We start from the raw sequence: 72089 nt of genomic DNA, 5'->3' as shown, positions 1-72089 counted from the left end.
TCTCCTGGTAACGGCTAGATTGCCTCCTCACCTCCTCCCAGTGACCCCAAAGGGCCAACAGGCTTGCAGGATCTCCCTGGATCCTTGGTTTATAATGGCCAGCAGCTTCCTTCCTTTACTGGGTCTCCTTATTGGGGCTCCTATCGCCCCTGGACATCCAAGATTTTTTCTGGAGAATAATAGCTCACCAATCCAGTGAGCCAAGAAGAAACTCTAAGTGCAGTATTTCCAACCACTTTCTTTTATTAAAGGTTAAAGAGTAACACTCACATTTCAAAGCAGTCTTCCCTCCTCACCGATGTGTTCTTCTTGGCTCACTGGATTGGTGAGCTATTATTCTCCAGAAAAAATCTTGGAGACCCAGTAAAGGAAGGAAGCTGCTGGCCATTATAAACCAAGGATCCAGGGAGATCCTGCAAGCCTGTTGGCCCTTTGGGGTCACTGGGAGGAGGTGAGGAGGCAATCTAGCCGTTACCAGGAGAAGTGTTTTTGACACAATCACAGATATATCACCATTTTACACTGCATGATTATATTGTTTTTCACAAAAGGACATTGCTAAGAGTTTGTTCCAACTTAGAGGACACTGTTTTTTACTTTGGCACTGTGTGAGCACTGTGTATTATAATTTATTATCCTTCATTGGATATAGCCTTTGGATCATTTGTGTTTGTTATAGGTGTGTGCACTGTGAAATTTATTAATAAGCACTCACTATATTAAGTGGAGAATAGATTTTAGTGTGGCACTAATCTTATCTGTATTTAACACTTTTGGTCTGTCGCCTGGTCGCTGATGTCACGTCTGGGTCTATCCTTCCTGGGTTTGTGTGTGGTTCAACCTGCAGGGTTGCCATCCTTCTGGTCCTCCTTCCTTGGTGTAGAGCCGGTAACATCTCTGGGCCCACCTGTGTGATTTCAGAGGGGTTATGCTAGCCAAATTCCTGAGGCGAGTATCGGCCGGTATGTGACCTTCCTATGGCTATTTACATCCAGTGCTTGGTTATCTGCATAGGAATTACTGCATATTGTCAATTCATTTCAACGTTTATAACTGTTTCGCTCAACATGTCTATTTAATAAAATGCATATTTTATGGATCTCTACTGAAAGCAAGATTTATCATTACAGTGGACATATGGACACGCCCATTACCATTTATCCAGTGGATTCCCAGCAGCACAGTGTGATGGTGAATATAAGTACATGATTATCACATTAGCCTACTATGTATATAGCACTTCTTGTCCCCTTGTGGTGTGTTGATTGGTTATGACACATCCATTTGATGGGTTGACAGTTTAGTTGAGAGCACAAGAAAATGTGACTGTTCTCATTCTCGGCATGCCGGGAAAGTAACTTTTGTTTTTTTTAAACAGTTAAATCGATTTAAATCCAATGATTCAAATCCAATTAGATTTTAAAACTCTAGCCACATGGCTAATATAAAGATCCTAAAGCTAACCTGTGCCTCATGTATCAATGTGGCTATGTATAGGACCACATTGTTTTTTTGACCACTTGAAGTCATGGCTGCAGCCATGAGCTTGGTATTATTTTTTTTCAGCCAGCATTAGACTGTTTAGTAAAAGTGATTTCTTTTATAGTAGAGAAAATGACAGACGTCCCCCCTCCACCACTGCCCCCTGCAGTGGTTTCTGCATTCTCCCATTCTTCTGGGGATCCTGGGATAACTGAAAAATTCCCCATCTGTGAAGCAGGAAGAGATTGTGGAATATTCATTTCCAATCCCTTCCACGAGTAATGAAGCCAGAAGTGATGATAGTTTAATCACTTCCAGTTTCAGAGCTGCCATTCCCCAACTAATGTAGTGCACTCTGTGGAGTAGAGCGCAGGAAGAAATCAGGGGTCTAATAGACCCCTGATGTCTCTGTTAAGAGAATGTGTCACCTGCCCATGCTATCACAACATGGGGCTTGTTACACCCCTTGAGATTGCAATGAAGATAAATGAAAAGAAACTGTAAAAAAAAATTGTATGCAGAGTTGTGTGGATAGTCTGGCTCCACTCGTGTCCCTGAAAGATTTTGTTCATGACATACCCCATTATTCGAAATGTGGTCCAAGTCCCATCCCAGCTTAGACTGATATTTTAGTATATTACATTTCAGAATATCATCAAAAAGGTAATTTGTTTCAGTAATTCAATTCAAAAAGTGAAACTCTTACTGTATATTATATAGATTCATTACACACAGAGTGATATATTTCAAGCTTTTAATTTTGATGATAATGGCTTACAGCTAGGGAAAACCCAAAATCCAGTATCTCAGAAAATTAGAATATTTTGAAAAAGTTCAATATTGTAGACTCCTGGTGTCACACTCTTATCAGCTAATTAACTCAAAACACCTATAAAGGTGAGCCTTTAAATGGTCCCTCAGTCTGGTTCAGGAGGTTACACAATCATGGGGAAAACTGCTAACTTGACAGTTGTCCAGAAGACAGTCATTGACACCCTCCACAAGGAGGGTAAGTCACAGAAGGTCATTGCTCAAGAAGCTGGCTGTTCACAGAGTGCTGTATCCAAGCATATTAATAGAAAGTTGAGTGGAAGAAAAAAAGTATTGTAGAAAAAGGTGCACAAGCAACAGGGATAATCACAGCCTTGAGAGGATTGTGAAGCAAAGGCCATTCAAGAATTTGGGGGAAATTCACAAGGAGTGGAATATGGCTGTGTCAGTGCCCAAAGAGCCACCACACACAGATGTATCCAGGACATGGGCTACAACTATCACATTCCTTGTATCAAGCCTCTTCTGAACCAGGGACAATGTCAGAAGTGTCTTACCTGGACTAAGAAGAAAAAGGACTGGACTGTTGCTCAGTGGTCCAAAATCCTCTTTTCAGATAAAAGTAAAATCAAGGTTCCAGAGTGTGGAGGAAGAATGGAGAGGCACAGAATCCAAGTTGCATGAGGACCAGTGTGAAGTTTCCACAGTCAGTGATGTTTTGGGGAACCATGTCAACTGCTGGTGTTGGTCCACTGTGGTTTATCAAGTCCAAAGTCGGTGCAGCCCTCTATCAGGATGTTCTAGAGCACTTCATGCTTCCCTCTGCTGACCAGCTTTATGGAGATGCTGATTTAATTTTCCAGCAGGACTTGGCACCTGCCCACACTGCCAAAAGTACCAATACCTGGTTTAATGATTATGGTATCTCTGTGCTTGATTGGCCAGCAAACTCACCTGACTTAAACCCCATAGAGAATCTGTGGGGTATTGTGAAGAGGAAGATAAGAGTCACCTGACCCAACAATGCAGGCGAGCTGAAGGTCACTATCAAAGCAACATGGGCTTACACAACACCTTAGCAGTGCCACAGGCTGATCGCCTCCATGCCACGACACATTGATGCAGTAATTCATGCAAAAACAGTCCCAAGTATTAAGTGTATACATACTGTACGTACTTTTCACTAATAGTAAGCCAACATTTCTGTATTAAAAATTGTTTTGTTTTTTTATAGGTCTTATGTAATATTCAAATTTTCTGAGATGCTGAATTTTGAGTTTTCACCAGCAGTAAGCCATAATCACCAAAATTAAAAGAAAGAAACGCTTGAAATATATTACTCTGTGTTTTAATTGAATTACTGAAATAAATTAACTTTTTGATGATATTCTAATTTATAGTGATACACCTGTATAACAATATAAATCTATAAAAGGGACTAATAGCTCAGGAAAAGTAAGCATACAAAAGAAGTAAACCAAAATTATTTAAATACCAGACATAAACCTTAAGAATATTATTCCTTCACTGGCTCCAGTAGGCACCAAAATAAAAAGAACGGACTGCTGTCTGAAGGGGCTTTGAGGACCACAGAATAGGTGCCAAAGGGCTTCAAGCTGGACATCTGAGATCTAAAGTATTCTAATTAGACATCTCCTGTGATCATGATCATACTAAGATACATAAAAATGAATCAGTGATCTAGAAGAGAACTATTCACCTTGATTAGGATCATTGTTCCAACAATGATCAGGGATTAAATGGGACCAGAATATTCGCTCTGCACTGTATACAACTATGCAGAACACAAGCCAAGATCGCAACAGTAGAGCATATAGAATCAGATAAGTGTAAGGTCCAGTTACCCCATGAATGGCAGGGAGGCTCTAATGGGCTACCGGCACTGGCTGCAACCTTCAAGAATTACTATATTACCCATGTTAGAAAGGCACTTGTATTCTAAAAACATCCTCTAGTGCCATTGTAACAATACAAACCAGCAAGTGTAGTTCAGAAAAAAATCTAATTTTTCAGTACATGGGCTGTATTGTTAGAGGGCGCAGATTTAGTTTTGCTTTCTCAAACCCACAAGCTTCCGGTGGAAAAAAATATATAAGAACAGTATACATACAGAAATATAAAGGGTATCTTAATAATCTCTTCTGTAAAGTTCAGATGTCTATCATCGAGTTTCTCTTTTTTTCTGGAGGTAAGAAAATGCATTTAATCAGATTCTTCTTAAAATATATTCCTTATGCTTAGAGCTTATTAAATTAGTTGTACTTTTGTTTTCATCTTCTATTTTCTTTTGCACGGGTTTTCTATTATTTTGTGATATAAGGAAATACCTATAGAAAGTGCTTGTGGCATTTTTTACACATTATAAATCACATACAGCCTACAGATACACATACACAAATATCATTGTATAACATTTATGAGACTAAACAGTTGGACCTAAATTGTTGAGTTATGCTATTGTTTGAAAATCACATTTTGTTTCCCACAAAATCATGCAATTTTTTATTTGCTCTTTTGTTGTGTTTTCTCTTCTGTGTGTTTTGTAATCTGACAAGAAAAAGCTTTTCTCCAAGCAAATCATAGAAATCTTAAAGAGTGACAAAATATTACATTTTTTTATAGACAAAAATAAGAAAAGTAAATGTGCTCTGCTTTTACAAAAGATAAGTCATGTGACATTATGTACCTTAATAGTACGATGAATATACTAGTGTTATAAAAAGCTTTCTTATTTTATACTGTTTGTAAAATGCTTAAAGGTAATTTTAAATATCAAGAAAGAAAAGTAGAAAGCTTTGCCTATGCAGCATTTTGAAGTATATAGATTATGTTATTCAGGAAAAAGAACACATAAAATGTATACATGTTAAGTGTTTTCTAGTTATCCACCATTTTGAAAAAATATTATATATTGATGTAATTATATAAATTTATGTTATTAATATTTGTTGTATGTAGTATATACAGTATTCTTCTAAGAATTTATTTATTTTACAAATTGTTTCTTATTTGTCTTTAGTCAACCTTCATTTTAGTATTTTGTTTTCCTATTCCATGCTAAAAGGATTTACTGGTTTACTAGTTCGGTGACCAAACAAGTCTCCTCTATATGTTTTTAGGAGTTATTAACTAATCATTCAATCAAATGCTGGAGTATATGATGCAATGAATAAAGTGATTAACTGAACATTATCCCATGCTTTAGTACAAACAATTGTTGAATAATGTTACAATTAGTGTACAGAATTTTTCACATTCAGGGAGATTTACTAAAACTGGACCACTCAGAATTTGTTTAAGCTGTGCATGGTGGCCAATGGGCTTCAATTAAGCATTGACAATAACACCTACAAGCCGATTGGTTTCTCTGAAAAGCTGCACCAGATTTTGCATCATGCAGCTTCAGTAAATAACTTCCATTACTATTTACTGAATATTAAAATAAATATAACTGGTGCTTGAATCTTTTAGAATGCTGTGGTCCAGGTCCTGCAAAGAATCTCTGAGATTCTGTTCTATCTATTTGTGAATAGAGAGTTGATTCTAAAGAATTGAATGTGTCTAGTAAATATTATTTTTACTTGATTTTTTTTTTTTAATTTTTAAAAAAATATTTTTGCCTATGTTTTTTCCTCACTGACAAAGGGAGCTGTACTTTTCATTTGATATAGATTCTCCAAGTTGTTACATGCATTGTGAGGATACAGTCACTGAAATCATACAGTATCCTTACCTTCTGGCCAGAGTAGAATGAAAGCGTTTTATACCAACAGACCCCCTTCAAATGCACTGACCACACTGGAGCCAATACACAGATCTTAAAATTCAAACTCACAATAATTGTTCAGTTTTTAATTGGATGGATTTTTGGGCAGTTAGAACTCCTCAAACCACGTATTTGCATATCTAAGTAAACTTTTTGTAATCATACATTTTTGGATAAATATTTGTGCCTTTACCAATTTTGTTTATGCAATGAGGATCCAGATATTTTCTAGTTGATATACATCATGCAAGTTTCATAACTTAAGTAGATAAGGTGGTGTAGCACTAATAACATGTGATAATTGACATAAAAAATAATAAAGGACTCAATATTAAATGGGCGAATACATAAATTTTATGAATGAATATAGGTGTACAGTGGTGCACCTAATGTATATCCCAAAAACATGCCATCAAGAATTTGACTAAATATAAGTGATAAGAGATTTAAGTGAAACAAATATTAACCAAATATAAATACATGTGTTCATAAATGAACAATATACATAAATCATATAGCACAAAGTCCCAAACGTATAACTGTGATGAATCAATCTTTGACCGTGAAAATTAATACATGCTCAAGTACATCAAACCATTTGTCACCGTCTAACGTGCACGCTTACCTCCAATCTTTGACCCTCAAGGAGTCATAAGGCATAACAAATCACCAGTTAGTCCCAGGTGGGATGAATCTCACTCTCTGGATGGACACATGATCAGCTTCCATACAGCCCACGGTTAATCAACCATGCACTTGAGCACGTATTCATTTTCACGGTCGAAGATTGATTCATCACAGTTATACGTTTGGGACTTTGTGCTATATGATTTATGTATATTGCTCATTTATGATCACATGTATTTATATTTGGTTAATATTTGTTTCACTTAAATCACTTATCATTTATATTTAGTCACATTCTTGATGGCATGTTTTTGGGATTTACATTAGGTGCACCACTGTACACCTATATTCATTTGTATAATTTATGTCTATTGTAAAGTGCTGAGCAAATGGTTGGCGCTATATAAATCCTGTATAATAATAATACTAATAATAATATTAATTCACCTATTTAATATAGAGTCCTTTATTAATTTTTTATGTCAATGATTACGTTATTAGCGCTACACCACCTTATCTACTTATGTTTCATCCATTCTAATCTAATTAGGTGTTTTATATCTTTGGCAGCGCATGAGTCCACCCCTCTTCAAGTTTCATAACTTAACTCCTTCAATACAGGGTACTTTTACCCCATTCCTGCCCAGGCCAGTTTTCAGGTTTCATTGTTGTCGCACTTTGAATGACAACACTGTACCCATAAAAAAAATTATCTTTTTTTTCACACAAATAGAGCTTCCTATTGGTGGTATTTAATCACCATGAGTTTTTTATTTTTTGCTAAATAAACAAAAAAAACCCTGAAACTTTTGAAAAAAAAACTATTTTTTCTTTGTTTCTGTTATAAAATTTTGCAAATAAAATTGTATTTATAAATGTAGTTCAAAATGTATTTTGCTACATTTCTTTGGTGAAAATACCCCAAATTGCTGTATATTAGTCTGTAGGAAAGTTATAGAGTCCACAAACCATGTAATATACCGTATTTTTCGCTCCATAAGACGCACCTGACCATAAGACGCACCTAGGTTTTAGAGGCAGAAAACAGGAAAAAAATATTCTGAACCAATGGACTGCAGACATTATACAGGTGATGACCAGAGACTGCGGACAAAGTACAAGAGATGACCAGAGACTGCGGACATAGTACAGGAGATGACCAGAGACTGCGGACAAAGTACAAGAGATGACCAGAGACTGCGGACATAGTACAGGAGATGACCAGAGACTGCGGACAAAGTACAAGAGATGACCAGAGACTGCGGACATAGTACAGGAGATGACCAGAGACTGCGGACACAGTACAGGAGATGACCAGAGACTGCGGACATAGTACAAGAGATGACCAGAGACTGCGGACATAGTACAGGAGATGACCAGAGACTGCGGACAGTACAAGTGATGACTGCTGACCTTTGGGGAGGGGGGGGAGCGGGTACCTGAATTTGACAGGTACCCGCTCTTACTTCCGCGGAGTTGTTCTTTAGTTAGTGTCCGCTCTGCAGCGGGACCTTACCTGTTCCTCTATCCAGGCACGTACTGTCTTCCCGGCTTCTGTAGTGTGGGCGCTCGGCTTGACAGCCGGGTGCCCACTGCGCATGAGCAAGAAGCGCTGCGCTTTGTGATTGGACCGGCGGCTTCTGGGACCTGTCATGTGTCCCAGGTGCCGCCTTACCATTCACAAACAGCACCGCTTCTTGCGCATGCGCACTTGGCACCCGGCTGTCAAGCCGAGCGGCCACACTACAGAAGCCGGGAAGACAGTGCGCCGCTGGATAGAGGAACAGGTTAGGTCCCGCTGCAGAGCTGAGCGGCCGGCCCAGTATTCTGACACGGCGGCGGTGGAAATACCGGACCGGCCGCTCCATATTCGCTCCATAAGATGCACTGACATTTTCCCCCCTTTTTTTGGGGGAAAAAAAGTGCGTCTTATGGAGCAAAAAATACGGTATATCTGACACTTGATCAGTCCTAATGTACTGATGGCCCATCTCATTTCTTGAGGCCCAAAAATGCTAGGATAGTACAAATACCCCCCAAATCACCCTTTTTTGGAAAATAGACAGTACAAGATATTTAGTAAGAGCCAGGGTGAGTTTTTTGGAGGTTGTAATTTTTTTTACAATTTTTTGGAAAATGTAGAAATTAAAAAAATAAAAATCACAATTTGTTTTTAACATATTGTCACCAGTCCAGTACAGCGTTATTATATAACTGGTGTGGCGGTGGTCAGGGACACTGACTGGTGACAGTATGTAAAAAAAATAAAATAAATAATAATAGTTTAATTTTTATTTTTTTCAAATTTTACCATTTTTTAAATTTTTTATTATATTATTTATTCTTTTTTTTACTATTTTTTTTTCAACACACTGTGACCAAAGCAATACAATATTACCATAGTAACACTGAACTACTCTGGGCAAGTGATCAGTATTTTATTTTTCTTTTTACACATTATGATTGTTAATACCAATGTATTTCATTGATATTTGCAATCATTGTTACTGAATTAAACTGATTCATTCAGTCTTTTGTTGTGATTAGCTTTTACTGGGCAAAGCTCATCACATGATACAGATTGGCTGTAATTGGCCCTGTCTGTACCATATGACTGCTTTGACCAATCACAGCTAACAACACAATTGTATACAAAAGGAGCTGCTCATGTGACCGCTGTGACCAATTGCAGCAGATCACATGTCAGTTGTATACAATGGGTGGCATGACAGGAAGCCACCCATTGTATACAACTGACATGTGATCTGCTGCAATTGGTCACAGCGGTCACATGAGCAGCTCCTTTTGACGGGACGTCATATGACGCCCAGTCATAAGGAGGAGTGCCCCCCCCCCCAGCCGTCAATCTGCTATAGGCTGGGCGGGAAGGTGTTAAACTATTTTTCTTTTTATATTTAACATTTATATTTAACATAGCTTAATATATACTGCTCAAATATAAGTAGTTGCAAAAAGGGATTGTAGTTTAAAAGTCTTTAGACAAAGGCTTTATTCAATTTATATATATATGTACTGTATATATGATGTTTATATACATAGTTGATTTATGCTATAAGTTACCTTTTATCAGAAAGGATGGATTTACTACTATATTATATATTATACTATACTACTACTAATATTATTTTATATTGAAATGTGACAGTATATTATGATGTTATTTTAGATTATATTGTATTATATAATAAATTGTATTAGATTGGCATATAGATAATTTTTCATTGCTTTGTAGTGTTGGTTGTTGAAGCAGTTTTGCACCAGCCTCAAGATGTCCTGTTTGTTCCAGCTGGTGATACAGCAAGAATTTCCTGTACATCGGATCAGCTGCTCGATGCAAAGAATTACATTGCTTGGTACAGGATACCCCAGAGAACAGACAAAGTTCCAATATTAGTTAGAGACTGTGTATGGAGAAAAAATATCCATAAATATGATTGTGAGTCAACTTATTTGGGAAGAAATGTGAATCTGTTGATATACGACCTTCAGAAAAGTGATTCTGGAATATATTTCTGTAAAACAAATTATAAAACAGCCAATGCCAAGCAAATGATATCTGTGAATAGGACAACTCTAATTGTCGGAGGTAAGAAAAACACATTGCTATAAGTCATATATACCCATGAATGCTTTATAGATAGGAGTAATATTTCTTCTTAAGCACTTTAATAGTATGTTAGCTTTTGATGCTTAGAGTTTGTTGCTGTTATTTTCCAACAGAGAGCCTAGCACAGATAATAGGACCCTGCCCGAAGTATACCTTCACCCTATACTTCTACTCCTTATGCTAACCTCCTATACCTGCAGTTAACCACTTATTTTCCTACACACATCTCTTACCCATTGACCCAAATTTAACATCCTTTAGCCCATTGGCCCAACCAAGAAAGTAATGATTTGCAAAATTTTATTGTTCCCTTCACCTGCAATCCCCATTATAAGGCCTACTAGAACTCTTGTCTTCTTATGGTTCCTTACCTTTGTATGGTAGATTACTGTGATTGCTGTAAAAAAGAAAGATGGCTTTGCATTATTTGCCATTTTTTAATCAAATGGACTTAAATCATCCACCATTTTTATCCTGACAGCTGGAAAAATTAGCTTTGATAGTATATAAAACAAGTCATGAGTTTGTGGTTTAGGCCAGTGATATCAGGCATTAGTTGGTCCACTGGTGCACCCATTGCCCTTCATGTTGTATTAAGAAAGCTAAGTAATAAAGAGCTGAATATTGCACCTAAAGCAAAGATAAAGCTATAGATTTATCTAACATGTAGCTTTTATTGCTGTTTCTGCATTCAGGGACAGACCATCTGTCCAATCTCTACACTTTAGATCTGACATGGAGGAATCAGATTGCTTATATTCTATATTTACTCATCTGCACAGAGAGTGCATCATCCAGCAAGCAAACTAATCCATGCAGTATGTGGCCTTTAAATTGTATTCAAATTAAAAAAACAATGTGACAATGCTCAGTCCTCCACTGCTTGTATGGAGGACCAAAAAAGAGTCTTAATGGTGCCAACAAGAGAGGGGACCATCAGGGCCCATCTGGCACAGGCACATCTGTGGCAATGGGTTTTCATTCCCTAACACTCAGAAATGACACCAGCGAGGGACCTGGATGGTGGACTTGGGTAAGTCAGTGGAGATAGTTTTTATCATCAGACTAAAAATGTCCAAAGGGCAGGTTTATCTCTGTGAAGCAACCCAGTTAAAAACTGTACTTTCCAACAACTTCTCTAATGTTCCTAAACCGAAATTGACTAACCTTGAATTTTAGGTACACTTCTTATAAGATGATGTCTAATATAAGACTGGCAGATATTTAGAACTCTCAGCTCTGCTTGTGTTTCATGGGGATTACAGTACTAATTTGTTATATTCTATTACCTTGTTATTCATTCACAGACAATTCAAAACTCAGCAGTTCCATCCATCTCCTGGCTCCTTCTCATGTCCTTCCTTCCAGTACTGTTATCCAGCTGGCTTGTATAGTTATCACTTCTCATCATACAGTTCAGATGACCTGGAACATCTCTGGAACACATTACAAGGGCAGAATAATTTTTAGGGAGGGAACTGGTGCCACTTGGACTTTTCAGAATCATCTGTCACTTCCCAAGGACATTTTGCACAGTGGAGATCATGTGACCTGTGAAGTCTGGATCAGTTCCTCCCCTATCCAGATACACTGGAAAATAAAAGGTATCCATATATCCTTTTAAAGTGACATTGAATGTGCATCAATGCAGTATAGTACATTGCTGAAATTGCTACATGCATGTGTTTAATGTATCTCAGTAGATTGGGCTGGTGTGAATGGGTCCTTATACTATGTCTACATTGTGTCTCATTCTGATTACAGGCTACAGGCTGATTAAAGACTACCAATTTCAACATGCAGCCAGAGGACAACAGCAGTCCATCCTTCCTTCCTTCCTTCCTTTCTTTTTTTTCATGTTATGTATTTTTTTCATCTGTCCTTTATAATAGATCTTACTATAAAGAATATGAGATACAGTCATTTTAAAAAAATTGGTAGCACTTACAGTATGTATAAAGGGCCTGAAACATTGACATTTTTATAGCATTACATACAAGTACTATGAGCTCCTATACGGTGATGCCAGGGGCCACACTTTGGGCCCCCTATATCTAATGAGGAGACCACTGCCCTTGACCCTTGATTGTTGATTCTGGCCAATAAACTGAAAACCCTCTGTGCTTCTATTTTCTGTTATCCTAGTTCCACTGCATTCAGCTTGCTATCAATGTGATCAATCTATGCAAGCATTCACTTATATTTTCTGAGGGATCAAGTGGCTGCAGCCACCTTATGTGCCTGAAGAGGAGATCTGATGCCCTGTGAGCCTGTGCTGGAATCTGTACATGAGGGGAGGTCAGTGTGGAGAGCTGTGGAGGATTACCTACTATTCAGGGTCCATGTGTTAGTGATCCTGAAGGCCTTTTGACCTTGTGCGGGTCGCAAGTGGGAGGTGAGCGGGCAAGTCAGCCATTTTTGGATATCTCTGCACAGTTATCATCACTTTTTTTTATCCTTCTTCAAGAATTGCTGTGGACTTTATATATGGTTTTTTGTATATTGTCAGGTGTTTTACACTTCACGGGACTTTATATATTTATACATTTATTCATGTTTGTTTGCATGATCAGTTCTTAGTTTATGTGTTTATTGGGATGCACGTGTGTTTTGTGTTATATGGTGGGAACTGATTTTTAGTTCCGGTGGTAGGTTTTTTCTTTAGCACATTGAGTCCTGTTGTGACTTACTTGTTTGATTTGGAGCACTATTGGATCCCATTGGATTACTTGGGGCACCATTTATGTTATTTGGTCCTTTTAGGACCTCGTATTGACACCTGTCACATGTGATTATTTATGACTTTTTCGGCACTATTTAATATTGTGTATTTGTGTCACTAATTTTGCACTGTTTCACTTATTCATTTATGTGTGAAGAATTTTTATGGTAGTAGCGCTGCATCATTTGTGTTTCATTTATACAGCTTGCTATGATTACCAGTTACCTATAAACATAAAAATACTTAGGATGCCATTTTTTTTTAGAGATCTCCTTTGAAGATACTAATTCGCTGGTTATCTTTCTCCAAAGAATTCACTGACCTAGAACAAGTATGCAGAAAATGAGTTCTGATTTCACCTGCACATTTGCTCTAAGTCAGTGAAAGCATTAAGGTATATCTAAACCCAATAGTTTAAAAATAAATTATATTACTGTCTTCCAGTCCTTATACTGTATATGGTGCTGCATGATTATTATTTTTTTTCTTCCGTCTGGTAATGATGCCAGTAACATACTTTCTGTAACAGGGTGACAACGTTTACTCACTGCTACTGTATCTTTGGAGGAACAGTGTTGTCACTCTGGGATGCCCTACAAATTTTGATTCTAGAACCCCTCATCCTCTCCTCGTGTGCATTACATAGGTGGGAAGTGTGTTGCAGTTCATGGAAGATAGCTGAGAAAGTTACTAACTGTGGTATCATCCGCAAACTCCTAAGTCACTATAGGACACAGCAGGGACATAAGGGTTGGTGGAAGTTAGCATAGCACATGTCAGAGGTCACAGGCATGCAACCCTCCAGGAAATTTCGAATGCTGTAGAAGTGCTGGAACAGAGTGATGATAGGAGTCAAGGGTTGCTGGAGAGGATTATAGTATCAACTGGAAGGAAAGTATATACAATTTTTTTTATTTTGGAACACATTTATTCTTGCACAGATGCTCATTGGACTTTAATATTTTTAAAAATAATTTGTATTTTTTATTTATATATTGAATATTAATTTTTGATGTATATTGATTATATTCATAAAAAGTTTTACACTTATACGAGTATTACACATTTGGTGACACTTGGATGATCACAAATTAATTTATTAAGGCAAATTAAATCATGAGTTGTTAATTAATAATATATTAATTTTTAATATATTACTAGAATTTGCACAGGCACTATACACTTTCCAGTGGAATGATAGTATTAGAGCATGGTAATTATTTATAAATCATCTTATAGTATCTCTTTTATTGCAGGGAACTGCCATTAATATTGTGTTGTGTGACTAACAGTTGTTTTATGGGAGCTGGAAAATAAACATTTAAAAGAAATGTTCCAACATCTATGTTATGTCAGGATCCAGTGTGTAGTGCCTCCAAGAATTAAAAGGGACTTGAAAATAAAAAAAGCCTGTTTGCCTGGGTTGTTTCATCAGAGGTTGCTCATCTGTAGCCAGGAACGACCAGGAACAAAGACCTAGAATTAAATCTTGTGGAAAAAAAACTTGGATTGCAGCACAGCCATGGAATGAACAGTTCAATTCCCAACCATGGCACTACATGCATGAAGTTTGCATGTTCTCTCTATGCTTATGGTAGTTTCCTGAGAGTACTCCGGTTTCCTCCCACACACCAAAGACATGCTGGTAGGTTAATGGGCTCCTGTCTAAAGTGGCCCTAGTATGTGTATAGATGCATGTGAGATAGGTAACTTAGACTGTAAGCTCTCTGAAGGCAAGGACTGCTGTAAATGTACAATATAAGTCAAGCACTGTGTAAATTGTAGGCGCTGCATAACTACCTGCAATAAATAAATGTTATTGCTCCAAGTAGGAGTTGAAGGGGGTCTGTGAGGACCTCATTTTACGATCTTTGTTTTAGCATGTTTTCATTCTCAACTTTCCTTCCTAGGTGCTACGGATGGTGGACACAACTCTCCGTGTTCAAAGTTCTTGATATCTGTCCTGACTGGAACAATTCTTCTGCTGGTGATCCTTTGTGCACATCTTATGTGGATTTTTTACTTTCAAGGTAAAGTGGTAGTCTAAGTTCATAGCCAAAAACAATGAGGTTGACTTACCATTTTTACTTTCAGTGTGAACTTTCACTCATGCCAATTAATAAAATTGTGCTGGCTTAAAATATCCAATCATGTACAAGCAAAAATCCTGTTTTTACTATTTTCTTTACACATGAATGGGTATTCTTTGCAAAATGAAAATTTGCTTTGTTTTACTTCATTCCCTAAGATAAGATAAAATTCAGTTTTCAAAGTGAAAATTCACATTAACCACTACTGGGCCAATTCTGAAGCTTTTCACATATATGTAAAAATCGAATTTTTTTTGCTAGAAAATTACATAGAACCCCCAAACATTATGTATTTTTTTAAAGAGGCCCTAGAGAATAAAATTATGGGTGAAGCAATTTTTTTAGATTACATAGTATTTGCGCAGCAGTTTTTCAAACACAATATTTTGGGGAAAATGCACTTTATAGAATGTTATAGCACAGAAACACAATATAATATCCAATAAAATACAAAATAAAAGATGATGTTACACAGAGTAAATAGATACCTAGCATGTCACGCTTTAAAATTGCGTATGCCCATGGAAGACACCAAATTATGGTACTTAGGCTACACTTTAAACGCCTTTGTAAGTTACCAGTTTCACGTTACACAGGAGGTCTGGAGCTAAAATGAGTGCTCTAGCACTGACATTCGCGACAATACCTCACAAGTGTGGTGTGATCACTGTTTAAATACGAGTACAGGATGTATGTATACATTCACATTTGCATGTAAGCACGGGGGGTCAGGGGCACTTTAATTTCAAAAAAATAATTTTAGTAAAAAAAATTTTTTACACTGTTCATTTAATTTTTTTTGATCAACTTTATTGCTATCACAAGAGATGAACAATATCTCTTGTGATATATGGGCCATGACAGGTCCTCTTTATGGAGAGATCTGAGGTCTATTAGACCCAATATCCCTCCTCTGGCCTCCAATGCAACTGATCAGACACAGATCGGTCTGAACAGCTGCTTTGTTAGTCGTTAACAGCCAAGTAAACAAAGAACCAAAACCAAAAGTGACTAAATCCTCCTCGCTTCCAGTTTCTTGGGTCACAGAAAGGGAGGAACAAGGTTAGTTCCTCTCTCTCTGTTCAATGCTGCAGTATCCGCCGGTCAGATCAGTCCTGGGCTCTCCGATTGGACGGGAGAGCCTGGAAAGTCAGATTGGGGTAGGGAGTTCCACAGAGATGAGCATGGGAGGAGGTGACACAGAACCTAGAGAACAGGAGGTCTTGGGAGGACTGAAGAGAGCGGTTTGGTTGATATTTTGAGACCAGGTTAGTGATGTAGTTGGGGGCAGAGTTGTGAATGACTTTGTAAGTTCTTGTTAGTACTTTGAATTGTATTCCTTGAGTGAGAGGAAGCCAGTGGAGGGATTGGCAGAGAGGGGTACTAGACACTGAATGGTTGGTAAGGTGGATGAGTCTGGCAGCAGCATTCATGATGGACTGAAGGGGAGATATACTATGTAAAGGTAATCCAATGAGGAGGGAGTTGCAGTAGTTGAGGCTAAAGATAACCAGGGAGTGAATTAGAAGCTTTGTGGTGTCATTAGTTAGAAAGGGGTGTATTCTGGAGATGTTGCAGAGGTTGAGGTGGCAGTGGATAGGTCTAAGAGTAACAGTACGGAATAGTGACCATTGGTTTTAGCTGTTAGTAAATCATTTGAGCTTTAGGAGAGCAGTTTCTGTGGAATGTTGTGGGCGAAATCCAGACTGAAAGGGATCAAGGTGATCATTTTCAATGATGTGGCAGCTCAGCTGGTTGTAGACTAGATGTTCAAGGAGTAAAAAGGGAGTAAGGAGATGGGCCTTAGCTTGGTGGGGTCTAGTGAGGCCTTTTTAAGTATGGGGGTGACTAGAGAGATGAAAGGGCAAATGCAGAGCAATACTACAAATAATGTGACCAAATAAATCATTCCATGATTATAAAAATAAAGTTGTATGTAATTAATTTTGGGGTCAACAAGCGGATGTATAATAGAAGTACTTTGAATACATTTATTGATTTATTGATTTTGCTCTGTTCCAGGAAAAGAAAAGTATATATATAGGAACAATGACACCAATGATGAGGTAAAATCAGTTTGTTATAAAAAAAATTCCCTTTGATTAGTACTAATTCACATAAATGATAATCCATGGACCAGTTGTGAATCTTCAAATTATGGATTTTTTTCTTATTATCCTGAATATACAGTATGTAGCAGACTTATACAGAAACTTGTACAATTTAGGAATTCAGCCAATCATAATTCAAGAATTGTGCAAGTATCTACAGACCAAAAGGATCTACATCAAATATTGCTATTGAATTCAACTTTCCAATATTCCATTTACCCCAATGTTCGGGTGCGGGTTTCAACAGCTTGAGAATGTAGAGAGACAAGGAAATAAATGGATTGATGGATCATATGATTTCTCATTACTGCTAGACCCCATGCAAAGAAAACTTTAAATTGTATATAAAGTCAGATTTTTTTTCCAGCTTCTATAACAAAGGCAAGAAGAAATCAGAGAATATATCTCCAAAGTAAGGACAGATGATACTCAAATATCCCCATTGGAAGATTTCCTCTGTAATTCTGCTCTGGTAACAATCCAAATAATGGTTTGCCCATTATCTTCAGGTCCAGTGGCAATGGTCATGGGGACAATTAGAAAAGGTTAACTACCCAGGGATACAGGATGTACAGTGTGTCTAAAGGGAAGGGTAATAGCATCACTATTTTTTAAGTCCGGGGCCATTTTTAGTATGCCATAAACAAATGACAATTTTTTTCAAACTCATATCCAGATTTATTAAATTGTGACGTGATATACAGTGAAGTGAACCCATGTAAACTTCTAAAATCCAATCGTTTGTAAGTGAATTTAGAAGAACATTTTCTGCACCTGATTGGATGTTTGATGTTCTTATGCGTTCTCCTCACTACCCTTGAATGGATTTTCAGTTCACTTCATATTCTTGCAATTCCTATTGGAAGATAGGCACTTGTGTCTAAAAGATTTACAGCCTCTGTAGCCATTACTTCCAGAATTAAACAAATTTGGTACTGGACCTCAGCTGACACAATAATCATCCTAGCTGCACCTTTTTCAATTTGGAGTGAACCTGAACTAAAAAAAAAATGAAGATTTGTTGTCTTTTAGGGATCATCTAGAAAGTGCATAATCAGTACCCTGTAAAATCTACAGTGCCTTTTGTCTTGAATTCCTTCTGAAAAATAGCAGTGTACTTCCTAGGATCTGCCCATGACTTCAGTCTCATAGGGTATATTGTAATTAGGGATCAGCTGGTTTATGATATCAACTTGATCCAAACCAAGTACACAGGAAGCCGCAGGAAGCTGTTACATGTTTACATCTGTTCCAATGTGGATGGGAGATACATAGCCATGTACAGTCAGGTCCATAAATATTGGGACATGGACACAATTCTAACATTTTTGGCTCTATACACCACCACAATGTATTTGAAATGAAACGAAGATGTGCTTTAACTGCAGACTGTCAGCTTTAATTTGAGGGTATTTACATCCAAATCAGGGGAACGGTGTAGGATTTACAACAGTTTGCATATGTGCCTCCCACTTGTTAAGAGACCAAAAGTAATGGGACAGAATAATAATCATAAATCAAACTTTCACTTTTTAATACTTGGTTGCAAATCCTTTGCAGTCAATTACAGTCTGAAGTCTGGAATGCATAGACATCACCAGATGCTGGGTTTCATCCCTGGGAATGCTCTGCCAGGTCTCTACTGCAACTGTCTTCAGTTCCTGCTTGTTCTTGGGGCATTTTCCCTTCAGTTTTGTCTTCAGCAAGTGAAATGCATGCTCAATCGGATTCAGGTCAGGTGATTGACTTGGCCATTGCATAACATTCCACTTCTTTCCCTTAAAAAACTCTTTGGTTGCTTTTGCAGTATGCTTTGGGTCATTGTCCATCTGCACTGTGAAGCGGCGTCCAATAAGTTCTGAAGCATTTGGCTGAATATGAGCAGATAATATTGCCCGAAACACTTCAGAATTCATCCTGCTGCTTTTGTCAGCAGTCACATCATCAATAAATACAAGAGAACCAGTTCCATTGGCAGCCATACATGCCCACGCCATGACACTACCACCACCATGCTTCACTGATGAGGTGGTATGCTTAGGATCATGAGCAGTTCCTTTCCTTCTCCATACTCTTCTCTTCCCATCACTCTGGTACAAGTTGATCTTGGTCTCATCTGTCCATAGGACGTGGTTCCAGAACTGTGAACGCTTTTTTAGATGTCGTTTGGCAAACTCTAATCTGGCCTTCCTGTTTTTGAGGCTCAACAATGGTTTACATCTTGTGGTGAACCCTCTGTATTCACTCTGGTGAAGTCTTCTCTTGATTGTTGACTTTGACACACATACACCTACCTCCTGGAGAGTGTTCTTGATCTGGCCAACTGTTGTGAAGGCTGTTTTCTTCACCAGGGAAATAATTCTTCGGTCATCCACCACACTTGTTTTCCGTGGTCTTCCGGGTCTTTTGGTGTTGCTGAGCTCACCGGTGCGTTCCCTCTTTTTAAGAATGTTCCAAACAGTTGTTTTGGCCACGCCTAATGTTTTTGCTATCTCTCTGATGGGTTTGTTTTGTTTTTTCAGCCTAATGATGGCTTGCTTCACTGATAGTGACTGCTCTTTGGATCTCATCTTGAGAGTTGACAGCAACAGATTCCAAATGCAAATAGCACACTTGAAATGAACTCTGGACCTTTTATCTGCTCATTGTAATTGGGATAATGAGGGAATAACACACACCTGGCCATGGAACAGCTGAGAAGCCAATTGTCCCATTACGTTTGGTCCCTTAACAAGTGGGAGGCACATATGCAAACTCTTGTAATTCCTACACCGTTCACCTGATTTGGATGTAAATACCCTCAAATTAAAGCTGACAGACTGCAGTTAAAACACATCTTGTTCGTTTCATTTCAAATCCATTGTTGTGGTGTATAGAGCCAAAAATGTTAGAATTATGTCGATGTCCCAATATTTATGGACCTGACTGTAAATGTACTAGATCAATGATGTCAGGAGCAGCCACATAGCTTTGTATATACTGTACTTGCAGCTGTAAGATGCAAAATCTCTTGCCTGCACCCTATTGGGCCAGAAATACAGGTAATTTCTGTGTTCAGAATGAACCTGGGATCATCCCTGATTGTAAGGCAACTACTAGTGCCATGAGATTTGGAGTGAAATTTTGGTAATATCACTGCTGTGCTGCACACTGCTCTCCTTTCTAGAGAGAAAGCTGCTGTGCAAGGGTCTCCTTGTTCTTCAGTTCCTCATTTATTTTGTGGTTCTTAAACTTAACCTTCAGGTTGATTAATATTTTATCTTTCATAAGATCATCAGTCATTGGTGGTAGTGGTGGTTGGGGGGCAGCTCTAACATGAGGATCCAAAGCCCTTCCTTTACCAAAATGGCTGCCTCCACACAAGAGACACAGGCATGGCTACTCAGTCCTGGAGAAAACATCAGCTCTCAGATGACCATAGGCAAAACTGGTTACCTAGTCCTTTGCTCTTGGCCTGCCTTTTTTTGGGCACAGCTTTCAGAGTTCATGTTTTCTTTATACTCTCTCCATTCAAGCTTTAAATGGGATGGTCCATTCATGCTGGGGACATTGGGCAACTACTGTATAGGATATGGCTAGCATCTTCTCTCTGTCATTTCAATGTTATTTTTGTTCATGTAGGTTGGCATCACCTATGCAGAACTGCAGATACATCATTGGAATAGCAAAAAAAATTAACAAGACCCCATCAACTTTGCACCTGAATTCAATGGAACTCCGAGATACACTTTTTTGCAGCTTCACCTCTGCTGCTTATTTTTTCATGTGACGCCTTAAAAGGAAAACAAAAATAGGCAAAGTACAGCATTTAGTAATTAATAAATCATAAGGTGTGGTAACTTGTTTCATTCTTGAATTTGTAAGAAAATCTAATGACTCTCATTTTGACCTTATTTAAAGCCTAACTCTAGATTAATTTCACTTTAAATTGTTAGTTTCTTTGGGTCAGTCCGGACCAAACAATTTCCTTTACTAATTACATGTAAGCACCCCTAATATACCTATTGCCTCTTCCAAGTATTTGCAGATGTTTTCCCTCGAGAGATGTGGTGCCATTTATAATGAATAGCACTGCAACACAGTAATACATGTTATGTACATTACCACAGGTTGAGGCAATGAGTGCATTACCATGACACAATAGTATAAATGGGTCTTTTTTATTTTTAATAAATGGATATATTCACAAAATACACTTCTTTTAACAAACTGTCTGCACAATGTTAAGATATTAAAATGAAAGGTCTATGTGGGCAGTTAGGAACTATCTTTTGCACGTCTACAGTTTCACACATTCTAGCTAGCAATTACTTGTTGCTACAGGATGTGTGACCCAATGTAAATATACCATTGGTTACCTTTGTGTACTACTACTACTTTTTTTCATTCTTCCGTGTTGTTTTTTTCTCTGGGAGTGCATAGAGGAACTGTACGTCCTAAATACTCCACCAATGGTTCGGTTTTCCTTTTTCATGGTTCCTGACAAATCGAGTCAATAGATTCAAGGAACATGTCAAATCCTCCAGTGTCCCCATTACCACAATCACCATGGAAGAATACAATATTTTTTTAATATATGTAAAGTTCTGATGGGTGGGACAACCAGGATATTGTATGGAAAAATGCATTGAAAAATATTGAATATCAAGGTCTGTGGATGTATCAAGGCTCTAAAAGATCTCCAGGAGGTTTTTTTTTCTCTTTTAATGAACATTTTTAGAACTATGATTAGTCTAATAAAATGAAAGATTTGAGTTGGTTTCACATGCTTTGTTCTCATTTGGTGTATATTCTGTTATCCTATGCATGCTTTGTTATTATTATTATACAGGATTTATATAGAGCTAACAGTTTGCGCAGAACTTTACAAAATGAAGGTAGACATTACAGTTACAATACAACTTGGTACAAGAGGAAACAAAAGGCCCTGCCCGTTAGAGCTTACAATATAGGAGACGCATTATTCTTTTCAATGACAAGTTGTAATGTGCAATGTTCTTGGGAATGCTTCCGTCCATACAATATACTTTTCACTTCTTATGTTGTTGGTTAAGGCCCTCTGGGTCCTTCCCCCCTTTTGCTTTGTAATGGTTTTATTTTAATAAAGTTTGTGATGAAATAAAATGAAAGATTCGAATAGGATACAAAGCCATGAGCAATATACTGTATCCCTGCAGCACCTGAAAATTCCTGGAATGCCTTCAATCCATATGGTATTTTGAGCACTCTCAATGTGATCAGAATCTTTGGAGATGGCCAATAGGGAACCCAAACTATGACAATATAGAAAGGAGAACCAGACCAAAATCAGAAAAAATATTCAAGGTTCATTTTAATTGTTAATAAAAACAACCAATACAAGGGGCAAAACAACTCCCGTTTATCAGGGCTCAACACAGGATAAAATGTGGATGGACTCCAGTAACCTCACTGATTTATATGAGGACCTCATAGAGGAATAACCTGACAAACGTTGCTGGACAGCAATGGTGCTTATTACTGAGCAGCAACTGCTGTCCTGTTGTTTTATTTTTTCTGTTTTGAAAAAAACTGTTTAAGCCACATGGATACTAATTGAGTGTTGTAAACTCACTGTCCTTTTTCCATGGCTTCCCCCAGCCCATCCAAATGCCACATTTACCTGATACCTGGTCCTGCACAAGGTGGAAAGAGTAAAAGATCTATTGGTAGGATCAACAAATAATAATTCTGTGTTATGAGGGTGTGATTCAGAAAAACTGTTGTGTTAATATTTTTGACCTCCTATATGATATGTCTTTTTATTTTGCCCATAGTTACACTTTAAATCTTGGCTCTGCTCAACCATCAATACCTTCTTTACCTGGCAAAACTCCCAATACCAGGAACCTGAGTTGAGTAGAAAAGTGTGTTACTAGAATAACAATATTAGAGTTATTCCAATCCATATTGTCACAATCAATATTGAATGCCCTTTTCTTGTCACCATTACATCTCTGTGCCAGGTGGTCAACATAGCTATGTATAATTAACATGTTACAACATTTATACTGTGACTTTGGTATGTGGTTCTGGGTCAACAAATTGTAGTAAAGGAAATTCTGAGACCACTTTGTTAAATGTTATAGAGCAAAATGGTTGGGGCTACAACAAAACCTATCCTAAGCCTTCTACTCACATGGATTGAAGCTCTTTTATGTAACCACCGTACTTTACCTGGCGGTAAGACTTTTTTTTTTTTTAAAGACAGTTATTAAAAAGTGTGTCTATTTTCTGGGAACAAAAATGCCCAGCTCCCTCCCACCCAATCACTTCAAACCCCCTTCCTCCAACTACCACCTTCTTGCTCACCACTAGAAAGAAAGACTAATACCCAGTATTTTTCATCATGGGAGAGAATGTATTTCACTCCCCTTCCTTCCATGTGGTAGCACTGTGCTTGGTGATTAGACACTCAGGCATTCAGCACTGTCAACATAAGCAGGGTGGGAATAATGGAAATGTATGATCCAAATAGGACTCGTCAAGTATGCCCTGTTGCTTTACCCAAAATAGGCAAATAGGCAAAGCACAGGTTCATTTCTGTTGTGAAACTTTTTAATGCCCATCTCCAGCTTTATTTTTTTCTTTTAATTCCAATTACTCAACCCACTATGCTATATTAAAAAAGTTCCATGTCGTCCTGCACTGCCATCCATTGGACCTTTCCAGGTTAAATATTGTCCAGCATCACTAAACGCATTTCCTGTTGACCTAGAGAATCATGGACATGTGTTTAGCCCCAACACTTACTCCTCTTTCTCCCCCAGCAAGTGCAGTGTCAGTAGGTCACTGTCACTTGATACATTGCAACCAAACCTGCAGTGTTCCCAGAATCAGGCCTGATCTCTGTTAGCACTTGCCGGTAAATTTTGATGATTCTCATATGCAGCAGAGTGCCAGTACTAGTGTCACTCTACCTTTTGGTGAACTGGCAAGCACCAGCGGCCTAGTACATCCTGGTCTTTCACATACCAGCTCTGCAGTATCACTTGGTGATGTGACGAGTTCAATAAGTGCAGTTCAAGCTGGTGCGGTGGTGAGCACAAGTATTGTCCTACAACCACCAAGAATTTACACTCAGGCCCCTAGAGCCCCTAGTATCCTTCCGGATGTGCTTTCAAATCCCGATTGGCAGCCCACAAATTCTGCAGCACCTGTACTTCCCCCATTCACTGCCCAACCCAGAATTCAGGTGAAAACAGGAAATGTAACTACTCCCCTTGATTTTTTGGAGCTGTTTTTCACGGAGGATCTGTATGCATTGATTGTGGATCAAAGCAATTTATATGCACAACAATTAATTGCCGCCAACCCAAATTCAAACCTTGCCAGACCATTCGCATGGAAACCCATTACGGTTTCCGAATTTAAATTATTGTGGTTGTAATAGTCCACAGACCCGATTCATCATATGCTTGTGTTCTCTGCTGCCATGGCCAGGCATAGATATGAGAGTATAATGTGTTTATGCATTTCAATGACAATACACTCTGTCATCCTTGGGGTGACCCTAAATTTGACCGGCTCCACAAAATTCAGCCCCTCATAAATCACCTTAACCAAAAATTTGCAGATGTCTATACTCCCCTGCAAAAAATCTGCATTGATGAGTCCCTCATTAATTTTTCTGGCTGCCTTGTATTCAAACAATTTCTCCCCAGCAAGCATGCCAGATATGGGGTCAAGATGTATAAGACCTGTGAGAGGGCAACAGGCTATACAATTAAGTTTCGGAATCATGAAGGAAAAGATAGTCACGTGGAGCCCCCCAGATGCCCAGACTACATGGGGAGTAGTGGCAAGATAGTTTGGGGCTTGGTATCATCCTTTTTCCATATGGGGTACCACTTATGCATGGACAATTTTTATTCAAGCGTGCCACTATTTAGACATTTATAAAATCTTTTAATTGGTGCATATGGCACCGTGTGACCTAATGTGTGCTCACCATTAGAAGTGGGTGGATGCAGGGTGGTATATTCTAATGGTGGGAATACTACACAGTTTTTCTGGCAGAGATTTCTTCTCTTTTTTTCATTCAGCCCACAGGCTGCATAAAAAAAAAAAGAACATAGCATATATACCCAACAAGGACCAGCGACGTACTGGTACATCACAGGACTTTGAATGATTATACCAGGATGATGCCTACAGCTCCAGGCATCATCCTAGTATAATCTTTTTAAGCCGATGATTGGCTTTCATGTAAAAGCTATCCTAGTGGCTAATTAGCTGCAGGATTGCTTTTACAAGCAGCAGTAGAAGATGCCCCTGTCCCCTGCTGCCTTCCACGGCCTTCTTGGGCAGTCCCGCGCCATTGGGGGAACCTGAGAATGCAGCCGCCGTTTCTGCCAGCTGACCATAAAGCTGATTGGAGACCGGAATGGTGTCAATCATCTTTATAGTCTAAGAAATCGGAAGCTACGAGCATTTCATCACTTCAGTTTTGCAGGCTATAAACAGCGCCATTTGTAAATTGGGAAAGCATCTGATCACACCGATCTTGGTAAGATTAGATAATGTAAGGATAGAGGAGATATCTAGAGTCTGATTTCTCAAAAAAGAATACATGACAATGCCCATTGAAGTTATATGGGATATCTGCATTCCCTGCGATAGCATTAAAAGTGATTGAAATAAAAAGGAACCTTTCCCCCCGCACACCTGCATGCGCCAACGTTGACCCTGTGCCAGTATGTCAACATGGAATCATTGACATTAGAGAACATTTTTGAGAACGGTGGATGTGGAGAAATTACTCTGAGGTACGTTGATTGATAATGTGATTCTAGGTCAGGTATGAAAATGTTCAGTTTAGCATGCCGGAAGCACCGTCCCAGCAAAAGAAAGGGAAAAGAGAGAGAAAGAAAAAAAAAATGGGGGGGAGGGAGAGAGAGAGGAGGGAGGGGTAGGGAAGGAGGGAAGAGAAGGGAAGGGGGGGGAGATGAGTGTTAGGAAACGTAACTTAAGTTATCAAGGAAGGATGACAGAGGGGGGTAGCATGTGTCTCTAGCCCTCTCCGCCAGACACCAAAGCATCACCCCCCCACACACGCACAAACCATAGAAGGCCATGAGGTGACGGGGAAGGAGCACAACCAGATAGGACCCGAACGTTCAATCCTTTCCTCAAAGAAGAGTAGCCTGGAGAGAACCAGGTATATATGGGTGGTCTTATAGGTGGGCTGTAATGTCTTTATTAGGGCAAAGGTTTGTCAATCAATAGAGCGAACTCTTCGGTTGTCTGGAAATGTGTCCAACAAGCCCATTTAGAAGCAAATTTGGCAGGAGAGTCTCTGGCAATAAAAATGAGTTCTTCCATTTCTGCTATTTTCCATATGCGGATGAGCCATCATCCTTTATATGTTACCAAATAATTGGCCAATATATTGTGTTTTTGTGCATTAAAATAAAAAAATTTATTTTTTTCAAAAACTTTGCATTTAAAAAAATGCTGCGCGAGTACTATGCGACCTAAAAAATTTCAGCACCCACCATTGTATTGACTATGGTGTCTGTTTTAAAAAATATATGTTTGGCGGTTCAAATTAATTTCCTAGCAAAAAATACAGATTTTTTTTATGTGAACAAAAAGTGTCAGAAAAGGCTTGGTCTTCAGGTGGTCAGAAGAATGAATGATGTGTGGCATAAACTTCTAATGCTCGGCATAAAATGCCCTCAACCCCCCAAAACAACCCCTTTTTTGAAAGTAGACACCCCAAACTATTTGCTGAGAGGCATGTTGAGTCAATAGAAGAATTTATTTTTTTACCAGAAGTTTTTGGAAAATGACAAAAAAAAAATATTCTTCTTCTCCCGAGTATGGGGGTACCACATGTGAGAGACGTTTTGGCAGTCTAGCCAAGTACAGGACCATAAAATCCAATAAGCACCTTCAGGCTGTTAAAGGGCTTTATTTCCTCATTACACTTCCTGACTACCTATCACAGTTTCAGAGGCCCTGAAATGCCATGATAGCACCAAATACTCCCCCCCCCCCCCAATGACCCCTTTTTGTAAAGGAGACACCCCAAGGAATTTGAATGGTGAGTATTTTGCAGATCTTGTTTGTTGCCACAAGTTTTTGGAAAATGAAGAAAGAAAACAAAAACATATTTTTTTCTTTTCTTTTTTTATATTTCAAAACCTTGTGAGAAAAAAATTAGATCTGCAAAATACTCACCATGCCTCTTTTTAAATTCCTTGGGGTGTTTACTTTCCAAAAAGGGGTCGTTTTGGGGGGTTTGGTGCTATTCTGGCATTTCAGGGCCTCTGAAACTGTGATAGGTATTGAGGAAGTGAAATGAGGAAGTTACACACCTTCAGGCTTTCAAAGTGGTCATTGGATTTCAGGCTCCTGTATGTGGCTAGGCTCCCAAAAAGTCTCACACATGTGGTATTCCCATACTCGGTAGAAGTAGCAGAATGTATTTTGTTGTGTGATTCCACATATACCCATGGCTTGTGTGAGAAATATATAGTTTAAGTGACAACGTTTTAGAAAATGACAAAAACATTTTTTTTTACACAGACTTGTGGAAAAAAAATAAATCTTCCATGGACTCAATATGCCTCTCAATAGATAGCTTAGGGTGTCTACTTTCTGAAAAGGGGTCATTTGGGGGTGTTTGTACTGTCCTGGTATTTTAACACCTCAAGAAATGTGATGGGCAGTCAGAAAGTAAAAGCTGTGTAAATTGCAGTATCTATACCATTTATTGGGATTTTTTTTTAACCAAAAATATGTAGCAGAGTACATTTTGGCCTATATTAATGATGACATTTGAGTTTTTTGGATATTTTTTATGATAGAAATTAGAAAATATTGTTTTTCTTCCCAATTTGTTTTTCAAAACATTTTTTGTTTATAGCGCCAAAAATAAAAAGCGCACAAAAAAGGACTTAAATGTAATTAATGTACCATAGTGCATGACCGCGCAATTGTCAGTAAAACTAGTGCAATGATATATAGCAAAAAAATGGCGTAAAAAAAATTGCAGTATCTATACCATAGTTTGCAGACGCTATAACTTTCACACAAAGCAATCAATATACACTTATTGGGATTTTTTTTCCCAAAAACATGGAGCAGAATACATTTTGGCCTAAATTTGTAACTAACTTTGAGTTTACTATATATTTTTTACAGCCGAAAGTAAAAAAATATAGTTTTCTTTTTTTGTTTATAACGCAAAAAATAAAAAGCGCACAGGTGATCAAATGCCACTGAAAGAAAGCTCTATTTGTGTGAAAAAAAGGACGTAATTTTCGTTTGGGTATAGCATTGCATGACCGCGCAATTATCAGTTGAAATAGTGCAGTGTCGAATAGCAAAAAGAGGCCTAGTCATTAAGGGGGTAAATCCTCATGATGGCAAGTGGTTAACCATTAGCCACCCGGCCTATAGCCGTTTGGCGGCTGCAAAAATGCTCTAGCTTTCCGGGTGTACACCATTTGGCGTCCTCCCGCACATGCGCAGTTCGCGCGGTTGCAGAGCTGCGCAGCGGCGCGATCTGTCACCGGCCGTGTACCTCGGACACGGCCGATGACAGATCTGAGTACCGGCCCCCGTTGCCGGTACCATGTGACCTGCTGTGACCAATCACAGCAGGTCACATGACAGTTGTATACAATGGATGGCTTCATTCATGACATCCATTGTATACTAGTGCCTAGCTGTGAATGGTCACAGCAGGTCACATGCACATGTCATGTGATTAGCTGTGGCCAAATCACAGCTAAGCAAAAAAAAAAAAAAAAAGCTGAATGAATCGATTTCATTCAGGTAAATGCTTGCTTATAGCAAAGTAATTCTTTGCTATAAGCAAATTGTGTAAAAAAAAAAAATACTGATCACTTCCCCAAAGTAGTACAATGTTACTATGGTAACATTGTACTACTTTGGTCATAGTAAAATATAAAAAAAAAATCTTAAAAAAAATTAAAAAAAGTAATAAAAAATTAAAAATAATAAAAAAATAAAAAAAAATAAAAAATGTATATATATTTTTTTTTCATACTGTCACCAGTCAGTGTCCCTGTTCACCGCCATGCCAGTTATATGATGATGTTGTACTGCACTGGTGACAGTATATAAAAAAACGAAATAGTGAAAATTTTTTTTTTAATTTTTAAATTTTCCGAAAAATTATGACAAAAAAACACAACTTCAAAAAACTCGCCATTCCTCTTATGCAGTACGTTGGACTGTCTACTCTGCAAAAAGGGGTCATTTGGGGGATATCTGTACTGTTCTGACATTCTTGGACCTCAAGAAATTAGATTGGCTGTCAGTACGTCAGGATTGATCAATATTCAGATCTATACCATAGTTTGTGAACTCTATAACTTTCCTACAAACTAAATAATACATCCTAATTTGGGTTATTTTCACCAAAGACATGTAGCAGAATACATCTTGGCCTAAATTTATGAAGAACAATTACTTATTTGTAAACTTTTATAACAGAAACAAAGAAAAACATGTTTTTTTTTCAAAATTTTTGGTCTTTTTTTTAATAAAAACCCCAGCTGTGATTAAATACCACCAAAAGAAAGCTCTAGTTGTGTGAAGAAAATGATAAAATTTTAGTTTGGGTACAATGTTGTATGACTGCGCAATTGTCATTCAAAGTGTGAGAGCACTGAAACGTGAAAAATGGCCTGGGCAGGGAGGTGTAAAATTGCACGGTATTCAAATGGTTAAAGGATAATAAATCCCCCCCTTAAAAAAAGAAAAAAAAATGTCCTTAGATGTGGTGGCTGCGTTATTTTTTTCTTTTTCTTTTTAAAAAGCTAAGAATATTTTTAGTGAATACAGTAGTAAACTTGATAAGCGTCAATCGTACAGCATAAAAACAACCTACACCTCATGCCTGGGTGTACTGCATGGGTTAGGACTCTTTCTGGGTGTGCCAGGATGGCGCCCATACCGGAAATCCGTCACCGCGGACCGGAAGCTGCTGAAGTCACGTGGTAAAGTGACGCAACGCGTAGATACGCCGTGACGCAGCTTCCGGTCCACGGTGATGTACTTCCGTTATGGGCACCATCTTGGCACACCCAGAAAGAGTGCTAACCCATGCAGTACACCCTGGAATGAGGTGTAGACTGTTTTTATGCTGTGTGATTGAAGCTTATCAAGTGAGTGGGCAATTTTTTAATTAAAGAGTCTGTTTACCACTAAAATACTGCACTATGAGGATCTTTTCTTTCACTTTCCATTATTTATGGTGAGTGATACGCAGAGCTGGTGACACAATCCTGGGAGGTCTGGAGGTCAGACTATTTACCTGAGAGGTGAACCACAGGAAGAAATAAGAGGATACCAGATACTGCTGGAGAAGGATCTAGGATTGATCCTGGAGGCTTAGTGGCCCATTAGGGTTGCAGAGTGGAGGTGAGGGGGCATTTTAGCCACGGAGGATAAGTGTGCTGACACCAACACAGCAATCAACACTTTTATCACCTTGCATGAACTTTGTTGTTTGAGCACTTTAATAGAGGATTTATGAACTTTTATCATTCTGTTATATATACTCATTATGTAATTTGGATCAGTTTGGTCACTATTTTGCACTTATCACTTTAAGTGTGGCACATATTTTGTGTTAGGGGTTGTTAGATTAATATTATATTTATTGCAGAGTTTAGTATATGTGTATATGTGATATATATACACATTATTTGGCCACATCTTTGCACTTATCACTTTAATGTGTGGTTTATTTATGAATTTGTTTAGGGGTTTTTGTATTTATTTATTGTTCTGTTAATTCAGCAGAACCTGAGATCACATAGGTTTGGCCTCACATAATTGCGCACAGTGTTGCACTTTAATTATATTTATTATTTATTGATTTTTTGAATATTATCTAGCGCTGCACTATATTATTTATTAGTTATTTCACTGTTTAAGGTTCAGTTTTGAGTGTGAGCTGCTTTATAATATATACTATTTAATATACTCCATATAAGCACAGGAGGATTTTTTATATATTATAACATACCCCTTGACAGTTTCCTCATTTTATTATGTTACAACCAAAAAATGTAAATGTATTTTATTGTGATTTTATGTGATAGACCAACACAAAGTGGTACATAATTATGAAGTGGAAGGAAAATGATAAATGGTTTTCAACATTTTTTACAAATAAATATCTGAAAAGTGTGGTGTGCATTTGTACTCAACCCCCTGAATCAATACTTTGTAGAACCACCTTTCGCTGCAATTCCAGCTGCAAATCTTTTTGGGTATGTCCCTACTAGCTTTGCACATCTAGATAGTTAAATTTTTGCTAATTTTTTGCAAAATGGCTCAAGCTCTGTCAGATTGGATGGAGAGCGTCTGTGAACAGCAAGTTTCAAGTCTTGCCACAGATTCTCAATTGGATTTAGGTCTGGACTTTGACTGGGCTATTCTAACACATGAATATGCTTTGATCTAAACCATTTCATTGTAGCTCTGGCTGTATGTTTCGGGTCGTTGTCCTGCTGGAAGGTAAACCTCTGTCCCGGTCTCAAGTCTTTTGCAGACTCTAACAGGTTTTCTTCTAAAAATGCCCTGTATTTGGCTCCATGCATCTTCTCATCAACTCTGACCAGCTTCCCTGTCCCCGCTGATGTGTTCAGGGTGATGTGCAATGTTAGTTTTCCGCCACACATAGCATTTTGCTTTTAGGCCAAAAAGTAAAATTTTGGTCTCATCTGACCAGAGCACCTTCTTCCATGTGTTTGCTGTGTCCCACACATGGCTTCTTGCATACTGCAAATGGGACTTCTTATGGCTTTCTTTCAACAATGGCTTTCTTCTTGCCACTCTTCAATAAAGGCCAGATTTGTGGAGTGCACGACTAATAGTTGTCCTGTGGACAGATTCTCCCATCTGAGCCATGGATCTCTGCAGCTCCTCCAGAGTTACCATGGGCCTCTTGGCTGCTTCTCTGGTTAATGCCCTCCTTGCAGCCTGTCAGTTAAGGTGAAGGCCATGTCTTGGTAAGTTTGCAGTTGTGCCATACTCTTTCCTTTTTTGGATGATGGATTGAACAGTGCTCCGTGAGATGTTGAAAGCTTGGATTTTTTTTTCATAATATAATCCTGCTTTGAAATTCTCCACAACTTTATCCTTGACCTGTCTGGTGCGTTCCTTGGCCTTCATGGTAATGTTTGTTCACTAATGTTCTCTAACAATCTTCTGTGGGCTTCAAAGAACAGCTGTATTTATACTGAGATTAAATTATACACAGGTGGACTTTATTTACTAATTAGATGACTTCTGAAGGCAATTGGTTACACTATATTTTAGTTAGGGGTATCAGAGTAAAGAGGACTGAATACAAATGCACACCACACGTTTCACATATTTGTAAAAAAAAAATTTAAACAATTTATCATTTTCCTACCACTTCACCATTATGTGCCACTTTGTGTTGGTCTATCACATAAAATTCCAATAAAATACATTTACGTTTTTTGGTTGTAACATGACAAAATGTGGAAAATTTCAATTTACTTTTTCAAGGCACTGTATCTTCTATAAGATCTAAAATTGCCCTACCTCCAATGTATTGGACATGAAAAAATACAAACATGTTTGGAGTTCACATCAGAAGCGCAGCCTTGGGTGACAACTATGGCTCGCTCCATTGATACAGAGGAATGACGTAGCCACCCAAGAAGAGGAAGTGAGTTATTTGCAGGATTAACAGGTGAAAAAGCAAAATAAGCTTTAAAAAAGAGTGCAGCCACCATATTAAGGACAAATGAGCTGAAATATTACTTTTGCTGTTTGGTTGAGATACACTTTAACCTCTTGGGACTTTGGAGCTAATAGACACGTTCAGAAAGCTGAAAAGGTCAATAGTTTAGCATTTAAATTTAAAAAAGGAAAAAAAAAAAGTTTGTTTTAGTTTCTAGATATTACAGGATATGTATTCAACAATGTCTTCCAGAAAGAGGAGGAGGTTGACAAGAAGAGTTTACGGGAAGTATATAATATCGCAATACTTATCATGGTAAACCACAAGCGATTTTAGAGGCAAGCAAGCATGAACCTTATTCAATTACTCCTGTTTTCTAAAGGTAAGAAACTTATTTTTATTTTTTTTTGTTAATTACATGCATACCTCAGCACACTAAATCCAAACTGGATATGAATAAAATGTAAAATAAAATTAAAATTATCATGCTTTTTGACAAAGGTTTAAAATTTACTCTAGTTCTATAGTATATTAATCATCATGCATTATGTACCGCAAACATTTAACTACATTAAAACATGACAAAATATTGGGGATCAAAAACAAAAAAATAAAAAATAATTGTTTAGAATACTTATTTTTTCAACATAAGGGGTAAAAGTTAAAAGTAACATTTCAGTTTACATTATTATTTTTTGCATTTCCCTTCTAAGAGTACCCAGAACAATCCAATGGTTTCTTCTTTCTATCATGTTTCTGTCTTACAAAACAATGACCATTCCCGGGCTAGATTAATATCTTACTATATATATTGCATGTATGTATTATAGAGTAGTACTTCTGAACTCCTTTTTTAGATTTTTTTCCCCTTATAGTAGAACATGATGCCTAAATTTAAAACACACACTTATACGCACATAAAGGCCTTTTAGTAAAGTCAATATAGGTACACTGACAATACTTGTAATGTATACTCCACTAATCCCCACTCCAAATGTCATCACTATCAGGCACAGCTTATTACAATCTATCATTAGTCTTTATCAGGGACATAACTACACATAATGGAACCCTCTAGCAAAATTTTGATGAGGCCTCCCCTGGCAACCTCCATACTATCATTGATCTTAACTCAAAGTATGTCTAAATTAAGGACATATGGGGCCGCAGAGCTGTCATGGTCAGTATCATGGTCAGTACATTACAAGGGAACAGTGCTATGGACAGAAGTTGTCAGGAAAGAGCAGTGCCAGGAATAACTCTCAACAGTCATTTTCCAGCAAATCACTCTGGTGTACTTTACTATAACTGGAGAGTGCAAAATTTGGTGAAGCTGGGCAAGGTAACCAACCAGCAAATAATTTCAGCTTTTTCAATTAAGCTCTGACAAAAAAACTGGAAGCCGATTAGTTTCAATGCAGAGTGGCACCAGATTTTGCATTCTCCAGTTTTAGTAAATCAGCCCTTATGTCTTCCAAAGATCACCAGTCCATTTCAGCACCTTGGATCTTAGGGTCTGAGTGTAAACTTTACACCCTCTTATACACCCTACAGCACGTAACTACAGAAAGCTGTGGTATAGCAGGTCAATAAAAAAAAAAAAAAAGTTGTAGCAGCAAAAATAATGACCGCCACAATATTTTATATTATGACATAATTGTTAGCACTCCTGCACAAAATTAGCACTCCTTCACATGCTTGCAAAGGTCCATACGAGAATGCAAGGGTTGTTTATGCATCTGGAGCAATATGGATGTGCGTAAAGGCAGCCTATGTTAGTGTAAAGAAATTCAGCAGCTGTACAGATTTTATTTATTTATTTCAGGTACTTATATAGCGCCATCAATTTACGCAGCGCTTTACGCATATATATATTGTACATTCACATCAGTCCCTAACCCTCAAGGGGCGTACAATCTAAGGTCCCTAACTCACATTCATACATACACATACTAGGGACAATTTAGACAGGATCCAATTAACCTACCAGCATGTCTTTTGGAGTACAGATGCACCTGTACATCAGAGTTTGAAAGGTGTGCAGGAAGAGGTGCATGGCCATGAATGTAAAGTGTGAGTTCAAAGCTATGCACCCGACCCAGCATAGCTTTTAAACTCAGATGTACAGGTGAGTCCGTACAGACGCAGTGTCTCCATTGGCCAACACTGGCTGTCAGCAAGCAGTTCCATGCTACTCCTGAAAAGGTAGTTGTAGAGATTTCACCAAGAAGGGTTTTTCAGCAATCTTCTTTCACAAAAGAAATGTGTATTCAGCCTCCTGGTTCCCACTTGCAGCACTGCTGCTCTGGCCTCAGGCCAATACCCCTTTTTGTTCCTCCTTCAGTTCTCTCACAATTCTCTCTCTCCTGGCTGGAGCCTTCAACTCTATTTTACTTCTTAATATTAGGCTTGGGCAAAGCTGCACAATCAGTGTTCTGGCTGAAAGCAAAACTAAAGCCCAGGGTTGGGGGCTTCGCCCCTCCCAAGTCTCTACAAAGGTTCCAGGCTCCAGAACCCAACCAGGACTTACCAATGCTGGAGAAAACTGCAAAACTTGATTTGTTCAAAACAGTCATCACAAAACCCCTTAGTCTGCATAGTTGAAGACCCTGAGTGACACCAGAGTGTTCTGACAAAATGGCAAGAGGCAGTACTGCTAATTTTATATATATATATATATATATATATATATATCACACACACCTGCATACATACAGTATATTTTAACATTGAAATATTTAAAATTAAATTGACCCAAAACCAGGGGACAGACTAAAACATTTAATGTGAAAATGGCTTAATGTAGCTTAAGGTATAATATACTGCCTAACTCTCAATCAATTGACTTGAAACTTTCCACAGCCCAAGTTCTCAACATCCCAAACATGTCCTAGAAGTTTCATAGATTTCACAAAGAAAATGGGGGACATTAAGCTTATTTTTTGGGGAGCTTAATGTGGCTTAACATAAAAAAAGAGCTTAGATGTTAACCAATTTCCCCCAAACTTCACACAATAGAAGACTCTATCTATAGCAACATATTCTGAAAATGTCAGATCATTTGGTAAATCACACTAAATGTTATTCACATTAAGCTATATTTTACAATGCTAAAACATTTAATGTAAGCAGCTTAATGTAAAAAGAGCTTAATGTACTATAATGTGCCTAAATCTCAATCAATTGGCTTGAAACATTGCACTTCTAGGACATGTTTGGGACTTTAAGCTCTTTTTACAAGTTGTTTACATTAAATGTTTTAGCATTGTAAAATATAGCTTAATGTGAATAACTTTTGGTGTGATTTACCAAATGATCTGACATTTTCAGAATATGTTGCCATCAGTTGAATTAAATGTATTATTATTATATTACTATTTTTATGATTATTTATTAAATTATTAAATTATAATTTATGATTTCGTGTTTCAAATTTTAACATACCCGGGATGTTTACTAGACTCTTGTTCGGACAGATTTTAGTGAGTTATTCTTAAAAATTACAGGCCTACAATAAAAAAACGACATATTTCCATACAAAAAAAGTACCGGTTTGAGCACAGAAATACTGGCATAATCAGACCACTAGGGAGGTTAAGCTACATTAAGCCATTTTCACATTAAATGTTTTAGTCTGTCCCCAAAACCAGAAAAGAGAGAGAGAGAGTCGCAGTTCGCTACTGACATGACTTACTGTAAGAATAAGATTTCCTGGTAATAACTGATTACATAATGAATGGGAAGTGAAATTGACAGTGACCTAGATTGGAGGCAGTAAAAATTGTGATTGAATGCTCTGCACAGTGCTATACACCCTTTCTAGCAAACTTTACACAAAAACTGCAAACCCCGAACACCTCACTCATTTCTCACCCAAGGAACACTATGCATAACTCCGTGTCCTATGCCTCTACTCTCACAACCATTGTCCCCCACTTAGCAGGTTGATACCAGGCTAAGTGTTGTGATTACTCGGCTGTCCCTACACCCCTGCCTACACTAACCCCGGGTGACACAATCCTCAACCTTACAACACATTCCCCTCCCTAAGAGGGGACCGCTGTGAGAACTCTCTTATGTCTCCTGCTCCTAATACTTATTTGCCTAATTCCATCCTCCTTTCTCCTTTACTGCACACTCCACCTTTCTGTCCCACGCCAGCCTTAACCCACATGAGCAAGTGGATACTCTCACCTGCCCATCCTAAAGCCTTAGAGGTCTCCCTAGTGACGACAACTCCCCATCTGGATCTACACCACCCTCATTCCCCACGCAGTAGGCACTGTGAGCTGTTACTGACTTCTTCGGTAATTCCCCTCCCCCCTTTCATTTTGGACATAGCTGGTCTACTCTCACCTCCAGATTATTCTCTTCCTCTTCCCCCTTTCCTACTGACCACCTCTCTCTACTCCCCCCTTTTACATGCACACGTTAGATTAGCACATTTAACCCTTTGATCGCCCCTATTAACTCTTTGATCACCCCATCACCCAACCAGTGCCATTATTGCAGTGTCAGTATATAGAATTTGTCACTGATCACTGTATTCCTGCCACTAGCGACATCAGATAACGTCAGGGTCAGTTAGCGCCCCTCCCAGCCAGGGTCAGCTAGCGTTATATTGCCCGCACACTATCGCACTCACGCTATAGGTCGCTGATCACCGCCATTACTAGTATAGTGTTTGTACAGGTCAAGATATTGATCACATACAGAACTATACTGGTACCTCCTTTGTATAGTGTCTCCAAAAACGCAGAGTTAGCAGGATCAGCTCCGTTTGCTGCCAGCACTAGCGTTTAGCCCCTCCCAGGGGCGGACTGACCATTTGGAAACTTGGGCACTGCCCAAGGGCCCGGGGTCAGTAGGGGGCCCCATGAGATGCCCCTTGTACCTTTTTCATAGGCTTTTTTGAATGTGGGCAAGGACACAGGGGCCCCATGTTTCCCTATTTCCCGGGGGCCCCATGAGTTGTCAATCTGCCCCTGGCCCCTTCGCTGTTTTTCACAGAAGATTTGTATCAATTGATTGTGGGCAAAAGCAATTTATAAACAACAATACATGGCTGCCCACCCAAATTCAGCTCTTTCCAGACAATTTGCATGGAAACCTATCATGGTTTCTGAATTTAAAACTCTTTTGGACCTAACCCTAAACATGGACATTACAAAAAAGAATGAATTGCAGTCATTGATCCACAGAGTCAATTCATCATACGCCCATGTTCTCTGCTGTTACATACATGCCCAATGTGGACCAGCAATGTAGTGGTACGGCGCTGGACTTTGAGTGGTTATGCCAGGATGATGCCTGTAGCTACAGGCATCATCCTGGTATATTTTTTTTTCAGCTGGCGGTTGGCTTTCATGTAAAAGAAATCCTAGTGACCAATTAGCTGCGGAATTGTATTTATGAGCAGCGGGAAAGGACATCCCCCCCCCCCCCCTCCTGCTGCCTTCCACAGTTTTCTTGGGCTCTCCTGTCCCACAGGGGAAACCGAAAATGCAGCCATCAGTTCCGCTGGCTGACCAAAGAGATGGTCAGAGATCAGAATGGCTCCAATCATCTCTATAGTCTAAGAAATATGAAGCTACGAGCATTTCATCACTTCAGTTTCGCAGGATATATAAACAGTGCCATTTGTAAATTGGGAAAGCCTCTGATCACATCGATCTTGGTGAGATTAGATAATGCAAGGGCACAGGAGATATCTAGAGTCTGTTAGACTCTAGATTTCTTAAGAAAGAATCTATGACAACGACCAATGAAGTTATAGGGGATATTTGCATTAACAGTGATAAAAAAAAAATTAAAGGACAGTGTAAAAATAATTAAAAAAATTTAAATAACTAAAAAAAAAAAAAAGCAGCTTTTCCCCCCCTGCATTGACCCCGTGCTGGTTTGTAAACAGCGGTTAACCATGCATGTGAGGTATCGCCGTGAACGTCATATCAAGGGCAGTAATTCTAGCACTAGACCTCCTGTGTAAATATAAATTGGTGACCTGTAAAGGCTTTTAAAACATTGCCTATCGATAATAAAAATGTGCGTACTTTGTTGCCATTGCACGGGCATGCTCAATTTTAAAGCATGTCATGTTTGGTATCTATTTACTCAGTGTAACATCATCTTTTATACCTTATCAAAAAATTGGGCAATATATAGTTTTCGTGCATTAAAATTCTTAAAAGTGTATTTTCCCCAAACGAATTGCGTTTGAAAAATTGCGCAAATACTGTGTGATGTAAAAAATTTCAACAACCATCGCTTATTCTCTAGGGTCTCTGCTTTAAAAAATATATAATGTTTAGGGGTTCAAAGTAATTATCTAGCAAAAAAACAGTTTTTTCATGTGAACTAAAAGTGTCAGAAAAAGCTTGGTCTTCAAGAGTGGGTGATGTGTGGCATAAGCTTCTAATGTTGGCTCTCAAATAACAGGATAGTAGAAGCAACCCCTCCAAATGACCCCTTTTTGGAAAGTAGACACTCCAAGATATTTGCTAAGAGGCATGCATGACCAATATATCATTTAACTAACAACGTTGTGTAAAAAAATTTAAAAAAAAATAAAAAATTGTCACATTCAAAAAATTTGTGGCAAAAAATAAAATGTTCCATGGACTCAACATGCCTCTCTGCAAAATCCTTGGGGTGTCTACTTTCCTAAGAGGGGTAATTGGGGGGAGGGTCGTACTGACCTGGCATTTTAGCACCTCAAGAAATGTGATAGGCAGTCAGAAAGTAAAAGCTATGTAAATTCCAATATATATACCATAGTTTGTAGACGCTACAACTTTCACACAAATCAATAAATATACATGTATTGAGATTTTTTTTACCAAAGACATGTCGCAGAATACATTTTAGCCTACATTTATGACTAACTTTGAGTATATTGGATATTTTTTTATAACCAAAAGTAAAAAAAATTTTTTTTCTAAATTTTCGGTCTTTTATTGTTTATATGCAAAAAATAAAAACCGCAGAGGTGATCAAATAGCACCAAAAGAAAGCTCTATTTGTGTGAAAAAAGGACATACATTTTTTTGGGGTACAGCATTGCTTGACCGCACAATTACCAGTTGAAATAGTTCAGTGCCGAACAGCAAACAATGGCCTGGTAAGGAGGGGGGTAAAATCCTCTGGAGGGTAAGTGGTTAAACAAATCCTTACTGGGTGATCGAGTATTGTGTTGAAATCAAACATCAAATCTAATTCTATTTCAATACTCTTACCTTCATATATGCAAAATCCCGTCTTGCCTGAATATAGTTCCAGTTGGCATCCTCCAAGATTCTGAAAGATAAAGAAGTAACACATATTAGCATAATGAACAGACAACTAAAACCAATAGCAATAGACTTTATAGGATGTTCAGACCAGGCAGCACATCCATTTACAGCTGATGTGATTCTGAACCCCATAGAAAAGAAACAAAGTAATACTGAAAACTTACTTTCTGGCCCAATCCTTCTTAACCTCCCTGGCGGTATTCCCGAGTGTAGCTCGGGGTAAAGTTTCAGTACCAAGAGCGGTAACCCTGAGCTACACTCGGGCTTACCATGCAGCATTGCTCATGGAGTCCCTGCAGTGCTTACCTTGTCCTTCGCTCCTGCGATGCGTCCCCTGCAGCGTCCCCGGCCATCTCCTCCGGCCGATGCCGGCACCCGTCTTCCGTGTTCCGGTCCCTGCGAGCGTCACGACGTACGGGCGCCGGAACCGGCGGCAAATTTAAAAATGTTAAAAACTGTCATTTTCTAATAATTGAATATTACATAGTAAAACATTGCTGTATCAAACCATTTCACATACATTTTGTCCCGAGTGCTTTGTCCTGTGCCCTGCCTGCATTTTGACTGTTCTTTCTGCCTGGAAACTGAGAAACGTCCATGGTGTCCAAAAAGCGTCCCTTTAGGTCAAAAGCAGTTTTAGATCAGCTAGAGAACAGCGATAGTAAATCAGAACCACTTGCAGAATTGAGTGATAATGATTCGTGGGGGAAATTCATCATCAGACACTGAAAACGATTTTGCGACTTTGCTCAGTGATGTGCGAACCTGGCGCTATATTTCAAATTTCAGTGTTTTTGGTTTGATTATTTTATTGAATTAAATTTATTATTATATTATTATTTTTTATGATTATTTATTAAATTATAATTTATGATTTTGTGTTTCAAGTTTTTTCATACCCGGGATGTTTACTAGACTCTTGTTCGGACAGATTTCAGTGAGTTATTCCTAAAAATTACAGGCCTACAATAAAAAAAAACATATTTCCATGCAAAAAAATGTACTGCTTTCAGCACAGAAATATGGACATAATCAGACCGCTAGGGAGGTTAAAGGATAAGTTCACCTTTTAGACAAAAATAATAAATGCACATTTTTTTGCAGGTAAAAAAGAAGTGCATTTATCATTTTGGTCTACAGGAGCCTGAACAACATTGCATCAGCGATCAATAGATCATTAGCTAAGGCCTACGTGGAAGAAAAATATATTTTAAATATATTTTTAAAATATTCTTCCCAAATATATTGACATAATTGAAATAGTACAATTTTGGCCGTATTCAATATATTTCATAAATAGACTAACCTGCAGTTCCCTTCAAAAGCCCTTGTCCCGGTTGAGTCTGTCACACAGCCACAAATACATGTACAGTGACAAAAAAAAAATTGTCATGCTGCCCAACTGAAAAATATTGCCCTATAAAAACTCAAGCAAGGTAGGAAGAATCTAAGTAGTCATGTAGATCAATATTTATCATGGAATTGAAAAATACTTAATATATCCCATACTTTTTTTCCTAGTGATAGTCGCCCAGATAGTTCTGTATCAGCCCCAGAACTTCGTGCCGGTTGATGTTGGGACCACGGCAGTGATCAGCTGTGTATCCAGTGATAGTATAGGAGACGGAGAATTGATTTCCTGGTACAAGAAGAGCTACGAATCTGCAGAAGGTCCAGTATGTGTGAAGACTTGTCTCAAGGATAAGGATGTACATAAGTACGGATGTAAAAATACAGACACTAAGGCAATCCTGGAGATTTACAATGTGCAAAACAATGATTCCGGAGTTTATTACTGTACATTCCATTATGCTTTTGTTATACATTTTGGCAATGGGACATCACTAATTGTAAGAGGTAAGATACTACTTTCAGGACAATGAAAATTTTAAATGAAAATGTTCTTCCCACATCCAAAACCCTGACTTTTTGGACTTATACAGACCAAAATGTTTTTATTCAAAATCAAAGCTAACAAAAATAAATAAAATATTCATGAAGCTTTTTTATTTATTTTTAAATTTTCAATTATATACATTTGATGTTTGGTCCATGGAAGTCCAAAAAGTCAGGGTTCTGAATTAGGGGAGAATTCTGCTAGAATCGGGTACTCTGGACCTGCGGTGCAGAATAAGTTGCCAGTTTAGTAATTATTGGGCAATGTAAGAATCTGTACATAAAACGAAAGCCTAACTCCAGGCACATATGTAAATACACAGATGAAATTCAGTACATTCTGTGGGAGCTATATTACATGGCAAAGGATTTGTTATTATGTCCAGCCAGCCTTGAGAATTACACAGCTCTGCCACAAAACAGTCTTCTCAGGCAGGGTAGAAGACATTTTTTTCTTTGCTGCAGTTTCACTTTCATTTACAGGTCTTGTCTCCACCCCCCAGTGTGTGACTGGACAATGAAAGGAAAAGCAATAGTCTGATACAATATTGCAAATTATGTAACGGTGGGTCAGTCCACACCTTGTAGTCCCTGAAATCAAGGCTGGACATATGCAATATGTTTCGTTATGAATCAAAATTCAGGCAAAAATTTTATTGCTCTGAGATTTGAATGTATCCAAATCTCTGAATCACAATAGTAATGAATTTCAGCTAATCCAAAATTATAACAAAACAATGAATTCATTTGTATTGAACTATCCAACATAATATAATAAATGATTGATTCGGATCCATTTCATTTTTAATTTGCATTAACAGTTTTCATTATTATAAAAAAATCGCCACATATGAAATGGAAACCTATTGCAATAAACACAGTAAGGTATCAAAGTGAAATAAGATGATCAGTCCTAGTTATTTGTTTTGGGTTGGATGGAGATGAATCCATCAGAATCTCCAATCATAATATAACGAATGATTCCAAAATTAATTTGTTCCATTTGTTATGTTATGATTCGGAGATTATGATGAATCCACCTCCATCTAACACAAACAGAGTGAAAAAGTAAACTTCCAAAATAACAAATTAACAGGTTAAAATGAATATAGCCAATCTTCTGAAAGAAGTTCCAAAATATGAATCGATTCAGAAAAACGAATATACAAACCAAATCTGAATATATAAAATGAAATCTGAAAACTAATCATTTTATTATAAGGAATATGATGAAACAAAAAGATTAACTCAAAGCGGAGTTCAAACCCCCGCCACCCCCACCCCCCCAGAAAATTAAAAGTCAGCAACTACGAATACTATGGCTGCTGACTTTTATTAGTAGGACACTTACCTGTCCAGGCATCCAGCAGTGTCCTCACCCCGAGCCGATTCTTCAATCGGCTGCAGGGTGCTGGCACTGCCATCTTGACTAAGGGAAACTGGCAGTGAAGCCTTGCGGTTTCATCGCCGGTTTCCTACTGTGCATGCGCAAAGTGTGCGGCATTTGGGAATGGGCTGCAGTCCTCTGGGACCTTGGAAATGTCCCAGGGGGCTGTGGGGGTTCCGAACTTCCAGCACTATTCACCGTGGTGAACTGAGCTAGAAGTGAGAGCGGGTACCTGGCAAAACCAGGTACCTGTTCCCCCCTCCTCCCCCCCCAAAAGGTGCCAAAATGGAGCTTCCACTTTTGGGTAGAACTTTGCTTTAGGAAAGAATCAGAAACAAAACAAAATTTTACGTCGCATACATCTCTAATCAAAGCCAATGGTGGGAAGATTCTTTGCAACTGGCAGAAGTTGATCCGAGTCAGGCAGGTGACAACAGACAGAGAACATCTTCACCTCTCAAACTACTGGAAATTGTGTTTTTATTTTTAACAATATCATTAATTTCCTATTTATTTCTTTCCACTCTTTTTCGAAGTACACTTGTGTGGTATGTAGCAACTGTCCTGATGTTTTTTGTACCCTGGAAATTACCAGAAAAGTAGGGTGATGTTTATAGAAAAGTCTAGTGGCAACCAAACTCTCCTGAACCTAATATTACTTCCCCAGCACAAAAAACGAAAAAAGGGCGCACTCTCATCGTGCATTACCGTGGTGTACCACGTATTTATTGTATAATCAAATAGATATATACTCACAAACCAAAGGATAATAAAAGCAGTATGAATAGTCCGCAATGGTAGTCAATGCAATGCTGTGCCCCAATTGGGGATAAACTGACGCGTTTCGGGAGATGAACCCCCTTCCCCAGTACACAAGATGCATTCCCATTGGGAGGGCACAAAGCTGTTGCCGGACCCATCCACAATGGTTGCTCTTGTCCTGCCAAATCTTCGTAAAGACACAGGCAGTGAGAGCATCAAATTCCTCTTCCCAAGCCAAATGCTTTAATTCAATAAATAAGTAATTCTGTCAGGGAGCTTCGAAGGTAAGGAGGAAACGAGAGGGCAGAAAAGGACTAAAGGAATGGGCAGGAATGGAGGCATGTGAGTACAGAGTGGGAGGTTGCAGAAGGATGAGACCATTCGTTAGTGGATTCAGTGATCTTCTATGTTAGTTTAGTCTCTGAGGATAATTTATGGCTGTAAGAAAGAATTGAACTACTGATCTATTATATGTGACACCTAAGATCAATAAAATCTATTTATTACAAAGAGTTTATCCTCCAGTTTTTGGGGGATTCCATTGAAAAAAATCATATTTGTTATTCTGAATAAACTTTCTGATCATTAATTTTCCATAGTATCAATTCTTTATAATGTAAAACAACAAACAAGTTGCACACCAGTTGTCACTCCTAGCACACCATAATTCCTGCCAGAAGCCACGCTGTAAGGCGTTTTATCCATCATGGGCAAATCATAGGGATACTGGCCACCAGAGGGAAAAAGCCTAAGTAGTGTCAGGATGCTTAACCAAGTTCTAATTAAGCATACTTATACTACTTCAGCTTTTTCTCCCTTGATAGCCAGTATCCCTATGATTAAGCCCAACATGCGTAAAACTCATTAATAGTGCGGCTTTCTTGGAACAGAGACAGCTGTTGTGTGGCTTATTTATTGTTTCATATAGCAGAGTGAAGTGCAGTAGGCTTCTGAAGCTTTGGCAACCAGTTGAATCACAGGAAACAAATGAGCATGCAGGTAGCTTTGGAGTGGTGATAGGGGTTTGGGAATGTTGAACTATTAATTCTATATATATTTTATTATTATTAAATTGTGAGTGATTTATATTATTAATAGGATGTAGAAAGGTGCCAGAAGAGGTCACAAAGAAGTGGATAGAAGAGTGGGGGGGGGGGCAGAGGTTGAGAGAAGAGCAGGAAGGGGGTGCAGAGAGATGGAGGGAATTAATTGAAGAGGTGGGCACAAAGGGTGATGGGTTGTAAGCAGGGGTGGACTGGGCCCACAGACTGCTCTGATGCCCCATAAAAAGGATGCACTGCTTCAGCCATAGACATGCCTGAAAAGGTTCCTGGTGAAGAGGAGTAAGGGTTCATGTACACTGTAGCTGATAAACTCAAGTTCAGGAGCTGTTCAGTGTTTTTTTTCAGCAGCCCCTGAACTCACCCTAATGTTTTCCTATGTGTCCATGTACACATCTTCGTTTACAGTCGTTTACAGGCATTTGAGTTTACAGTTTTTTTTGGAATGCACCAAACTTATGTGCAGCAGTCAATTTTATCAGCGTTTCAAATGCAAAATGCTTGTAAACGCTTGTAAACAAGGCAGATCGCGTTTATAAGTGTTTGCGTTTGAATTTTTTTTTTCAACTCTTCCAGTTCCCGATTCTGTACATTTTTCATCATGAAACATGCATACAAAGCATTTTCAAGGTGCTCAGATGGAAAAAACACTGCACACAGGATGTTCTTACCAAGCTTGTCACACATTCACACCTTAGACCTCTCCCACCCTTGGAAACAAAAGATATAGTTAATGATCATTCACACCTCAAATTCCTAATGAAGACCCCCTGCCAGGAAGCCTTAATGACTCCCTCCACCAGACACCTGTCCCACTCTTGGAAACAAAAGAAATGTTAATGAGCAACTCACACCTAGCTAATGCCTCCTCTCCTACTTTCTGTATTTCTCTGAAACAGTCTGAAATAGTTAATAATTTACCACTTTTCAGTGCATTCTGGGCATTTGGGAGGCTCTCCTGTACTTATCTTTAAAAAAATGCTTCTAAAAGCAAACACACATAAACGAGCATAAACGCGTTATACAAACGCATTTAAACAGGCGTTTTTTTAATCAACGTTTTCCAGCAGTCAGTTTCCATCATTTAGAAGTGCTCCGTGTACATGGGTCCTAAAAAGTCCCCACCGGTGTCCTACCGAGCGTGGGATGACGATGAAGGCAGAGCGCAGGCCTCCACCCTCCAGCATAGATGGTGTGTGCCGTGTCTGAGCAGAGGCCGTCTCTGTGCCCCACCAGAGGCTCTCTTCCCCTGACCAGCCCCTGGCTTCCCTTTCCCAGCCAGTTTGGGAACCTGGAGTCTGTGCAGCAAGTGCTGACCAGCCTAATCTGAGCAGAGTAGCTCGAGTGGAGCTTCAGCCTGGGATGTGTTTTGGGAGGAAGCAGAGAAGCAGCAAGTTGCCATTCAGCCCCTAGTTGTAGGGAAGGCATAGACAGAGAGAACAGGGCCAGATCTAGCCTGCCTGATTTGGGGGTGCAGTAAAAAAATGTCTAGGAGGCAGATGATGCAAGGTCAGCTGAGCATTGTATTGGAGTCAGTAGGGCAGTGCACAGGGCAGAGTACAAAGGCCACTAATCCCTCCTCCCTGCACAAATCCCACCTTCTGGCACAAATTCACACACACAAATTCCTTTCTTCTAATCACCTCTCTAGGACAAATTCCCTCAAATTCCTGCTCCTAGCACAACCCCTTCCCTACTCAAGTGCCCCCTCTTAGCACAAATCCCCCTAATCCCCCCTCCTAGCACCAATTCCCACCCATCCAGTCCCCCCTCTTAGCCCAAATTCCCTCACCCCCTCCTAGCAAAAATTCCCCCCCACCCCACACACACAAATTCTCTCTCTTCCAATCCCCTCCCGAGGGAAAATCACCCCAAATTCCTCCTCCCCAGCACCACCCCAGATCTGGCCATGGACATGAAGGTGCAGAGGGGTGGAGTGAAGTACCAGGTAGGGACACACAGGGGTATGAGGTGTAGGAAAGAGGACTCAGAGAAGTGCAGGTGCAGGGAGATGGAGAGAAGAGTAAGGAGGAGTGTAGAGTGGAAGTGCAGGAAAAAGATACAAAGGAAGAAAAAGGTACCAGAAAGGAGGTCAAGAGAGATGAAGAGAACTGTAGGCAGCGGGTACAGAGAGGTAATGTCATGGCACCTTGTCGTACTGTTTACTCTATATGCCAATATAGCACCTCAGACATGACAGCACAAAATATATGTCTTTTCAGTCATCATAACACAGCTGGCACAGTGACTCTTGCTAATGCAGTGTGGCATTGGAAAGGGATCTTTGTGACTGCAGTAACACCTAGATGTAAAGTTTAATATCTAGCTTTAACAGACAACAGGCCAGATCCTGGGTAGACTTTACCCATCAATGTGAGTGTCAGATAAGTACAGAAATATTAATAATCAGGTATGTCTATTCAAATAAAAAACCAGTATGTGTTTCATGAGGATTAAATAAGTTATTTTTTTTAATTTATAATTCACAGACAGTCCCACACCTAAGAGTTCCATCTATCTCTCAGCTTCTCTGCAACATCGTTCTCCAAGCTCAACCATCCAGTTGGCTTGTATAGTCAGTACTTCACTTCATACCATTCAGGTGACCTGGAACATCTCTGGAATACAACACAAAGGTAGAATGATTTCTAGGGAAGAACCTGGAGGCACCTGGAGTTTTCAGAACTTTCTCTCACTTCCAAAAGACACCTGGGACTATGAAGATCATGTGACCTGTGAAGTCTGGCTCAGTTCATCTCCTGTACGAATACACTGGGCAATAGAAGGAAAAGGTACCTGTCACAATCTGGAGTCAGGCTCGCAGACCAGTGGCTATAGCAGTAGCGAGGCACCCACCAACCAGCTGGATAAATACAGGAGCAAAGTACTAACTAGTGTTCACCAGAGCTCCTGATGATGGAGATGGATTTTGATGCTAGTACCAGGTCATGAGCCTCCACCAGGAAGTGAACAAGCCAAGGTTCAGTAGCAGATAAGCAGATAGGAATAAGCAGAGGTGTAATCAAACAAGCCAAACGTCAGTAACCAGTTGTTGCAGGTTGGGACCAAGCAGAAGAGTAATCGAGGAACAAGCCAAGGGTTTGTAGCTAGCTACAGCAAAAATACGGACAGCAGCAGGAGAGATGAGAACAAGATATTGACTGGAGGGAGCACAGTAATTTGGCAAAGAGGAAGAGCAAAGGCATGGCTTAAATAGGAAGTTAATGGGAAGAGCAAGGAGTTCAAAGTTGAAGACAAACAAGGTTCAAGGCAGGTTCATTCAAGGAATTGTCTAGGCAGCTGTCTAGTATTCCAGGTGGCTCAGCAAGATGAGACATTTCCGGATGTAATAGAGTTCACAGGCTCAGATTCGTGCCCAGACAGTAACACCTGGTGGGGTTTGCTTTCAGAATGTTTTTTATGTATTGTTGTTTTTTAAAGGAGTCTGGATTTGAAAATGTAAATCAAATAGGAATGCTAGAATACAATAATATTGCGATGATAGCATAATTTTAGTTGTGTTTCCTACTTGTGTTCTTGTATCACTAAAGCAAACCTGTGAGGTACTCACTAAGCCCAACTCTAGATACTAACAACATTTAAAAATGAATTTGCTGCACTTCTCACTGCCTTCTCCGAACTGTCCCCTATAGACACTCCACTTCTATTAAAGTGACCTTAGGCTTTAGGAGCTCTGAAATTACTTTTGATAAAGGAAAACACACTGGATAAGAGGAAAACAACACTCTCCAGATCAGCTATTCCTACGTGCATCTTCTACATACAGAGACAGTCCTTTCCACTTTCTCAAACTGAAGAGAGCAGGAATGAAAAGTGGTAGGGCCTGCTCACTATAATCACATGCCCAATGCCAATGTAATTCGTGGGGAAAACTGTAAGACTAAAAAAAAAAGAAAAGTAAATGACTTATCTGTGAGTGTTCTGTATACGTGCAGCGCATAGACCAGCGCACAATGTAAATTTCCCTGTTTGTTCCTATGATGTGGGGAGGGATGCTCAGATGCTCTTCTACCATGAAGGAAGCCAATAGAGATCAGCCTAAAATATTTATCCCGGCCAAACAATTCTTTCTCTCAAGCAGGCTTGACCATTAGACATCGAGGAAGGCCTACAGACATACAAAAGTTTTTGGTCCAACCACAAATGGTCAGAGGGTGTGCACAAGCTGTAATATCTGCTTTAAAGCAAGTGAAACTTAATGGTCTAACTAATTGGCAGTTTAAGAGAGCTCATATAATCATATTTTAGAAAGGTTTCTTAAAAGTGGCAGTTGTCACTAACCATTTCATGAGATTACTGACTGGAGTACTAAAGTAAAATGAGTGCAGCTTGGGGGCCAATTCCAGATGTGTGGTCTATTGCGACCCTCTTAAGAAGGGAAATGGGATTGAAATCAGTATTGAGATAGCTTTTAATAAAGTTAGTTTAATTCTTATTTATTTGCCCACTTGAAATATTTCAGATATGCACAATATGCAGTGCAAAATATATTTCTATGGGCAATACGTTTAAAAGGCTAAGTCTAAAGTCTAAATATAAAACCTATGTGGCTCATGGCTAAAGTTAAAAAAACTATAAATGATAAGAAAAGAGATTTTAAAAAATATAAAAATGAAGAAACACTATCATTTAAATGTTACAAGAAATATAACAGAATATGTAAAAAGGAAATCAAGGCTGCAAAGACTCAAAATGAATGAGAGAAAAAGTTAAAGAAAATCCCAAAGAAATTCTTCAAATATATTAATAGTAAAAAGGTCCAGTCTGAGGATGTAGGTGCTTTAAAAATAATCTAGAATGGGTGACTGGGGATAAAGAGAAGGCAAATGTATTAAATACCTTCTTCAACACTGTGAATACAAAGGAGTATGGGGGAGCTCAAGTCCATAATGGGAATAATATTGACATAGGCCCAAATGATCAACAATGGCTCAAAATTTATATGATCCAGAAGTATTTAGACAGAATAAAGGTTAATAAAGCACCTGAACCAGATGACATACACCCACGGATCCTAAAAGAAATTAGTTCTGTCATTTCAAAGCTGCTGTTTCTATTTTTTAGGGAGTTTTTAATGACTGGCATAGTACCACTGGACTGGCGAAAGGCCAATGTGGTGACAATATTTAAAAAGGGGTCAAAGTCTCTACTAAGTAACTTTAGACCTATTAGCTTAACTTAAATAGTTAGGAAGATACTGGAAAGTTTAATAAAAAACCACATAGATGAATTCTTGCTGGAAAAAAATATTTTAACCAACAGACAGCATGGATTCATGAAAGACGGAAGTTGTCAAACAAATCTGATTTCTTTTTATGAGGGGGTGAGCAAAACCTTTGACAGAGGGGTGGCGGTGGATGTGGTATACTTGGATTTTGCAAAAGCGTTTGACACAGTTCCCCACACAAAGCTAATGTGTAAGGTAAAGTCTACAGGCTTGGAAAAATCTGTATGTAAATGAATAGAAACCTGGCTAGAAGATCATATTCAGAGAGTAGTGGTTAATGATTCATGCTCTGAATGATCTAGGGTTGTTAGTGGTGTACCCCAAGGTTCAGTGTTAGGACATATACTTTTTAATATATAAATTACATAGGGTCTGGGATTAAAAATATAATTTCAGTCTTTGCAGATGACACCAAGCTGTGCAGTGGAATAATGTCCTTACAGGATGTCTTCAACTTACAAGCCAACCTCAATGCACTGTTTAATTGGGCAACTATGTGGCAAATGAGGTTTAATGTTGATAAATGTAAGGTTATGCACTTGGGGGCTAAGAATATGCATGCATCATACATACTGGGGGGGTACAACTGGGGGAATCAACGGCGGAGAAGGATCTGGGAGTTCTGGTACACCACAAGCTTAATAATGGCATGCAATGCCAAGCTGCGGTTTCTAAAGCGAGCAAAATCTTCTTGTATTAAAAGAGGTATAGACTCCAGAGAGAGATATAATTTTACCCCTGTATAAATCATTAGTAAGACCTCATCTGGAATATGCAGTTCAGTTTTGGACACCAATTCACAAAAAGGATATTGGAGAACTGGAGAAAGTGCAGAGAAGGGCAACCAAACTGATAAGAGGCATGGAGGAGCTCAGATATGAGGAACGATTAGAGGAACTGAATTTATTCTCTCTTGAGAAGAGGGGGATCTGATCAACATGTATAATACATAAGGGGGATATGATCTCCATATATAATACATAAGGGGGGATATGATCTCCATGTATAATACATAAGGGGGATATGATCACCATGTATAATACATAGGGGGGGATATGATCTCCATATATAATACATAAGGGGGGATATGATCTCCATGTATAATACATAAGGGGGGATATGATCTCCATGTATAATACATAAGGGGGGATATGATCTCCATATATAATACATAAGGGGGGATATGATCTCCATGTATAATACATAAGGGGGATATGATCTCCATGTATAATACATAAGGGGGATATGATCACCATGTATAATACATAGGGGGGGATATGATCACCATGTATAATACATAAGGGGGATATGATCACCATGTATAATACATAAGGGGGATATGATCACCATGTATAATACATAAGGGGGGATATGATCTCCATGTATAATACATAAGGGGGATATGATCTCCATGTATAATACATAAGGGGGGATATGATCAACATGTATAATACATAAGGGGGGATATGATCTCCATATATAATACATAAGGGGGGATATGATCTCCATGTATAATACATAAGGGGGGATATGATCTCCATGTATAATACATAAGGGGGATATGATCTCCATGTATAATACATAAGGGGGGATATGATCAACATGTATAATACATAAGTGGTCCATATAGTGAACTCGGTGTACAGTTATTCACCTTAAGGTTATCACAGAGGACAAGGGGGCACTCTTTACGTTTTCAAGAATAAAAAATTTAATCTGCAAATACGGAAAGGTTTCTTCACAGTAAGCTATAACAATGTAGAATAGACTCCCACAAGAGTTGATTCTGACTAGCTCAGTAGGTTGTTTTAAAACCAAGACCTGGATTCTTTCCTAAATGCACATGATATATGGATATGGATACTACAATTTATAGGTAAAGCTGATCCAGGGAACATCTAATTGCCTTTGGGAGATCAGGAAGGTTTTTTTCCTCTGCTGCAGTAAATTGGATCACGCTTTATTGGGATTTTTTTTGCCTTTATCTGGGTCAACTACAGACATAGGATTGTGTATATTGAGGTTTTCTATTTGTGTGTGTGCATTCTTTTTTTCTCTGTAGGTTGAACTGGATGGACTTGTGTCTTTTTTCAACCAGATTAACTATGTAAATAAATCCAAGTTATATTTACAGTAGATAATCAGATTGCACCATATGGAGCAAGGACCTCAAGACCGTTGCAAGCTCAGGATTCATAGTTTTAATTCTGATTGAGAATTGCAAATTATTGTTGTACAGAATGGACACGCATCACATAGTATAGTTAGTTTCCGTATTGCAATCACAGACGTACATTTAAGGAGTTCAATGGACTGCTGATGGTATGCTTGCATTTCAGATTTAAACATGGGTTTAGATCTGAAATGCTATGGTGGCAACCCCTGATTGATGATTCTGTCAGCCACACAGGTGAATCATGTACTCACCTGCCCTGGCACATGCCACCCCTTTTGGTTGTCATTAGTTGCAAGGGTAACTGTTGGTCCTTGGACAGGTGGCCCATATAACCTTCCTGGAGTTACTCATTTGGTAGTTGGGATGAATCACTGCTAGAGCTCCCCCACATTTATTATACATTTTATGGCTTTTGTCATGGTTTTATTAGTTGGATTGGTTATTCTACCAAAGAGAAAATAAACATAGTTCTCTAAATAATATGTGTTTTGGTTATGTTGGCCCATGCTTCAAAAGCTAGGCCTATCATGGTGGTCATCATAATGTAATAGCTTGGCTATACAACATACTATAAGGCAGGGGTAGGCAAACTTAAAGAGGTGGTGATCTACCTGAACATAGGAGAAGTCAAAGATCACCGTGTTGCCTCATCACACCTGTAATAAACCTCGAACTCCCATTCTACCGTGTTGCAGTCACGTGCATTGCACAGCAATCATGGGTTTAAATTGGTTGGTGAGGAGGCAATATATCGCCTCCTCACCACCTTTAGCTGCTGAGGCAGTACGAAGATCTACACATGGTTCAGCAGGTATTAAACCCCCTGTTGCTCTTGATGGGTGCTACTGAACAATTCAAGTAAATGTGGCCATTCTGTAAGCATCCTGCAGCTGCATGCTTCTGTGGAGTCCAAGGGGTTACAACAGGTGGTGAGAAAGCAATGTGTATACACCTAGCCACTGCAGCTAAAGGGGGAGCTGTTGGGGGTGGGGTGGTAGAAACACATCTTAACTATGGAGTTTTACCACCCCTCAAAATGCAATTGTAAATGAACCCTTACTGTTCTGAGCCCCCTGTATGGCTGCTTTCACACTGATGTGCTGCAGTTTCCCTGCACTGCGGGTGCAACCCAGTGCATCTGCGACTTTCCTGGGTGGTGCACTTTCTTAAAGTTCACCACAACTCCTGCAGTTTCATTGCACTTTCAGAAAGTTCACCAAACCCACAGGATATAATAGAAGTCTATGGCAAAGCTCATCTAACCCGCAGGAAAGCTTCAGGTACACTGTATTGCACCTGCGGTGTGGGTGAACTGCAGCACATCAGTGTGAAAGCAGCCCTATACTATTGTGCCCAGTGTATTGCTTCACATTGACCTAAAGATCTCTTCTTTCCTACTTCTGGCACCACTCTGAAGCCGCTAGCCGGTATAAGAGGTAGAGTGCAGTAGATATCACTCTGCATGGGATAGGAGCTGGCACCACAGAGGTGGCATTGGCATATGTGGCTCTTGCTCCCTACTACAGTTCCAACTATACAAGTAGTCCCTCTGCATTGCGCTCTGTTTGATGCTCTGGGATGGCGGGTCAGCAAGCCCAAACTGCGATCTACCAGTCACCTGGCCTGATCTACAGGTTGCTGACCCCCGCTATAAGGTAACACTTAATATCATAGCTCCTTCTACCTATTTATTGTTATTGTTGTTGAAGAGGATCTTCACCCTGTAAACAAAAATGTAAAAGTCAACAGCTACAAATACTGTAGCTGCTGGGTTTTAAGAAAACACACGCTTACCTGTCCCAGAGCCAAGTGAAGTACTCACCTGACCCGAACTTTGGTCTTTCTTTTGTCCCAAGTGCTGGCATGTTAACTGTGGGCTGTTGACTGTGACTTCTTGCGACTTCACAGCTGGCTGCCCACTGTGCATGCGTGAGCCGTGCTGATTGGTCCTGCAGACTCTTGGGATATCTGACATATCCCAAGAGGCTGCAGGGGAAGGAGATGGGAGGAACTTGAGAGGGGAGGAACTTGAGAGGGGAGGAACTTGCGCTTCACTCGCCTAGGCAGCTAGAGCAGAAGTATCTTTTTTTAACCTCCCTAGCGGTATGATTATTTCAGATTTTTGGTGCTGAAAGCGGTACCATTATTTTGCATGGAAATATGTAGTTTTTTTTATTGTAGGCTGTAATATTTAGGAATAACTCACTGAAATCTGTCTGAACAAGAGTCTATTAAACATCCCGGGGATGATAAAGTTTGAAACACAAAATCATACATTATAATTTAATAAATAATCATAAAAAATAATAATATAATAATAATACATTTAATTCAATAATATAATCAAACCAAAAACACTGAAATGTGAAATATAGCGCCAAGTTCACACATCACTGAGCAAATTCGCAAAATCGTTTTCAGTGTCTGATGACGAATTTCTCCACGAATCATTATCACTCAATTCTGCAAGTGGTTCTGATTTACTATCGCTGTTCCCTAGCCGGTCTAAAACCGCTTTTGACCTAAAGGGACGCTTTTTGGACGCCATGGACTTTTCTAAGTTTCCAGGCAGAAAGAACAGTCAAAATGCAGGCAGGGCGCAGGACAAAGCACTCGGGACAAAATATATGTGAAATGGTTTGATACAGGAATGTTTTACTATGTAAAATTCGTTTTGAAAAAATGACATTTTTTGAAAATTTTCAAATTTCCCACTGCCGGCGGTGCCCGTACGTCCCGACGTCACAGGGACTGGAACACAGAAGCCGGATGCCGGCATCAGCCGGAGGAGATGGCCGGGACACTGCAGGGGACACATTGCGGGAACGAAGGACAAGGTAAGTGCTGGAGGGACTCCCTATGCAGCGCCGCATGGTATTCCCGAGTGTAGCTCGGGGTTACCGCTTTTGGTACAGAAACTTTACCCCGAGCTACACTCGGGAATACTGCCAGGGAGGTTAACAGATACCCACCTTCTCACACCAAAAAAACCTCTAAATATGGCAGAGGGAGAGAAAAAGTGGAATTTCCCCTTCCACTTTAAGATTACATTATTTAACATAGGAATCCATTTTTCTCCTTTATGTGTATACCAACTTTGCACAATGTTTCCTAGCAGATCACTAAAGGACTGTACTCAGTATGAAGCTTTTGCATGGAAAGTCAGTTACTGTATTTTAAACATTTTACTATCATACTGCTTTTATTATTGTAAACTCCTATAATTTTTACAATTTTAATCTGTGTTGATTTATTAATATGTATGTATTTAAATCAGCTTGAAACACTTGCTTAATGGCTATTTTATCTTTGCCATTGTCTTACAGAAACAGATCAAAGTGTGACCATTGCTCATTGTTCCTTCTATATGAGGTCAACTGTGATTCTAATCTGCCTATTGATGTTCATCCTCGCAATACATTTCTCCTGGAATCACTATTAACATCTCCACAAGAGAATTAGAATCAGAAGCTTCATATGGACTCACAAGGCTGGATGATGCTAAAGCTGCAGTATTTAAATTGGAAATTGACTCTTAAACCACACATTCTTTAAAATGACCATCATAACCCCTTACTCAGGATTAGCAGGATCCTGGAATAGGTATCGCAGAACACCAAAGTGATGTCAGCAGTCCCTCCACATGTGGCAAAGTACAAGATCCAACAAGAGCAGTGCAACCTAATGCTTCTGTAGGCAACATGTACAAGATTTTCTCCATACATGGGCAGATTTACTCTAAATGGCAAGTAAAAAATCAACCAGAAACTTTCCAATATAGTGCCAGCATCACAGAAAAGAGGAGACAGGACAGTTTAAAAAATAAATTAATAAGTCATTGACTCTCCACTGCTATTTCTTGTTAGCTAGTAAAATTCATATGCAGACTTTGACCTTTGCAACCATACCTTTAGCTATAGGCAGGGCTTTTTTTCAAATGCAACTTGGTGCAACTCAGTTCCACCATCTCTGGTTCAGTCCCTCTAGATCCCGCTCGTCACCATCACTTGTAAACACAGAATTCCGGCTTCTGTGTTTTCAAGAGACAGTTTGTTTCCCAACAGCTCCCACAGACCTGACCTCCTGAGAGGCTCCCACTGAGTGCAGGATAGGAACAGGGAAAATGCAGGTGCCCAGGATGCAGTGCAGATGTTGATACCCTCACTGGATGATCTGCCTGCAAGTGAGAGAGATGCTAGAGCCAGCTGGGTGCCTCAGCTTAAAGAGCAACAAATGTAAAACATGTGGAAGATGGAGGTGCTTTTAAGGGTGGGGAGGAGAAGATGGGGCAGTGGAGGGGCGTTGCATGCAGAGGTCAGAGCTGAAGAGGGGTGAAAGTGAGATGTGGATGGGGGTATGCACAGGTAATCAGCTGAGGAAAAAGACTAAACTCTGCACTCTGCATGCAGCGCACCCCCAAACTCAGCACTCTGCATGCAGCGCTCCCTCTGTACTCTGCATGCAGCGCACCCCCTGAACTCTGCATGCTGCGCACCCCCTGAACTCTGCATGCAGTGCACCCCCTGAACTCTGCATGCAGCGCACCCCTGAACTCTGCATGCAGCGCACCCCTGAACTCTGCACTCTGTATGCAAGGTGCCCCTGAACTCTGCACTCTGTATGCAGCGCGCCCCTGAACTCTGCACTCTGTATGCAGCGCGCCCCTGAACTCTGCACTCTGTATGCAGCATGCCCCTGAACTCTGCACTCTGTGTGCAGCGCGCCCCTGAACTCTGCACTCTGTATGCAGCGCGCCCCTGAACTCTGCACTCTGTATGCAGCATGCCCCTGAACTCTGCACTCTGTATGCAGCACGCCTCTGAACTCTGCACTCTGTATGCAGCGCGCCCCTGAACTCTGCACTCTGTATGCAGCGCGCCCCTGAACTCTGCACTCTGTATGCAGCACGCCTCTGAACTCTGCACTCTGTATGCAGCACGCCTCTGAACTCTGCACTCTGTATGCAGCGCGCCCCTGAACTCTGCACTCTGTATGCAGCACGCCTCTGAACTCTGCACTCTGTATGCAGCGCGCCCCTGAACTCTGCACTCTGTATGCAGCGCGCCCCTGAACTCTGCACTCTGTATGCAGCGCGCCCCTGAACTCTGCACTCTGTATGCAGCGCGCCCCTGAACTCTGCACTCTGTATGCAGCACGCCTCTGAACTCTGCACTCTGTATGCAGCGCGCCTCTGAACTCTTCACTCTGTATGCGGCACGCCCATGAACTCTGCACTCTGTATGCAGCGTGCCTATGAACTCTGCAAGCCATGCATTCCTTGTATTTAATGCCCCTTTAAGACCCTCCCACTGTTAGTGAGATTTGACAACATGCACTATTCTATGTGGTTTGGAGGAAGTGTGTGTGTGTGGGGGGGGGGGGGGGGGGGGCTGGTTTGCTGTTGAGTTTCTGCACCTATTTTCTGAGAAAAAAAAGCCCTGGCTATAGAACCAATGAAAGAGGGACACAGAAGCACAGACACACCATAATTAGACGCTCTGTATAGACTGAAGTCATTGCATCCACATAATACAAATGTAGCACACATCTACCTCAGAGGATTAAAAAAAATCTTATTTATGTAGCACTCCTTACCCCCTAGAGGCTATTAGGGACCCCCAGAAATAAGGCGAACTGAAATTTAATTTTAGGATTAGAATCATGACATGGAGGCTACTACCTCCAGAGGTGTGGTACTTCTAAGGACACAAAATGCCCTCCAATGTATGGTAACCTATAACTGGGTTGACAGGAGGAGTGCCACATCTTTGGAGATGCTGATCCCTTTAGAGGTCCAATAAAGTCTCGCACCATACATAGATTTTGGTGCACAATGAAAATCAAATTGTCTATCAGTTGTTGATTTCTTGGATTTTCTAAACAACACCACCTACAATCTTAGGTTTACTTGTGAGCAACAACAATCCCAGATTAGTTATCTAGACTTAACAGAGAGGGGGTGCACTGTAAGTCAAAAATCTATGTACAGGCCTATAGTGAGCCCATCTGAAGCAATTTCCTTCTTCATGCTGACAGTTCTCAGCCCATAGATGAATCAGAGTGACTTGCGAGCCACAGATGTAATAATTACTAGAGGATCGCAAACATGAAACACATAACTACAACTGTGTTAGAAATATCTACAAATATATGTTGCGCTCCTAAATACTTCTCAATAAATAATTAAATTATTACCGTTAAATTAATTCAAATTATGATACAAATAACTAAAAAGTGTATAAATACCAAAAAATATTTAAATAGATAATTTCAACTAATCAATCTCCTCCAAATAAATATCAAAATAATTCCACATAAAATACTCCTCTGAAAAAATATTTTACCAAGTGCTCATAAATCATTAGTGACATGATGTACTTACTAATACCCTCAATTTCATTTATATTCATAATACCCTCATTTAATATAACAAAAATAATAAACCAACTAAAATATTTTTTCAGAGGAGTATTTTATGTGGAATTATTTTGATATTTATTTGGAGGAGATTGATTAGTTTAAATTATCTATTTAAATATTTTTTGGTATTTATACACTTTTTAGTTATTTGTATCATAATTTGAATTAATTTAATGGTAATAATTTAATTATTTATTGAGAAGTATTTAGGAGCGCAACATATATTTGTAGTTCTCAGCCCATGTAATAAAGAAAAATAAGTATCTAAATAACAATTAGTTAGAGTCATAAGGAGCAGCTCTAGTCTGGAAGGCTTTGAAAGAAAAGTGTCAGATGGAAATGAGAATTCTCAAGTGGCACTAGGACAAGAATCATTTCAGGAGAACCTACCATAACCCGAGAGAACATTTTCTGAGAGAATACGGATGTGGAAAAAAGTGTCATACTCACAATGTCAATCAACCAATTGTCTTTTGTACGCCCTACAGTCTCAAATTTAGAAAATCAAACACATTATACACAGGTACATGCCAATTTTACAGGGGTACTTCAACATCAGAGGGGTTCTTTTTAGGGGAATACATTTTGTAGCCAGGAGAGTGCTCACATTAGGGAATGCTTTGTCCCTAGCCTATTCCAGTCCAGAAAAATGGTTAGCTAAGTACAACTGGCATACAGTATATAGATGTGGCTCTTTCCACTGCTCTAGTTGTGCTTTCCCACATGATCCACACTTTGAGTCTTATTCTACTGGAGACACCTTTAAGATCATATAGTTGGTAAATTGCCAACCCAGATATGGAATATACATTATCTCTTGTTTAACCAGTAAAAAACAATATGTTGATAGGACAACCATAAAGTTGTGTGGTTGGATGAAAGATCATCTGTCCAATATTGGGACACAGAAAAATTAAAACCTTATAAAGTATTTTTTTTGATCACTATGGATCTATTACAGAATCACTTAAGATTCAAGTGACTGAAACATTAAATAAACCTCTGGGGGTTGGTGACCGATTTTCTGTTGGATTTTCAGACTGAACACCTATATTTCCCAAAGGGATGAACTTTGAATGGGTTTTAACAATTATAAATAATCATCTATCCCAAATGTTGTCTTGGTTTATGTAAAGGTATTCGTACCTACAATTTTCTTTTTATCTTTTTAATTCTTTATTCTCACTTATCATGCGTCTTTGTGTGAGATTCTTTGTTTTTTCTTATATTAGTCTTGTTTCTGATACTAAGGTAAGAATATTCTATATTTTCCTTTTTTTCCTTTATCTACTTACATTACAATCTCAGGATATTAGGCTATCCCCAAATATGGTTCCCTAAAATACTACCTGACCACATATTCATGAGGGCATATTTTATGTAGTTTGTTTTTAGGATTAATAGTTTGGGGACAGTTTTTACTTAAATTTGAAATTAAATGTAAAAGTGAAGAATATATTTTTGGTTTGAAGGACTTCCACGTAGGATTATAGAGGGGAGTTAAGTAGGAGTATCCTTAATATTAATGAAAGGAGATGAAAGTGTTAGTATGGGGTATGGTGATTTAGACTTGGTTTAGAAATGTAGGTTTTGTAACAATATATACACATTATTATTATTATTATTATAGTATTAATAAAATATATAACATGTATACACATATGCTGCTTGAAGAACAATGCCTGGATATAAACCTCCTCTGAATGGGGAGAGCCTATAACATGTGACCCCCTTTAAGGATGTCATTGTTGCTCCTGACTATTTTTGGATTGTAAAAAAAGACTCCTCCATAGCCACCCTCATCTCTATGACTAAATCTGTTATGGTGAAACGCATCCAATAAAGTTTTTATGAATTGAAAATGTCATCATTGTCAGGTCTGCATTCTGTTACTGTACAGAAGTCTGTTTCAAAAAACAAAATTTGGCAATAAATGTATGAAAGCCTTTTATCTGTGGTTACATTAGGGGACAATTACTGAAACTAGAGCACTCAGAATCTGGTGCAGCTGTGCATGGAAGCCAATAAGCATCTGACTTCATCTTGTTCAATTAAGCTTTTGATAATAAAACCTGGAAGCTGATTGGCTACCATGAATAGCTGCACCAGAACTTGCACACCACAGTTTTAGTAAAGCTCCCCCAATATATTACTTATGCATGTATTATCTTTAGAAAAGGACTTTTCCTTTCTCTCCCGTCATTTATTTCACTTCTGGGGCCTACCCCCTCTACCATATCTCATTTTATTTCCTTTGTTCCATATGTTCCTGAATTATTCTTCCACCTTTCGCTGCCTTGACAGTGTTTTCTACCAATGTTCCATGACTTTCTTGAATTGTTTTAAAATGAGAAAACACAAAAAAGGATGGTTACAATGTGAATTCAATATTTAAATCGGCTTCTACCTGTACAGGTAGCCCACTAATACATACTTACTATGCTGGTTGGCATTGCTCCTTTGTCATTAACAACCTAGACTTTACTTAATTGATTGCTTCTCTGGAAAGCAATTGGCTAAGTGTTGTCTAATACTAAGGAGCTGATTCCCAATGGTACTCAAAGGGATGGATGTACTAATGGCAAATAGACTGTGCACTTTGCAAGTGCAGTTGCATTCTTTTTTTCCGCAGAGCTTACTGAATGAGGTAAAGCTCTGCTTATTTCCATCATCCAATCATGTGCAAGCAAAAATTCAATTTATTTTCTGATTAGGTATTCTTTACAAAGTTCTTGCCAAGATGCCTCCTTTCATCTACTATGGTTCTCCTTAAGATTTGTACACTCAATGTCAGAAGTCTAAATGTTCCCGAAAAATTTTCCCAGCTCTTGTATGACCTACTGAAGGGTAAAACCCATATTGCCTTTCTGCAGGAAACCCATTTTAAAAGTAAAAATTGACCAACAGAGACTATCCCTGGGCATATCACAGTCCTTAAATTATCTATAAATCTAAAGGGGTTAGTATCCTGGTTGCCAAATTGGTGCCGTGGACACTCTAATGTCTATTATTCCAAAGTGGACCATCCTCAGTTCCTGCAGGACCTCCTTCCTGTCCACTTGGAATTCTCAGAAGGGATTTTGGTATTTGAGGGGATTTTAATTTGGCAATGGATGCATTATTGGATGTGTCATGGGCTTCTTCTCATGTTTCCGACTCTCATCTCAAATGCCTGATGACAGATTTACAGCTTCTGCTTCTGGTAGACCCCTGGCAACTGCTAAATCCTCAAGAACAGGACTATATTTTATTTTCCTTGGTCCACCACACCTACTCACAACTTGACTGTCTTTTGCATTTTCATCAAGCCCTATCAAGGCTTGTGTCTGCACACATAGGTGTGATTTATTTCTCTGACCATGCCCCAGTCCCCCTTACCCTTCAACTTGGCCCAAACTCACAAAGTCTGCCATCTTGAAGGCTAAACAAGACTCTGGTACAGTCCACAGACACCTGTCCTGCATTACAGAAAATTCTGAGGAAGTATTTTTCCATCAACTGGGACTTGGTGGAAAATCCATTGATTTTCTGGGAGGCCCATAAACCGGTGGAATGGGATACATTGATAAGAACTGGAGCTCACCTTAAAAGAGAAAGCACCCACCGTACAGACAAGCTCAGAGCTAACCTCCGTAGATTTAAATGTTCCCACAAAGTGACCCTGATGAGTGCCACCTACTAGGATCTCGTTCAAGAAGAGCTACAGTCTCTTCTTTTACATAAGATGAAGCAAAAATTAGCATGGGCCCAATCATACGTATATATTTTCCAACAAACTGGGCACATTGCTGGCTCGGGCCCCCATGCGGGCCCCAGACCCATACCTATATTTCTCATATTCAGGCCTCCTTTGAGCAGAAATTGACTACCTCTACAGCGACAGCGATACCATAACCTTTACAATCTAGGTCATTCCACTCAGTTGATCTCCCCCGTCTGTGGAGGCTTCAATGATACAATCTTATATAGCAGCTTCAGGTATGCCATCCCTCCCTCAAGAGGTCCAGGAGGAAATTAATGAGTCAATTATGGTGGAAGAGCTAGGGGTGGCTCTGGCTCAGTCCAAGACCAAAAATGCTCTGGGCTCTGACGACCCAACTCTGGCCTATTATAAGGCTTTCTTCGAGATACTATCTCCCCATCTGGCCCATGCATTTAGTTCTATCACAAAGGGAAAGCCTATGCCTGTAGATGCCCTACAGGTTACATCTCTTTATTTCCCAAGGAGGGGAAAGATCCATCCCTATGTGGGAACTATTGCCCGGTTGCTATTTTGAACTTGGATCTGCAGTTGTTTGCCAAAATACTGGCCAATCGGTTGCTCCCTCATATCACACAGCTCATTCATTGGGATCAGGTGGGTTTTGTTCCTCTCTATGCGCCTAGGGATAATACAGTTCAGGTTCTTAACTTGATCCATGCTGCTAAGACTTCTCTCCATCCCCTTCTTCTGCTATCTACGGATGGAGAGAAGGCTTTTGATAGCATCAACTAGCAGTTCATGCATGCCACTTTGGAACACATAAGGCTACCATGTTGAGTTGGAACAAGGACTGACTTATTTAATATTATGAACAGCACCCGTCAGGGTTGCCCATTCTCCTCACTGATCTTTATACTCTCTCTAGAGCCTTTCCTGTGTACAGTGAGACTGGACGCTGGTGGATAATAAGGTAGCCAAATTTGTGGATGATCTAATGTTCTGACAAATCCTTTGGCCTCCCTGCCGAATTTCCTCCAAGCTTTGCACGTGTATGGAGCCCCTCGTATTTCAGGTTAATCTGTCCGAGTCCTCTGCCTTAAACATCTCAGTGGTGCAATTGGACGCATTTGTCCCTCCTTTCCCTTTCATTGGGCTACTGCATCTGTTCACTGTTTAGGAATCAATATTACCCCTGACCCTGCTACTGTCAGGAATGAACTTGCCAGTAATGGTGGGACTCACCTGCCTTGTGGGCTGCAGTACCAGGGCTGGCCAGCGGGTGCTCCCAGCAATCAGAGACTCAACCCTGCAGCCAGCCAAACACCTGAAGTTGATTATACAGGTGTATTTAAGGGATGGCCAGACCTGCAGTCTCTGCCTTGGTGTGTGTTTTTCCTGGGCCCTGTATCTTGTCCCTGCATCCCTGTCCCTGTCCCTGTCTCTGTCTGATTCGTTGCTGACCCTGCCTGATCCGGACCTCTGCTGACTTCTCCTGTTTCATCCCTGGCTTGTGACCCCGACCATTCTCTGCCTGACCCCTTGTACCTACCTGCCCAATTGTTATTGACCCGGCCTGCCTGACGACGCTTGCATTGTATGTACTGTTATCTGTGGGTGGTTTGGTTTGGTTCGTTTGCACTGTGTTATGTTTTAGTATTGCACTGCGTTTATGTTTGTATTGTTAGTCTTTAATAAATTATATTGTTTATAACTTATCTGAAGCCTGCGTTTCCCTGCGTCAGTCACATACCTCTGGTCACACCCCGGAGCCCTGACATTACACCAAGGCTAATCCTGACCAGAAGTGGCTGCACAGGGAAGCCATCTTGGCTTGTTGCTGGGAAGGATGGATCTTGATGAGGTTGTGTATTTATCTCTGCTAGTGTTTGATGACAGAGTATGCTTATCAAACTCTGAAGGAGTATCCCAGGGATGAACTGCTAGAATGTATACGGATCGCTCATTGCCTAGTAGATCAGGGCACAGAGTTCTCTGAGGTGCAGCCATTGATTCAGGTTTGTGCTGAGTTGGTTTCATCTGGTACCCCCGAATGCAGGGATGAATTTTTGCCGCCATTTAGTGCCGACCAGGTCGAGTCCCTGGTATGGTTATTAGAGGATGATGTGGATTACTTTCTGGAGCGTTATTCTGCATGTTCACCACAGATACTAAGAGATTGTATAAACGCAGTGCAGTCATTGACCAGACAGGCTTTGTGTAAGCGGAGCTTTGTTCAACCCATACTGCAGACATGGACAGACTTGTTGCACCCAGCCTCAGTCAGCTTACAACATCATTCCTCCACTCAAGGCACTCTTCCTGCATCCCCGACAGCACCCCCAGTGACTGCCCAGTATACTCTAACTACCACATACCAGTCCTCTGCTCCCACTCGCTGCACCTATCCTTTCTTTAACCCTGTAAAGAAGTCCTCTGTAGCAACTGCTCCCTCCTCTGTTCCATCTTCCAGCTCTTCTCTGTCCTCAGCTGCTCCATTCGTTTGCAGACCTGCGTTTACTTGCAGTGCACCAGTAGTTAAAACCAGAAAAAAGCGGAAATTCTTTCCAACCAGTACCATCCTGCCAGTATCCAAACCGGTGAGCCTGCCGTCTGAGAACCTGCCTTCCGTGGTTCAGCCTGGTGCCTCGGCACCCGCACTTCAGCCTGATGCCTGTACCCAGCCTGATGCCTGTACCCAGCCTGATGTCTGTACCCAGCCTGATGAACTGATCCAGCCTGATGATCCTATCACGCCTGATGACCCAGTGCCCGCTGTCGAGCCAGACGATCCGGTACCTGATGACCCAGTGCCCACTGTCATGCCTGGTGACTCGGTGCCCACTGCCTTGCCAGATGACGCGGTGCCCGCTGTCGAGCCAAATGACCTGATGCCTGGTGACCCGATGCCTGCTGTCGGGCCAGACGATCCCATGTCTGACCCAGTGCCCGCAGTCATGCCAGTTGACTCGGAGCCCACTGTCGCGCCTGGTGACTCGGTGCCCACTGCCTTGCCAGATGACTCGGTGCCCGCTGGCGAGCCAAATGACCTGATGCCTGGTGACCCAGTGCCCGCTGTCATACCTGGTGACCCGATGCCTGCTGTCGAGCCAGACAATCCCATGCCTGATGACCCAGTGCCCGCTGTCATGCCTGGTGACCCGATGCCCGCTGTCAGGTCAGACGATCCAATGTCTGACCCAGTGCCCGCGGTCATGCCAGTTGACTCGGAGCCCACTGTCGTGCCTGGTGACTCGGTGCCCACTGCCTTGCCAGATGACGTGGTGCTCTCTGGCGAACCAAATGACCTGATGCCTGGTGACCCAGTGCCCGCTGTCATGCCTGGTGACCCGATGCCCTCTGTCGAGCCAAACGATCCAACGCCAGATGACCCGGTGCCCGCTGTCGATCCAGACGATCCGGTACCTGATGACCCGGTGCCCGCTGTCGTGCCAATTGACTCAGAGCCCACTGTCGTGCCTGGTGACTCGGTGCCCACTGCCTTGCCAGATGACGCGGTGCCCGCTGTCGAGCCAAATGACCTGATGCCTGGTGACCCGATGCCCGCTGTCGAGCCAGACGATCCAATGTCTGACCCAGTGCCCGTGGTCATGCCAGTTGACTCGGAACCCACTGTCGTGCCTGGTGACTCGGTGCCCACTGCCTTGCCAGATGACGCGGTGCCCGCTGGCGAGCCAAATGGCCTGATGCCTTGTGACCCGATGCCCGTTGTCGTGCCTGATGGCCCGGTGCCCGCCGCTCCGCCTGGGGGCCCGCCGCTCCGCCTGGGGGCCCGGCGCCCGTCACTCCTCCTGGGGGCCCGGCGCCCGCCACCCCTCCTGAAGGGCCCGGCGCCCGCCGCCCCTCCTGGGGGCCCGGCGCCCATCGCTCCGCATGGGGGCCCGGTGCCCGCCGCTCCGCCTGGGGGCCGGTGCCCGCCGCTCCGCCTGGGGGCCCGATGCCTGTCGCCCCACCTGGGGGCCCGATGCCTGTCGCTCCGCCTGGGGGCCCGATGCCTGTTGCCCCTCATGGGGGCCCGGCGCCCACCGCCCCTCCTGGGGGCCCGATGCCCGCTGCTCCGCCTGGTGGCCCGGTGCCCGCTGCTCCGCCTGGTGGCTCGGTGCCTGCTGCTCCGCCTGGTGATCCGGTGTCCAGATCGATGTGCCTCTGCCCGGAGTCCAGCTCGATGTGCCGCTGCCCGGAGTCCTGCCCGATGTGCCGCTGCCCGGAGTCCTGCCCAATGTGCCGCTGCCCGGAGTCCTGCCCGATGTGCCGCTGCCCAGAGTCCTGCCCGATGTGCCTCCGCCCGGAGTCCAGCCCGATGTGCCTCTGCCCGGAGTCCAGCTCGATGTGCCTCTGTCCGATGTGCCGCTGCCCGGAGTCCAGCCCGATGTGCCGCTGCCCGGAGTCCAGCCCGATGTGCCGCTGCCCGGAGTCCTGCCCGATGTGCCGCTGCCCGGAGTCCTGCCCGATGTGCCGCTGCCCGGAGTCCTGCCCGATGTGCCGCTGCCCGGTGTGCCGCTGCCCGGAGTCCTGCCCGGTGTGCCGCTGCCCGGAGTCCTGCCCGGTGTGCCGCTGCCCGGAGTCCTGCCCGATGTGCCAGTCTTTGATATCCCGCCAGTTACCAGACCCGGGCGGTGGAACATTTTGCCCAGCTAGGACTGTTTGGAGCGTCCTGAGGCCGCTCCTTGAGGGGGGGTACTGTCAGGAATGGACTTGCCAGTAATGGTGGGACTCACCTGCCTTGTGGGCTGCAGTACCAGGGCTGGCCAGCGGGTGCTCCCAGCAATCAGAGACTCAACCCTGCAGCCAGCCAAACACCTGAAGTTGATTATACAGGTGTATTTAAGGGATGGCCAGACCTGCAGTCTCTGCCTTGGTATGTGTTTTTCCTGGGCCCTGTATCTTGTCCCTGCATCCCTGTTCCTGTCCCTGTCCCTGTCTCTGTCTGATTCATTGCTGACCCTGCCTGATCCGGACCTCTGCTGACTTCTCCTGTTTCATCCCTGGCTTGTGACCCCGACCATTCTCTGCCTGACCCCCCTGTACCTACCTGCCCGATTGTTATTGACCCGGCCTGCCTGACGACGCTTGCATTGTATGTACTGTTATCTGTGGGTGGTTTGGTTTGGTTCGTTTGCACTGTGTTATGTTTTAGTATTGCACTGCGTTTATGTTTGTATTGTTAGTCTTTAATAAATTATATTGTTTATAACTTATCTGAAGCCTGCGTTTCCCTGCGTCAGTCACATACCTCAGGTCACACCCTGGAGCCCTGACAGCTACTCACTACATGGCTAACTTTGAACCGCTGCTCCTTCGTATGCATTCTGACCTGCTCAGTTGGCATTCCCTCACCTTAGCTTGGTTCAGCCCTTGTAATGTCGTCAAGATGACTATATTTCCCAGGGTCCTCTACGTTTTACAGGCCCTTCCCATTAGGCTTCCCCCTTGTTCTTCAAGTGAGTGAATTTCCTTTTTCTGAAGTTTGTATGGTTTCACCGGAAAGCCTTTCTTCAACTCGTACTTCTCCACCTGTTTAGACGTCAGGATGGGGTTGGTCTCCCTGACATCTGGGCATACTATAGGGCAGCCCATCTCACTAGGCTGGTTGGCTGGTATTGTCATGCTAAGGAAAAACATTGGGTAGCAATAGAACTGGAGGATTCTCGTGGCATGGCAAAAATCTGGCCTTCAATATCCTTGAAAATTCCAAAAGACCTTGCCGACCATCCTACCCTGAGGGAGTACCTTGATGGCCTCAAGTGATGCTTTTTGAAGCCCCTCTATTTCTTCACTACCATCCCCTATGATGCCCATCTTGGGAAATCTGGAATTTAAACCAGGCCTTGACAGTCCACATTTCCAACAGATGTTGCTGGGTGGGCGCCTCCATCTATGGGATTTCCTGGGGTCCAACGGCAGGCTCTCCTTTCCTGCTCATGCCAATGTGGACTTATTGTACAGCTTAGTCACTTTCTCGTGGTGCCAGTTCTCCAGGCATTTATCGTCAACTCATGGAGCTGGAAAACATATGTCACAGATGGGAACCGATCTTCCACTGCTTCTCTAATATTTATGTTGCCCTAATCTGACCTTCATTTCTGACTGAACGTCATTCCTGCCTTTCTCTTTAAGTGGGAAACGGATCTCACTATGCATTTCACTGACTCACAAAAGGAGGAAATTCTCTATTTTGCACAGAAGTCGTGCATCGCCACTAAGGTCCAAGAGAGAAGCTATAAGATCCTGACTAGGTGGTACAGGGTGCCCACGACCTTACACCGTATTTTCCTATAAGTGTCAGACCTGTGCTGGCAATGCGGTGCTGATCGGGGCATGATGCTTCATATTTTTTGGGCCTGTCCAAAAATTAGACCATTTTGGCAAGCAGTAGCAAGCATCATTAAACATCTGAGGAATGGTGGCCTGTCTACTGTACCCCACGCACCAATCCATCAAAAAAAAAAAAAAGCCTCCCTAACTATCCAGCTGTTGAACGCAGCAAAGGCTTGTATCCCTTTGTGTTGGAGATCTGTGAAGCCCCTCATCAGATCTATTTGGAATTCCGAAATCAATGAACTCAGGGACATGGAGGACCTCACAGCTTCATTGCATAACCGGGAAGAGGTTGTTTGGGATACCTGGAGACCATGGCAATATTATGTATATACCGATGCTTGCCTGCAGGAGACCTCACAACCTGGTTGAAACCTCTGAGACTACATACTTGGTCCCGAACAAGAGATAGAGACTGAAACCCTGCTTTTCTGGTCTATCCTTACTTCTCAACACTGTTCTTGTGTTCATCACATTCTTTCTGCATTCTTCTTTTCTCCTCCTTTCTTCATGGGCCAACGGCCCTTCTCCTTTTTTTATCTGCCTTTTCCTAATTCCACCACCTTTTCCCCATCTCTTTTTCTACTTGTCTTTACCTACCCCCCCCCCCCCCCCATTCTAACATTTTGTCCTGAGATATGCTTTTTGCAGATTTATGTTGCCCCCCCCCACCAAGACAGTTGGAATACTTGGTGACATACTGTCTTTAATGGCTTTTTTTGGCCCTCGAAGTCCCTTATGTGACCCTGGTATTTTTTACCCTAATTTGCTGTATACAGTTTCATATCTATTTTTATGTTTCTAGGAGTTTGCCAGAACGATATCTGTCGCATTCCATTTTTGTGTTGGCTGTTAACCAATCTAAGGCCTGTTCTATGCTCATATGCATATTTTTTTAAGTGGACTATCTAGTCACAACTATTGATATGTGACTGTCTTTACATTTTATGATTCCTTACTCTTACATATAATGTATGATGCAACTCTTGATGGATAAATAAAGGAATTGCAAAAAAAAGTGAAAACAGCTTTTTTTAACAGATTTATCACTTATAAGTGATTGGGTTTAGAAATTATTTAAACCCCACAGACTCTACTTTCATTATAAACATTAATATAAAAAAAAATTGCTACACAAACCATACTGTATTGTATGGTTACTATATTAAAAAAAAAAAAAAAAAAACTATAATCCTGCCAATTTATGACCTGTCCTCAGGAAGGATATGCTGGAACCAGAAAGAGTTCAGAGAAGGGCAACAAAACTAGTAGGTGGACTAGAGGACCTCAGTTATGAGGAATGACTACAAACATCAAACGTATTCTTCTTAGAAACAAGACGCTTAAGAGGAGATATGAAAGCAATATACAGATATCTTAATGGTGATTCTAGCATAAGGAATAAACTATTCAGTTTCATGGAGTGTAAGGAGACGCATGTCAACTCAATGAAACTGGAGGAGAAGCGGTTTAACCGTAAACTGCGCAGGGGGGGGGGGGGGGTTTCACTGTCAGGGCGCTAAGGATGTTGAACTCCCTTCCACATTCGGTGGTGTCTGCTGGAAGTATTGATAGCCTCAAAAAAACTCTTGGATGGGCATCCTAGTGAACACAGTACACAGGAATATGGGGTATGATTTTTTCACATTAACACACACCCACACAGGTTGAACTGGATGGACTGGTGTTTTTATTCAAACTTACCAACTATGTAACAGTAATCTTTGCATTTCCTAAAACTGTCAAAACATTCAAAGCAACTGTGAGGCTTTCTATACATAATTTTTCATAACATTTTTGTTGAAAGTTTTTAACATAGTACAGAAAAAAGGGAATATACAACTCGTATAAGTGAGTACATATAAACATTATAAAAACAGTAAACAGTGCCTTAACCATCTGGGCTGTTCAGGCCCAGTAAATGGCATACCAGTGCAAGGAAGAAAACTATTGACAGTGATGAAGAACCAGCAGGGTGCAACCTAGACCCAATACCATTGGAAGGCTGCTGAGAATTTTAAAGTTTACTGTTCTGTACATTTTTAGTATATGGCATGCTCCCTGTAATTTTTAAGTTTACTATTCTGTACATTTTTAGTATGTGGCATGCTCCCTGTAAAAAAATTATTGTTTTAAGACTGGATCACTAATTTTCTCAGAAGTTTGCAATAAGATACAAATACATTTTTAGACATCCTTGTAATAGGAATTTACATTTCTCAGAGATACTTAAAAAGGCTTTCTACTTGAAGAATGTAGATCCTTCAGCTTTCCACATTAGAACACTGAGATTTGCTCAGATGGTTGTAATGAAGACTGATCCTCCCATTCAGAAATCAGTCTGGCAAGGACACAGTGATACAAACAGATTTTTCTGTAAAATGGCAACAGGTAGGAATCTGCATCCACATTTAATAAATTCCTTGAATGTAAATTAATCAGAGGGAGTTACACTTTACCTCTTACACAATTCAAATATACAGCACACTGGGGTAGATTTACTAAAATTGGTGTACTCAGAATTGGTGCAGCTGTGCATCAGTTTCTAGCTTCAGCTTGTTCAATTAGGCTTTGGCAATAAAACCTGGCAGTCAATTGGCTTCTATGCAGAGTTGCAGCAGATTTAGCATTCTCCAGTTTTAGTAAATAACCCCCCTATGTCAGCCTTACTGCCTTTTACAGATTCAAGAAGGGGCAAGTTCTCCAAAACTTGAGCTGTATACGCTAATTTTGTTCCACTTAAGAGTATACTTTTCCAGCATCTGTTGCTACTTTCTTGCATGTTATGCTGACTCCTTGGCTTCAATATCCTGCATCATTGATCCACAACACGTGTGAAGATCAGAAAGTTCAGAATAAAGTCAAAAGT

The 72089-nt window shown here is 40.4% G+C and overlaps 3 protein-coding genes across 3 annotated transcripts in view; all 3 read left to right on the top strand.

The window, feature by feature from the left end:
- LOC149439212 (uncharacterized) overlaps window positions 1-21972 on the top strand; it is a 22609-nt gene extending 637 nt beyond the window's left edge. The window contains exons 2-6 of the mRNA XM_089659271.1: window positions 9921-10274; window positions 11603-11899; window positions 14928-15047; window positions 17130-17173; window positions 20840-21972. Of these exons, the coding sequence (XP_089515397.1) occupies window positions 9921-10274; window positions 11603-11899; window positions 14928-15047; window positions 17130-17173; window positions 20840-20896 (872 nt within the window). The 3' untranslated portion in view covers window positions 20897-21972. The remainder of the gene's footprint in view (window positions 1-9920; window positions 10275-11602; window positions 11900-14927; window positions 15048-17129; window positions 17174-20839) is intronic.
- An 11315-nt stretch (window positions 21973-33287) lies between these two features.
- Window positions 33288-48251, top strand: LOC149439211 (immunoglobulin kappa light chain-like). Its single transcript, XM_089659270.1, has 3 exons — window positions 33288-33321; window positions 41753-42088; window positions 47827-48251. Exons 1-3 carry the CDS (start codon window positions 33288-33290, stop codon window positions 48249-48251), a joined length of 795 nt encoding a protein of 264 aa, XP_089515396.1.
- Window positions 48252-68273: 20022 nt separating this feature from the next.
- LOC149439210 (tyrosine-protein phosphatase non-receptor type substrate 1-like) overlaps window positions 68274-72089 on the top strand; it is a 9934-nt gene continuing 6118 nt past the window's right edge. The window contains exon 1 of the mRNA XM_089659268.1: window positions 68274-68343. Coding sequence (XP_089515394.1) covers window positions 68274-68343 — 70 coding nt within the window. The remainder of the gene's footprint in view (window positions 68344-72089) is intronic.

This window comes from Staurois parvus, unplaced genomic scaffold (assembly GCF_062004578.1).
Source record: "Staurois parvus isolate SC_StPar_1 unplaced genomic scaffold, SC_StPar_1.0 ptg001146l, whole genome shotgun sequence".
In the NCBI taxonomy this organism is placed as follows: domain Eukaryota; kingdom Metazoa; phylum Chordata; class Amphibia; order Anura; family Ranidae; genus Staurois; species Staurois parvus.
This window is presented reverse-complemented; position numbering and strand designations above follow the sequence as displayed.

What these genes read in the sequence shown, in the direction of transcription:
- LOC149439211 (XM_089659270.1), top strand. Translation starts at nt 33,288, where the DNA reads ATGAACCTTATTCAATTACTCCTGTTTTCTAAAG. An exon ending in ATTACTCCTGTTTTCTAAAG is followed by an intron (nt 33,322 to 41,752) that starts GTAAGAAACTTA and finishes TTTTTTTCCTAG; the next exon opens with TGATAGTCGCCCAGATAGTT. An exon ending in GACATCACTAATTGTAAGAG is followed by an intron (nt 42,089 to 47,826) that starts GTAAGATACTAC and finishes TATAATTCACAG; the next exon opens with ACAGTCCCACACCTAAGAGT.